The 72,089-nt window shown below is 42.9% G+C and overlaps 2 protein-coding genes across 5 annotated transcripts; one reads left to right on the forward strand and one right to left on the reverse strand.

The window, feature by feature from the left end:
* Positions 1-13,336: 13,336 nt before the first annotated feature.
* On the forward strand, positions 13,337-30,046 carry LOC133615216 (CD48 antigen-like). 3 transcript variants are annotated; one of them, XM_061973620.2, is made up of 7 exons: positions 13,337-14,074; positions 14,164-14,310; positions 18,132-18,422; positions 18,522-18,761; positions 24,206-24,310; positions 25,694-25,738; positions 28,755-30,045. In XM_061973620.2, exons 2-7 carry the CDS (start codon positions 14,262-14,264, stop codon positions 29,018-29,020), a joined length of 996 nt encoding a protein of 331 aa, XP_061829604.1. In that variant the 5' UTR covers positions 13,337-14,074; positions 14,164-14,261; the 3' UTR covers positions 29,021-30,045. The 3 variants fall into 3 exon arrangements, with proteins under 3 accessions (XP_061829604.1, XP_061829603.1, XP_061829605.1); XM_061973619.2 differs by having other exon boundaries at positions 13,337-14,310; XM_061973621.2 differs by lacking the exon at positions 24,206-24,310 and having other exon boundaries at positions 13,337-14,310; positions 28,755-30,046.
* A 4,582-nt stretch (positions 30,047-34,628) lies between these two features.
* gcdhb (glutaryl-CoA dehydrogenase b) lies at positions 34,629-57,936 on the reverse strand. 2 transcript variants are annotated; one of them, XM_061973618.1, is made up of 13 exons: positions 57,790-57,936; positions 55,390-55,502; positions 55,226-55,255; positions 52,595-52,735; positions 49,312-49,374; positions 49,010-49,180; positions 45,246-45,375; positions 42,667-42,883; positions 42,498-42,601; positions 42,296-42,421; positions 39,309-39,469; positions 35,133-35,253; positions 34,629-34,859 (listed from the first exon to the last, which is right to left on the reverse strand). In XM_061973618.1, the coding sequence occupies exons 2-12, from the start codon at positions 55,487-55,489 to the stop codon at positions 35,180-35,182; spliced, it is 1,317 nt and encodes a 438-aa protein (XP_061829602.1). In that variant the 5' UTR covers positions 55,490-55,502; positions 57,790-57,936; the 3' UTR covers positions 34,629-34,859; positions 35,133-35,179. The 2 variants fall into 2 exon arrangements, with proteins under 2 accessions (XP_061829602.1, XP_061829601.1); XM_061973617.1 differs by lacking the exon at positions 34,629-34,859 and having other exon boundaries at positions 34,879-35,253.
* Positions 57,937-72,089: the final 14,153 nt, after the last annotated feature.

Consider the following 72,089-nt stretch of genomic DNA (forward strand, 5'->3'; position numbering starts at 1 on the left):
ATCAATAAAATTATCCATCCATCCATCCATCCATCTTCTTCCGCTTATCCGAGGTCGGGTCGCGGGGGCAGCAGCCTAAGCAGGGAAGCCCAGACTTCCCTCTCCCCAGCCACTTCGTCCAGCTCTTCCTGTGGGACCCCGAGGCGTTCCCAGGCCAGCCGGGAGACATAGTCTTCCCAACGTGTCCTGGGTCTTCCCCGCGGCCTTCTACCGGTCGGACGTGCCCTAAACACTTCCCTAGGGAGGCGTTCGGGTGGCATCCTGACCAGATGCCCGAACCACCTCATCTGGCTCCTCTCGATGTGGAGGAGCAGCGGCTTTACTTTGAGCTCCTCCCGGATGGCAAAACTTCTCACCCTATCTCTAAGGGAGAGCCCCTCCACCCGGCGGAGGAAACTCATTTCGGCCGCTTGTACCCGTGATCTTGTCCTTTCGGTCATAACCCAAAGCTCATGACCATAGATTAGGATGGGAACGTAGATCGACCGGTAAATTGAGAGCTTTGCCTTCCGGCTCAGCTCCTTCTTCACCACAACGGATCGATACAGCGTCCGCATTACTGAAGACGCCGCACCGATCCGCCTGTCGATCTCACGATCCACTCTTCCCTCACTCGTGAACAAGACTCCGAGGTACTTGAAATCCTCCACTTGGGGCAAGATCTCCTCCCCAACCCGGAGATGGCACTCCACCCTTTTCCGGGCGAGAACCATGGACTCGGACTTGGAGGTGCTGATTCTCATCCCAGTCGCTTCACACTCAGCTGCGAACCGATCCAGTGAGAGCTGAAGATCCTGGCCAGATGAAGCCATCAGGACCACATCATCTGCAAAAAGCAGAGACCTAATCCTGCAGCCACCAAACCAGATCCCCTCAACGCCTTGACTGCGCCTAGAAATTCTGTCCATAAAAGTTATGAACAGAATTGGTGACAAAGGGCAGCCTTGGCGGAGTCCAACCCTCACTGGAAACGTGTCCGACTTACTACCGGCAATGCGGACCAAGCTCTGGCACTGATCATACAGGGAGCGGACTGCCACAATCAGACAGTCCGATACCCCATACTCTCTGAGCACTCCCCACAGGACTTCCCGAGGGACACGGTCGAATGCCTTCTCCAAGTCCACAAAACACATGTAGACTGGTTGGGCAAACTCCCATGCACCCTCAAGGACCCTGCCGAGAGTATAGAGCTGGTCCACAGTTCCACGACCAGGACGAAAACCACACTGTTCCTCCTGAATCCGAGGTTCGACTATCCGGCGTAGCCTCCTCTCCAGTACACCTGAATAGACCTTACCGGGAAGGCTGAGGAGTGTGATCCCACGATAGTTAGAACACACCCTCCGGTTCCCCTTCTTAAAGAGAGGAACCACCACCCCGGTCTGCCAATCCAGTGGTACCGCCCCCGATGTCCACGCGATGCTGCAGAGTCTTGTCAACCAAGACAGCCCCACAGCATCCAGAGCCTTAAGGAACTCCGGGCGGATCTCATCTACCCCCGGGGCCTTGCCACCGAGGAGCTTTTTAACTACCTCAGCAACCTCAGCCCCAGAAATAGGAGAGCCCACCACAGGTTCCCCAGGCACTGCTTCCTCATAGAAAGACGTGTTGGTGGGATTGAGGAGGTCTTCGAAGTATTCCCTCCACCGATCCACAACATCCGCAGTCGAGGTCAGCAGAACACCATCCTCGCCATACACGGTGTTGATAGTGCACTGCTTCCCCATCCTGAGGCGGCGGATGGTGGTCCAGAATTGCTTCGAAGCCGTCCGGAAGTCGTTTTCCATGGCCTCACCGAACTCCTCCCATGTCCGAGTTTTTACCACTGCGACCGCTGAAGCCGCACACCGCTTGGCCTGTCGGTACCTGTCCGCTGCCTCAGGAGTCCTATGAGCCAAAAGAACCCGATAGGACTCCTTCTTCAGCTTGACGGCATCCCTCACCGCCGGTGTCCACCAACGGGTTCTAGGATTACCGCCATGACAAGCACCAACTACTTTGCGGCCACAGCTCCAATCAGCCGCCTCGACAATAGAGGCGCGGAACATGGTCCATTCGGACTCAATGTCCAGCACCTCCCTCGTGACATGTTCAAAGTTCTTCCGGAGGTGGGAATTGAAACTCTCTCTGACAGGAGACTCTGCCAGACGTTCCCAGCAAACCCTCACAATGCGTTTGGGCCTGCCAGGTCTGTCTGGCATCCTCCCCCACCATCGCAGCCAACTCACTACCAGGTGGTGATCGGTAGAAAGCTCCGCCCCTCTCTTCACCCAAGTGTCCAAAACATGAGGCCGCAAATCCGATGACACAACTACAAAGTCGATCATGGAACTGCGGCCTAGAGTGTCCTGGTGCCAAGTGCACATATGGACACCCTTATGTTTGAACATGGTGTTCCTTATGGACAATCTGTGACGGGCACAAAAGTCCAATAACAAAACACCGCTCGGGTTCAGATCCGGGCAGCCATTCTTCCCAATCACGCCTCTCCAGGTTTCACTGTCGCTGCCAACATGAGCATTGAAGTCCCCCAGTAGAACGAGGGAATCACCCGGGGGAGCACTCAAGTACTCCCTCGAGTGAATCCAAAAAGGGTGGGTACTCTGAGCTGCAGTTTGGCGCGTAAGCGCAAACCACAGTCAGGACCCGTTCCCCCACCCGAAGGCGGAGGGAAGCTACCCTCTCGTCCACCGGGTTGAACTCCAACGTACAGGCTCTGAGCCGGGGGGAAACAAGAATTGCCACCCCAGCCCGTCGCCTCTCACTGCCGGCAATGCCAGAGTGGAAGAGAGTCCAGCCCCTCTCGAGAGAACTAGTAGAACGCCCCGAAGATGGCGCCAGTATGTGCTTTGGCCTGCCGTCTCTCGCTGTCAGCTCTGTTCGTTTTTGTGTTGTTTGCGTCTATTTTCGTCTCTGTCAGCTCACTGCTTGTGTATGACCGCCAAACACTGTTGGATCTTTGCCCCTCTCCCACTGATATGATCAACTTCGACGTTGGTCTTTCGACGTCCCAGTCAGCTTTTTCACCTGGCCAGATTCCTGCCTTCCTTTCCCTCCCCCTGGCTCCTCTCCCCCGGCGGAAGCGTCTCCGGCGCCGCGGTAAACGTTGCGGCCAGCTGGTGAAAGTTAGGGCACTCCTGGCACGGCTTCCCGTGGCTTCCCGAAGGAGGAATGGTGCGGTATCCGGTCTCCTCCTGCACCCACGCTCGCTCAATCCCATCGGCTCCTGGCTGGTTCCTATCGTTGGTTTGGAGGAAGAGGCTTGCCGCCGTCGCTCCTGCTGTCCCCGCCCCCGGAGGCGCGGGGTGGATTCCCGCCACCTGCGGGCTGTGTGTCGGGCCCCACCCGGATTAACTGCGGCCTTGGACGTGCTGGCCCCCGCCAGGTTCGGTCTTGTGAACGCAAGATATTTGACAAACAAAACGTTTATCCTGAAGGATTTCTTCACTTCCCGCGGACTGGACTTCCTCTGTGTGACGGAGACATGGCTGAGAGCCGGTGAGTCCGCCCCTCTTAATGATTTTCTGTCTCCGGAGTGTTCCTACTTTAATTCCCCACGGCCGTCCGGTCGAAAAGGAGGAGGATTAGCAGTCGTTTTTAAAAATGACTTTAAATGCCGTCAGACCCGCCTGCAATCCTCCATTTCAAGCTTCGAACTGTGCATGTTTGAACTGGGTCTTTCTGATGTCGTCCTGTGTGCCGTCATCTATCGACCACCCAAGTACCACAAAGACTTTATAACTGACTTTTCTGAATTTCTGGCTGAAATCCTGCCCAAATATGATCGTGTCCTTATTGTGGGTGATTTTAATATTCACACCTGCTGTCCAGACGAGCCGCTTTCCAGGAGCTTCCTGAATATAATCGACTCATTTAACTTTGTACAGTCTGTGTGTGGTTCTACACATGAACGCGGGCATACACTCGATTTAGTGCTCTCGTATGGTTTGTGGGTTTTTAATTTGGACATTTGCGACGCTGTGTTCTCTGATCACATGCCGATCCTGTTTGATATTGCCACGCAGTGTCCAGTTAAATTGTGCGCTCCGCCCCAACGCTCTCACATGTTTAATTCTTCGTCTCCTGCTCTGTTCTCCTCAATTTTTTCGACTCTTTGTGATGATAATTCTGCAGCATCTGTATGTCTGAATACTGAAGAGTTGGTTTCTGGGTTCAACTCTATTTGTTTACAAACACTGAACACGATCGCTCCTTTCAAATGCCGCCGCTCTAAAGTGACGCCTCAGCCCTGGTTGAATGACGTCACTCGGGCTGCCAGGCGCGTATGTAGAAGAGCAGAGAGAAAATGGAAAAAAGACAGGCTGCATGTGTCCTTTGCCATTTTTAAAGAAAGCCTGTTTTCCTTTCAGATGACTGTAAAAGCAGAAATGAATATATATCTATCTCAGATTATATCTTCTAACTGTAACAACCCCAGAGTTCTGTTTAAAACTATTAACACTGTCATTGATGCTCCCAAATCTGTTGGTTTTGATGCTTCTTTTGAATTCTGTGAAAATTGTCTAAATTTTTTCACTGACAAAATTGTGTCAACTAGAGCCAGTTTATCTCAGCCTTCATATGACCCTTCTGTTCCTCTGCATTTCTCTTCTGTTTTCCATCAGTTTGAGCCGGTGTCCTTTTCTTTTTTAAGTGACACAGTTAGTCATATGAAGCCCTCTGGTTCTCCTGCAGATGCCCTCCCACCTCGCCTGTTTAAGGAGGTACTTGCTACTATTGGATCAAGTGTCCTTAACATTATCAATAGCAGCCTCTCTTCTGGAATAGTTCCAGTAGAGTTTAAACATGCAGTGGTACGACCTCTACTTAAAAAACCAAGCCTCGACCCCTCTCTCCTCTCTAACCTCAGACCTATCTCTAATCTTCCATACATTTCCAAAATATTAGAGAAGGTTGTCTACAGTCAGTTGTTGCCCTTCTTAGAGGATAATGGTATCACTGAGCTGCTCCAGTCCGGTTTTAAAGCCCTCCACAGCACAGAGTCAGCGCTTCTAAAAGTTTTTAACGATATCCTCCTGTCAACTGATTCTGGTAAATATGTTGTCCTGGTGCTTTTAGATCTGTCTGCTGCGTTCGACACCGTCGACCACGCCACCTTAATCACTCGTCTTGAGAACTGTGTGGGCATTAAGGGCGCCGCCCTCAACTGGTTCCGGTCGTACCTAACCGACAGGAGTTTTTGTGTAAAAGTAGACAGTTTTATGTCTTCCACAGCTCTTTTACCACATGGAGTCCCCCAGGGCTCAATCCTTGCCCCAATTTTATTTGCGCTTTACCTTCTCCCCCTTGGTTCTATTTTTAGGAAGTACAGTATTGCATTTCATTTTTACGCCGATGATTGCCAGATTTATTTTCCCATGGCACAAAATAACACGGTTCAACGTCTTATTGACTGCCTGCATGACATCAAAGTCTGGCTTTCAGCTAACTTCCTGAGCCTAAATGAAGATAAAACAGAAGTTATGTTGTTCGGTCCAAGTTGCTCTCTCTCCCCCAACGTTGACCTCGGCACTCTGACCCCGTATCTCAGTGACTGTGTCACAAACCTGGGGGTAAAGTTCGACTCAGATTTTAAATTCAAAAAACAAATCAGCAGCGTTGTACAAAAAAGCTTTTATCAATTACGCCAAATAGCGAAAGTGAAACCGCTTCTATCAGGACATGATCTTGAGAAATTAATCCACGCCTTTATCTCGACTCGTCTTGACTACTGTAATGCCCTGTATGTTGGCATTAGCCAGGCCTCCCTCGCCCGCCTGCAGCTCGTGCAGAACTCTGCTGCTCGTCTGCTAACACAGACCCGCAGACGTGAGCACATCACCCCTATTTTAGCGTCCCTTCACTGGCTCCCTGTGCGTTATAGAATCAATTTTAAACTCCTTTTATTTGTTTTTAAATGTCTAAACAACCTCGCGCCAACCTATCTCTCCGACCTCCTTCAGCCTTACTGCCCCACCCGATCCTTAAGATCAGCCGATCAGCTGCTGTTGACGGTCCCTGACACAAGGCTGAAGCCTAGAGGTGACAGAGCTTTCGCCGTTGCTGCTCCCAAGCTCTGGAACGACCTACCTCTGAGTATTAGACAAGCCTCCTCTCTTCCTGTTTTTAAATCTCTCTTAAAAACATACTTTTATTCCATGGCTTTTAACACTGAGTGATATCCATCCTGCAATGGCGCCCCATAATACACCTGCTGTGAACCTGTTTTTATGTTTTTATTTTTTTTTATTTTTTGTTATCGTGTTCTGTTTGTGTTGTGTTGTGTTTGCTCGGTACTCGTTTTATCTTTTAACCTGTCCATTGTACAGCACTTTGGCTACCCCTGTGGTAAATTTTAAATGTGCTTTATAAATAAAGTTGATTTGATTTGATTAGTTCCAGAGCCCTTGCTGTGCGTCGAAGTGAGTCGACTATATCTAGCCGGAACTTCTCCACCTCGCGCACTAGCTCAGGCTCCTTCCCCCCCAGCGAGGTGACGTTCCACGTCCCAAGAGCTAGCTTCTGTAGCCGAGGATCGGACCGCCAAGTGCCCTGCCCTCGGCTTCCGCCCAGCTCACATCGCACCCGACCTCTATGACCCCTGCTATGGGTGGTGAGCCCATTGGAGGGGGGACCCACGTTGCCTCTTCGGGCTGTGCCCGGCCGGGCCCCATGGGGACAGGCCCGGCCACCAGGCGCTCGCCATCGTGCCCCACCTCCGAGCCTGGCTCCAGAGGGGGGCCCCGGTGACCCGCGTCCGGGCAAGGGAAATCTGGGTTCCTTGTTCGTTTTCTTCATAGAGGTCTTCGAGCTGCTCTTTGTCTGATCCCTCACCTAGGACCAGTTTGTCTTGGGAGACCCTACCAGGGGGCATAAAGCCCCCGGACAACAGCTCCTAGGATCATTGGGACACGCAAATTCCTCTACCACGTTAAGGTGGCAGTTCAGAGAGGAGCAATTAAAACTATTACTAATAAATAAATAGATGGTAGCTATTTTAAAAAAAATGACTCGAAAATAAATAAATGCAATTAATTTGAACAATTATTACATACTAAATTACATTCAAATGAATAATGTAATAGATACATGTAATTAATGAGAAATGATATTACATAAATTGCATAAAACAAGTGAATAATAGACTGATACAATAAATAAATCATAATTACCATTTTTAATTTAAGTAGGAAATACATAAACAGAAAATAAATTGCATTAGGATACATAAATGAGTACTAGATGAATACAAGTAATTAAAAAATAATAATTACCATGTTCTAAATGTGTAACCGTAGGTACAGTAGATTACTTAAGCAGTGACAAAAAAGGGGTAGTGTTTAAATAAATAGGTAAATATTTATAACAAATAATAGATGGAAACAATTGACAATAATTATCATCTAAATGAATAAATAAATAAATTGCATTTAAAATAAAAAAAAATGGATGAATGCAATAAATTATAAATAATAATTAATACATAAATAGAAAAAAAAAATTGTGTTAAAATAAATAAAACAATAGGTAATGCAATTAACAATGATAAATACCTACCGTATTTTTCGGACTATAAGTCGCAGTTTTTTTCATAGTTTGGCCGGGGGTGCGACTTATACTCAGGAGCGACTTATGTGTGAAATTATTAACACATTACCGTAAAATATCAAATAATATTATTTAGCTCATTCACTTAAGAGACTAGACTTATAAGATTTCATGGGATTTAGCAATTAGGAGTGACAGATTGTTTGGTAAACATATAGCATGTTCTATATGTTATAGTTATTTGAATGACTCTTACCATAATATGTTACGTTAACATACCAGGCACGTTCTCAGTTGGTTATTTATGCGTCGTATAACGTACACTTTTTCAGCCTGTTGTTCACTATTCTTTATTTTAAATTGCCTTTCAAATGTCTATTCTTGGTGCTGGGTTTTATCAAATAAATTTCCTCCAAAAAATGCGACTTATACTCCACTGCGACTATATGTTTTTTTCCTTCTTTATTATGCATTTTCGGCCGGAGCGACTTATACTCCGAAAAATACGGTACATAAAAAACAGAAAATTGCATGGCATAAATGAATACAGGAGTAAATAGATACAAAATAGCTATTACTTAAAATAAGGCCATAATTTAATACAATTGACAATAATAAATAACTACATAAATAATTATGGCAATAGTAGCTTAATACAATTAACAATATAAATAAATGAACAAATGGCATTCAGATAAATAAATACATATACAGTACATATGTTCTAACCGTTTTTCTTTTTGGTGGCTTAATTCACACGATGGTCAAGCAGCTTGAGCGTAGCATTAAAACATGTGAGAGTGAGTGTATTGCTATTCTGTTCTTGGGTGTCCCAGTCGTTCAAATAGAGAGATAGGAAATATCTTTCATAGAGTCCTGAAGGAAGTGGTTCATAAAGGTAATAAAGTCAGGGGAAAAACGAAAATGCGTCGAAGGAAATGGCTCTTAAAATATCACTTTCATCATCTTGTGTAATACAATCAGACCATGCTTGTGTCTGCAGAGATCACTTTGTAAAATGTTTGTTTGAACATGCAATCGAGTTTATTCTCTACTATATTAATAGGGTTTGAGAGCAGAACTAAATGTAAAGAATGGACAAGAGATGGCATTAGTTTGTTCTTTGTGGTTGCCTAAATATATCTAGAAGACCTGCTTGTGCAAATAAACTAACACCATGTTAAGTCCTAGTAATAAATATTGTGACTGTTGGTCCAATACACCTTATTTTTATTGTCCATTTTATTAACAGAAACTAAAAGCTTCTGTTAATAACTATGACACCTGTGAAGTGAAAAGCATTTCAGGTGACCACTTCTTGCAACTCATCGAGAGAATGCCAAGAGTGTGCAAAGCAGTAATCAGAGCAAAGGATGGCTATTTTGAAGGAACTAGAATACAAAACAAGTTTTCAGTTATTTCAGTTATACATAACTTCACATGTGTTCATTCATAGTTTTGATGCCTTCATTGACAATCTACTATGTAAATAGTCATGAAAATAAAGAAAACACATTGAATGAGAAGGTGTGTCCAAACTTTTGGCCTGTACTGTGTGTATGTATGTATATATATATATATATATATATATATATATATATATATATATATATATATATATGTATGTATACAGGTAAAAGCCAGTAAATTTGAATATTTTGAAAAACTTGATTTATTTCAGTAATTGCATTCAAAAGGTGTAACTTGTACATTATATTTATTCATTGCACACAGACTGATGCATTCAAATGTTTATTTCATTTAATTTTGATGATTTGAAGTGGCAACAAATGAAAATCCAAAATTCCGTGTGTCACAAAATTTGAATATTACTTAAGGCTAATACAAAAAAGGGATTTTTAGAAATGTTGGCCAACTGAAAAGTATGAAAATGAAAAATATGAGCATGTACAATACTCAATACTTGGTTGGAGCTCCTTTTGCCTCAATTACTGCGTTAATGCGGCGTGGCATGGAGTCGATGAGTTTCTGGCACTGCTCAGGTGTTATGAGAGCCCAGGTTGCTCTGATAGTGGCCTTCAACTCTTCTGCGTTTTTGGGTCTGGCATTCTGCATCTTCCTTTTCACAATACCCCACAGATTTTCTATGGGGCTAAGGTCAGGGGAGTTGGTGGGCCAATTTAGAACAGAAATACCATGGTCCGTAAACCAGGCACGGGTAGATTTTGCGCTGTGTGCAGGCGCCAAGTCCTGTTGGAACTTGAAATCTCCATCTCCATAGAGCAGGTCAGCAGCAGGAAGCATGAAGTGCTCTAAAACTTGCTGGTAGACGGCTGCGTTGACCCTGGATCTCAGGAAACAGAGTGGACCGACACCAGCAGATGACATGGCACCCCAAACCATCACTGATGGTGGAAACTTTACACTAGACTTCAGGCAACGTGGATCCTGTGCCTCTCCTGTCTTCTTCCAGACTCTGGGACCTCGATTTCCAAAGGAAATGCAAAATTTGCTTTCGTCAGAAAACATGACTTTGGACCACTCAGCAGCAGTCCAGCTCTTTTTTTCCTTAGCCCAGGTGAGACGCTTTGCGCGCTGTTTCTTGGTCAACAGTGGCTTGACACGAGGTATGCGGCAGTTGAAACCCATGTCTTTCAAGCGTCTCTTGGTGGTGGATCTTGAAGCACTGACTCCAGCAGCTGTCCACTCCTTCTGAATCTCCCCCACATTTTTGAATGGGTTTTTTTTCACAATCTTGACCAGGGCGCGGTGATCCCTATCGCTTGTACACTTTTTCTGACCACAGTTTTTCCTTCCCTTTGCCTCTCCATTAATGTGTTTGGACACAGAGCTCTGAGAACAGCGAGCCTCTTCAGCAATAACCTTTTGTGTCTTTCCCTCCTTGTGCAATGTGTCGATGGTTGCCTTTTGGACAGCTGTCAAATCTGAAGTCTTCCCCATGTTTGTGTAGGCTTCAGAACTGGACTGAGAGACCATTTAAAGCCCTTTGCAGGTGTTTTGAGTTAATCAGCTGATTAGTTTGTGGCACCAGGTGTCTTCAAAATTTAACCCTTACACAATATTCTAATTTTGTGACACACGGAATTTTGGATTTTCATTTGTTGCCACTTCAAATCATCAAAATTAAATGAAATAAACATTTGAATGCATCAGTCTGTGTGCAATGAATAAATATAATGTACAAGTTACACCTTTTGAATGCAATTACTGAAATAAATCAAGTTTTTCAAAATATTCTAATTTACTGGCTTTTACCTGTATGTATGTATGTATGTATATATATATATATATATATATATATATATATATATATACTAGAGATGCGCGGATAGGCAATTATTTCATCCGCAACCGCATCAGAAAGTCGTCAACCATCCGCAATCCACCCGATCTAACATTTGATCAGAACCGCACCCGCCCGTTGTTATATATCTAATATAGACGATGCAAGGCATTAGTGAGGTTATAAAGCTTTTGCCTGTTAAAGAAAGGAGACTGATCCAATGCAGCACAGACATTCGCGTGCCACGCTGTCACGACCCAGACGCACACCAGTGCGCAATCATATGGGAGCCGCGCTGAGCGCACCTCCAAGCGCGTCTCGCTGCCGGCGACGGCCGGGTATATGGGCCCGACGCTCCAGCGCCATCCATTTTCAGGGCTAGTTGATTCGGCAGGTGGGTTGTTACACACTCCTTAGCGGGTTCCAACTTCCATGGCCACCGTCCTAGCTGCTGTCTATATCAACCAGGGTGAGCCCCACCCCTTTCGTGAGCGCACTGCGCGCGGCGTGACCCCTGTTACGCGCCCCCGGCAACAGGTGTGACGGGCAGGTAAGCTGCGCGGGCGGAGCGCGCGGAGTGACCCCTGTTACGAGCCCCCGGCCACGGGGGTGGCGGGCAGGTATGGTGCTTACCTGCTGCGCGTGACGCTGGCCGCGGCGAAGGCGGACAAGGCGGGGTGTCGGTGCGGTGGGCGCGGTGGTGACCCTGGACGTGCGTCGGGCCCTTCTCGCGGATCGCCTGAGCTACGGCTCCCGGTGGGGCCCTCTCGGGGGAAGGGGCCTCGGTCCCGGACCCCGGCGAGGCGTCCCTTCTCCGCTCCGTAAAAGTGTCCATCTCTTTTTTTTTTTTTCTTCTGTTGTGGCATATGCAGCAGGTGCCTGCTCGTTTTTCGTATGTGGGTAACATCATTTAACTATGTATATATATTTCCGAATTGGTTTAACTGCCACCCGCCTGAATCTATTTAAAATCTAATTTTTTTTTATTTCAACCACCCGACCCGCGGATAAAATCTAATTTTTTTTAATTTCATCCGCCCGATCCGCGGATAATCCGCGGACTCCGCGGTTGTGCCCGCAAACCGCGCATCTCTAATACATACATACAATATAAACACACTCCCATCGCGTAATTTATTTGTCCTTTTTTTCCGTTCAAACGAGGCACTTAACTTAAATCTATATCTGCAGCCTAACGAAAATGATAATATCAGTATTGTGAATTGATGTAAATAAAGAAGTAAAATAAATCAAATCAATTTATTAGCCATTTAAAGGCCTACTGAAATGCGATTTTCTTATTTAAACGGGGATAGGAGGTCCATTCTATGTGTCATACTTGATCATTTCGCGATATTGCCATATTTTTGCTGAAAGGATTTAGTAGAAAACATCGACGATAAAGTTCGCAACTTTTGGTCGCTGATAAAAAAGCCTTGCCTGTACCGGAAGTAGCAGACGAGTAGACTGACGTCACAGGTTGTGGAGCTCCTCACATCTGCACATTGTTTACAATCAAAGCCACCAGCAGCGAGAGCGATTCAGACCGAGAAAGCGACGATTTCCCCATAAATTTGAGCGAGGATGAAAGATTCGTGGATGAGGAAAGTGAGAGTGAAGGACTAGAGGGCAGTGGGAGCGATTCAGATGGAGAAGATGCTGTGAGAGGCGGGTGGGACCTGATATTCAGCTGGGAATGACTAAAACAGTAAATAAACACTAGACATATATATACTCTATTCGCCACAACACAACCAGGCTTATATTTAATATGCCACAAATTAATCCCGCATAACAAACACCTCCCCCCTCCCGTCCATATAACCCGCCAATACAACTCAAACACCTGCACAACACACTCAAACCCACAGCCCAAAGTACCGTTCACCTCCCCAAAGTTCATACAGCACATATATTTCCCCAAAGTCCCCAGAGTTACGTACGTGAGTCTTTTTGAGACTTTTATTAGTAGGTTGCACAGTGAAGTACATATTCCGTACAATTGACCACTAAATGGTAACACCCGAATAAGTTTTTCAACTTGTTTAAGTCGGGGTCCACTTAAATTGATTCATGATACAGATATATACTATCATATATACTATCATCATAATACAGTCATCACACAAGATAATCATCAGGGTGTATACATTGAATTATTTACGTGACATGCACATAGCGGCGCGCACGTACAAGCAATCACATTTTTGGAAGCTTACTCACGGTACCGTGTCTGCGTATCCAACTCAAAGTCCTCCTGGTAAGAGTCTCTGTTGTCCTAGTTCTCCACAGGCCAATGGTAAAGATTGACTGTCATCTTTCGGGATGTAAACAATGAAACACCGGCCGTGTTTGTGTTGCTAAAGTCGGCCGCAATACACCGCTTCCCACCTACAGCTTTCTTCTTTGCGGTCTCCATTGTTCATTGAACAAATTGCAAAAGATTCACCAACACAGATGTCCAGAATACTGTGGAATTTTGCGATGAAACAGACGACTTAATAGCTGGCCACCATGCTGTCTCAAAATGTCCTCTACAATCCGTGACCTCACGCGCTGACGTCATCATACCGAGACGTTTTCAGCAGGATATGTCGCGCGAAATTTAAAGTTGCACTTTAGTAAACTAACCCGGCCGTATTGGCATGTGTTGCAATGTTAAGATTTCATTATTGATTTATAAACTATCAGAATGTGTGGTCGGTAGTAGTGGGTTTCAGTAGGCCTTTAAGGCTGCTGAACACATTGTTCAGGTTTCTGTACGGATCAATACGGTTTCAAAATGAATACTGTATTTTTAAATATTGTTTTGCATGACATTTTTATACAACATTGTTGTATAAAAAAGATTACAAAAAAGAAAACCATGGTGACTGTAAAGGCGGGCACAAACATTACTGCCGCCAGACAAGTTGACGATAGTGACGTAGGCCTAGCGCATGCGTGGACCAATCGGGTCTCGAACCGGTTGCATCGGTGTATCGCTGTTGAGCGTAGCAATCACTTATAAGACCGAATCCAAGCAACTTTTCCCGTTCGTTACGCAAACTGCAACCAAACACAGAAAGACAACACACATGGTCACACAGAACACAAGCTGCTAACTGAACCTTGTGGAGATAACAAATGTCCAAACACTGTACATAATTCAAAATGAAACCTATTTAAAGCCACTAGAAAGCATGGTGACGCATTTTAGATGCTTGGTATTTCTGATTCATTACAAACTTTAAGGAAGTCGTCACGGAAGTAAACAAGGTAGGAGTTGGGTTTCTTGCCAATACATCTTATAATGTCTAATCTGCTGGCAGTTAGGTAAAAATAACTTTGCTGTTCTTGTTTAACAGGTTTTGACTTTGGCGGATCACACCCAGTTACTTGCTCTTGTCTTCAATTGAACGCCATCAAGTGGAATGGTCAGATCGGTGAAACTGAATGGTCCGCAATGGCCTACCAACAAGTCCTGCTCTATGTCATCTGCACTTTGACAGCAGGTAAGTTCTGCTCTTGCTTTTTCTAGAGGTTTGTTTTTCAAAATGTAGACCTTAGGTAGAGAAATGCAGGTCTGCACCAGGGCTCGGCTTTAGGCACATTGGGAATGTTGTGCGGTTCGCAACCACACCTCGGCAGAAAGGTCGCCTAATTTATAAATGTTGAAAAGGGTACAATAAAGATGTTCCAGAAATGATCACTTTGTTATATTGAATAAAATAAATAGTATATTGTAAAATACAGTCTTTTCAAACGTGTCATGAGAATAAATATCAAGTAAATGTCGGGTCTTTTTTGTAGCGTGGAATGAATATACAACAGACTCTTTCAAGAACCATAATTAGGAGTAAAAACTTGAATTCCTTTTGAAATTTGTCTTTAAAAATGCACGTACGACCCCAGTTAAAGGAGAACTGCACTTTTTTCGTTCACAATCATTATGAAATGACGGATGGATTTTGAATATTGAATAAATGTAAATAAAAGACTGCTTACAGCGGAGCCTATGGAAGGTCCTCTATTCCGCCCATAAAATCTAATAAATAACTATCCAAAAAGCACCAAAAATACTCCATTTACATTTGGTGACTTGAATATTAACCAAGTATTGGTGATATTGTTATTATAAGTGCTAACGCAGACAAACTATTTATAGAGGCGCCGTGATCAATAGTTTATGCTGGTTTGTTTACATCGAGTGGTCTGCTGCTTCCCTGCTCCCTGTAAGTTTATTGTACATCATAAATCATGCCTCTCACATGGATAGTACAAACCCCGTTCCCATATGAGTTGGGAAATGGTGTTAGATGTAAATATAAACGAAATACAATGATTTGCAAATCCTTTTCAACCCATATTTGCAGATAATAATTAACTTTGAATTTCATGGCTGCAACACGTGCCAAATTAGTTGGGAAAGGGCATGTTCACCACTGTGTTACATGGCCTTTCCTTTTAACAACACTCAGTAAACATTTGGGAACTGAGGAGACACATTTTTTAAGCTTCTCAGGTGGAATTCTTTCCCATTCTTGCTTGATGTACAGCTTAAGTTGTTCAACAGTCCGGGGGTCTCCGTTGTGGTATTTTAGGCTTCCTAATGCGCCACACATTTTCAATGGGAGACAGGTCTGGACTACAGGCAGGCCAGTCTAGTACCTGCACTCTTTTACTATGAAGCCACGTTGATGTATGGCTTGGCATTGTCTTGCTGAAATAAGCAGGGGCGTCCATGATAACGTTGCTTGGATGGCAACATATGTTGCTCCAAAACCTTTATGTACGTTTCAGCATTAATGGCGCCTTCACAGCCGCCTCGTGTCGCCCTTGCTAGACTCCACCTTCTTGCAGAACCTGTCTACCTTGAGTCACAATGTGGCTTTAAGGCAGCAAGATCCACAGTGGACATGATTTTCACCCTTCGGCAGCTGCAGGAGAAGTGCCGGGAACAGAGGAGACCCTTGTATCTCACATTGTCGATCTCACTAAAGCATCCGACCTTGTCAGCAGAGATGGTCTCTTCAAGCTGCTTGCAAAGATCGGCTGCCCCCCAAAACTCCTCGCCGTCATAAGATCATTCCACGAAAACACACAGACACAGGGTTCCGTCTGTTGGGAAGGAGGAACATCAGAGGCCTTTCCAATTTCTTCTCCCTCATTCTGTCTACTGCTTTCGGCACAGGTTCTGAGGGTGTCTCCCTACACACAAGAGCTGATGGGAAACTTTTCAACCTTGCCCGTTTGCGCTCCAAGACCAAGGTGACCAGTGTCCTCCTGAGGGAAATGCTTTTTGCTGATGATGCAGCTCTAGCATCCCACACTGAGTCCGGGCTCCAGAGGCTGATGGACAGGCTTTCATCTGCCTGTAAAGAGTTTGTTCTCACCATCAGCCTAAAGAAGACCAATGTCATGGGCCAAGATGCTGAAACTCCACTCTCCATCTCCGTCGACAATCAGACTCTGAAATGTGTCAACACCTTTACATACCTTGGATCCGCAATCTCCAGCGACTTGTCACTCGACACAGAACGTTTCACCCGTCTTGCGAGAGCCGCCACAGTGATGGCCAGGCTGTCCAAGATTATGGGCGAACAACCAGCTATCCAAACGCACTAAACTCCAGGTCTACCATCCTGCGTCATTAGCACACTGATGTATGACAGCGAGGCCTGGACCACCTACACCAGACATGAGAAACAGCTAAACAGCTTCCACCTGCGCTGTCTTCGCCGCATCCTGGGAATCTCATGGCAGGACAAAGTTCTCAACATGGAAGTTCTGGATCATGCTCACTCCACCAGCCTGTTCACCATGCTCAGCCAACGCTTAACTACATTTCCCAGTAGCTTGGCAGTAGCTTTGCTACTTTTTAAACAATTAGCCATTTCCGTAGCTTAGCTATTTTTTAGACCCATGTAGCGGTTAGCTAAGCTACATGCTACAAAAGACGAGAAAGAGAGAAGTGGACTAGTGCAACTCCACGGTCAGGGGAGACAATATACGGGAAACATCAATGATGATTGGTTAGTTTAGGTATAAGAACATCCATGATTGGTTGGTTGGCACGGCCACTCTCTCAACTGCGCCACGCCGTCCCCATGATGTTTGCATTTGGAGCAGTTAGAAGTGGAGAGGGAGTCGAAGAGACAGAAATTGGCTATAAAATCCAAGGCAGAATCCACTAAAGCAGAAACAAAAGGAAAAATGCAAGCTTCTCAGAAATTTGCCAGGATATCAGAGCTATCAAAGCAAAAAGTAATGTGTGAATAAACCAAAGTATTGTGTAAATAATGTAAATAACGACTGTAGATGAACCATCTGTGGCTGTGAAGTGAACACTAGTAAGGTTGTAAATACCGTATAGAGTAGGCTAACCCATGTGGTTCCTGTGGATGTGAACACAAGTTGCAATTACTGTAGTGACTAAATAACAGTGTCTGAAACAGACAAAGTAATGTGTAAATAATGTAAATAGCTAGATGAACCATCTGTGGCTGTGAAGTGAACACTAGTAACGTTGCAAATACTGTGTAGAGTAGGCTAACCCATGTGGTTCCTGTGGATGTGAACACAAGTTGTAATTACTGTAGTGACTAAATAACAGTGACTGAAACAGACAAAGCAATCAGAATCAGAAATACTTTATTAATCCCTGAGGGGAAATAAAAAATTTCAACACAATCCCATTCAAGATCAGACAAACATTACAGGGAGACAGAACAGGATCGCTGACGGGTCTGCCAACTTCCGGCGCCCCTTACAAAAAAGGTGAGAAACAGGTAAACAATGGGGGGTGAGAAGAAAACTATTGGTCTAAGCCTGGGCCCCTGGAGAGGGGGTCCAGACTGAGGCCAAGGGAAAAAACAACTCATAGCCATAGCACACATCCCTCTTACATGTGTGTAATGTGTAAATAATGTCAATAACTAGATGAACCTTCTGTGGCTGTGAAGTGAACACTAGTAATATTGCAAATACAGTGTAGAGTAGGCTAACCATGTGGTTCCTGTGGATGTGAACACAAGTTGTAGTGACTGAAACGTACTTACATACAATTGTTAGAACTGATTAACCCAGAAGTGGTTTGAAAATGGCTCCAAAACAGTTTCCCAATGTGTCTTACATCTCTACTAAGTTCCTTGGACTTTATTCTAACTATTGGTCAATCCAATGATCGCCATCCAACAAACTATCAGCTGCAGGCAATCAGGTATCAAGAAGTGAACAAGGACTGCCTTCAGTAACATATTATAAGATGTAGGTTAATGTATTTATATATTTGAGCATGTTTGTATAATTCTGACCATGTCTGTCTATTTCCCAGTTTCTGCACAGGATGTGAAATATTTCCTGAAGGGGCAGGACATACACTTGGCGCCGTCCATCTCTCAACGACCCATTGGAATTCTCTGGCTACATAATAGAAATGATGTGGTATTGTTTATTCGCACGGAGGATGTTGTGTATCCTCCATACAAGAACAGAGTCGCTTTGGATTGGCTCTCTGCAGAACTCACCATCAAAAATGCCACCTATGAGGACAGTGGGGTCTATGACTTGGATGTTAACATAAACAATAAGCTGCATACTTTCCAGTATAGAATTGAGGTTATAGGTACGTTTCCATTTCCACTCCCAGATTTTTCAGCCTGAATTCTGCAAAAATGTGTAAATAAATCCTCTGACCTCATCCTTCTCCTGGGTTTTCTTACAGACCAAGTATCAAAACCCAACATATCCTGTGAGAGGAGCGACACACAGCAGGCGACGCTTGTGTGCTCAACAGAGTCCAAACAACCTCATTTATTGATGTTTAAGTGGTATTCACGTGGAAAAGAGTATACCGGACCAAATTTAACTGTCTGGAATGAAGATGATGGTCAAGTTTATCGTTGTGATGTCAGCAACCCTCTGACCAATGAAACGGCTTCATTCACTAACGATTGCTTCCTGGGTAATTATAATCAACATTGATGAAAGTGTTCCCGCTCGCCAACGAACCGTTGTCTGTTGCTTTAAAGTCGGTTGGAGGGTGGAACATAGTGTCTTCCTTCCTTCTTGTGTGTGTGTGAGACATACTTGCCAACCCTCCCGGATTTTCCGGGAGACTCCCGAAATTCAGCGCCTCTCCCGAAAACCTCCCGGGACTAGAGATGCGCGGATAGGCAATTTATTTCATCCGCAACCGCGGCAGAAAGTCGTCAACCATCCGCCATCCACCCGATGTAACGTTTGATCATAACTGCATCCGCCCGCCATCCGCCCGTTGTTATATATCTAATATTAATAAAAATAAAAAAAAAGGGTGAAAACTACGCGAATTGCACCTTGTGCAGACAAGATTTTTCGATCGGACACGGAGGAATTAGTGATGTAAAAGACCACGTTGGGACAAAAAAACACAAGTCTAATGCCGTTGCTAGCGATACAAGTGGAAAACTTTCAACGTTTTTCGTCGCCCAAACAGATTCTTTGGATGTGATAAATGCCGAAGTTTTATTTACGGAGGCAATAATTGAGCATGGACTTCCAATCGCACTGGCTGATCACATGGGACAGTTAATAATGTAATGCAACCTTTAAAAATCATTACGCGGTGATCGCGATCCCAAAAATAAACTTTTCTTGCATGATAATGTCCAGAAAAATTCGCTTTATATTACTATAGAGTCCTTTTAACGAATGAGTTTGATGGTTTATCACAAACCTTAAATGAAAGAAGTCCTTTGTTCTCCTGCAGCATGGCCTTGCTTTGTGTTTGGTGCGCCATCCTGTCGGCTGTATTTCACAGCACGACATACTGTTAAAAGTGTTTATACTATTTATACTTTCAATTAACAAATTGAAGTCTTGTGAAAGGTTGACAGGATAACTGGCATTAACTGTCAAAATAATTTCAAACTATTGAAGTTAGCTTACAGAATAAACATGTCAATCAACCCATATGATTTTTGCTGTAATATTTTTGTTTTGAAAAGTCACTGTGACTGATAGAAAAGTGATGGTTTTAGCAACATTTTAACCTGTCTGAATGCTAATAATCATTTTGCGAGCAAGCAGGTAAGCTGCGCGGGCGGAGCGCGCGGAGTGACCCATGTTATTAATAAAAATAAAAAAAAAGGGTGAAAACTACGCGAATTGCACCTTGTGCAGACAAGATTTTTCGATCGGACACGGAGGAATTAGTGATGTAAAAGACCACGTTGGGACAAAAAAACACAAGTCTAATGCCGTTGCTAGCGATACAAGTGGAAAACTTTCAACGTTTTTCGTCGCCCAAACAGATTCTTTGGATGTGATAAATGCCGAAGTTTTATTTACGGAGGCAATAATTGAGCATGGACTTCCAATCGCACTGGCTGATCACATGGGACAGTTAATAATGTAATGCAACCTTTAAAAATCATTACGCGGTGATCGCGATCCCAAAAATAAACTTTTCTTGCATGATAATGTCCAGAAAAATTCGCTTTATATTACTATAGAGTCCTTTTAACGAATGAGTTTGATGGTTTATCACAAACCTTAAATGAAAGAAGTCCTTTGTTCTCCTGCAGCATGGCCTTGCTTTGTGTTTGGTGCGCCATCCTGTCGGCTGTATTTCACAGCACGACATACTGTTAAAAGTGTTTATACTATTTATACTTTCAATTAACAAATTGAAGTCTTGTGAAAGGTTGACAGGATAACTGGCATTAACTGTCAAAATAATTTCAAACTATTGAAGTTAGCTTACAGAATAAACATGTCAATCAACCCATATGATTTTTGCTGTAATATTTTTGTTTTGAAAAGTCACTGTGACTGATAGAAAAGTGATGGTTTTAGCAACATTTTAACCTGTCTGAATGCTAATAATCATTTTGCGAGCAAGCAGGTAAGCTGCGCGGGCGGAGCGCGCGGAGTGACCCATGTTACGAGCCCCCGGCCACGGGGGTGGCGGGCAGGTAAGCTGCTTACCTGCTGCGCGTGACGCCGGCCGCGGCGAAAGCGGACGAGGCGGGGTGTCGGTGCGGTGGGCGCGGTAGTGACCCTGGACGTGCGTCGGGCCCTTCTCGCGGATCGCCTCAGCTACGGCTCCCGGTGGGGCCCTCTCGGGGGAAGGAGCCTCGATCGGTCCCGGACCCCGGCGAGGCGTCCCTCCGCTCCGTAAAAGTGTCCATCTCTTTTTTTTTTTTTCTTCTGTTGTGGCATATGCTGCAGGTGCCTGCTCGTTTTTCGTATGTGGGTAACAACATTTCACTATGTATATATATTTCCCAATTGGTTTAACTGCCACCCGCAAAAAAAAAAAAAAAATATCTAATTAATCCGCCCGACCCGACCCGCGAGCGGATAAAATCTTATTTTTTTAAATTTCATCCGCCCGATCCGCGGATAATCAGCGGACTCCGCGGTTGTGTCCGCAAACCGCGCATCTCTACCCGGGACACATTTTCTCCCGAAAATCTCCCGAAATTCAGGCAGACCTGGAGGCCACGCCCCCTCCAGCTCCATGCGGACCTGGAGGGTCTCTTTACTGTAGACTTCAGAACAGACTCACACACTTGACGTCAGGTGCGCAACACCACGTAAATCGTTGGCCAACCAAAAAGTAACCCCAGTACGCTATAGCCAACATTCATCAGGAGATGGCAACAGACAAACATAGATCACTCTATTAAATTCCTCCCCTTTTAGAATTGTAGAATTTACTCAAAAGAAATAAACAACCCAACCAAAAAAATGCAGCAGCTCAATTAAAAAACTGTACTTAAGCCACATTCTTTTTTTTTTTTAGTACTGAACTCTTAACCCTCATTTGTATACAATAACATGCTTATTATACAAACAGTATTTGTACATCTTTAACACAGATTTTTATACTGTCTTCAGAGATTCAGTTTTTTTGGTGGTACTCGAAACCTTTCTGGGTACCTGCGCAACACCACGTAAATCGTTGGCCAACCAAAAAGTAACCACAGTACGCTATAGCCAACATTCACCAGGAGATGGCAACAGACAAACATAGATCACTCTATTACATTCCAGTCTCTCCATGTTTTCTCGCCATGGTAACATGTGATCCACATGCACTGTGCGCTGTCTCTGTCCCTCATGATATATATATATATTTATATATATATATAAGAAAATACTTCACTTTCAGTGAATTCTAGCTATATATATGTATGTATATGTATGTATATATATATATATATGTTTATATATATATATATATATATATATATATATATATATATATATATATATATATGTATATATATATATGTATATATATGTTTATATATATATATATATATATATATATATACAGTATATATATATATATATATACACACACACATATATATATATATATATATATATATATATATATATATATATATACTGTATATATATATGAAATATTTGACTTGGTGAATTTTAGCTGTAAATATACTCCTCTCCTCTTAGCCACGCCCCCGCCCCACCCCGACCACACCCCCCCCCCACCTCCCGAAATCGGAGGTCTCAAGGTTGGCAAGTATGGTGTGTGACCTCCTGACAAGTATAACGCCTATCCTCTAGCTTCGAAACACTGTTGGAGTTATTTCTGGATAGAAATTAGATATTTCGAAAAGTGAATGTCTTCCGATTAATCAACTGGCTGCACCAGGATGCAGCTAAAATAGTACGTCTCCAGCGTTGTCTGTGGCTCAGTAAGGAGATCGCCTTAGGGTCCAAAAGGAGAATCTATCAGGCAATTGTTTCAAACTGTCCTCCTCAATGGCGGTGAAACGTGGCCTATGAGAGTAGTCCATCAACAAAGTCTATTCTACGGTTCCGACGCTTTGATCGCTACGGCGTTTTCCTTCTCTGCTGCTGCAAAGGTGATTAAAAGATGCTTTGGTCATGCGGCTCAGCGGCTGGAGGGTGAGCTGGTCCACCATGTCCTCACACCTCCACTGCTTCACTGGCGCAAGCGCTTGGGAAACTAGCGGATAAACGAAGGCTGGAGGTCTGCGACGACGACTGCCTCCGCCGCATTCTATGGTGCCGACGCATTGATTGTGTACCCATCGCCTGTCTCCGTCGACACCTGAATCTACGGCCTCTTCCTCCTCCCACCTTCATTGGCGCATGCGCCTTGGCGGACAGCTGAAGACCTCGACAATTACGATCAAGGCGGAACTCTCGGGTTCGCAGGTGGCTTGGCCTGCGTCAGTGGAACCGAGATTGGCCGGCTATCTCTCGCAACCTAGCACAGGACCATGGTGCGCGGGCCGCTATGGTTCGGGATGTCGCCAGGGCCAGAGAGGAATGTCACCTTCGTCCATCACATTTAAAATATCTAACACAGAAATAAATCGCGCAAACCATTCGCCGCAGTCAAATCAGATCTGCAGAGGTGGGTTTGTTTGCCCTGATCTCTAACGGGAAGGGTATGGTCTATAACAAGATATTTGTATTTATTTAAATGTCTCCCCATATTTCTTCCTAAGTCCTATTTTAAATCCATTACCGAATAACCTTTTCACAAGCCGTCATGCCCTGGCAGTCTGTTGGATTGACCTGAGGGATCAGAGAGTGTCAACATATCAATCCCCACATACGGCTATTTTCACTAGGTCTCCTGACGATGGTGCCACCTGGACCACTCAGGACAATGTCATCGCTTTTGCCCACAGGAAAATCCTTACTCTTACGGAAATCCTCACAACCTCTCTCCTTTAAAGCCGAGCTTGACAATATCTTATTTATACATATACAAATAAACACACATTTACATACGTTGCAGAAATTGGAATTCTCTCTTAGACGGTGCTCTGAGACTATATTGGTCTGGTCAATTTTCATTATTAGTTATGTATTTTTCGGACTATAAAGCGCACTTAAAACCCTTTCAAAGATGGACAGTGCGCCTTATAACCCGGTGCGCTTTATGTACGTATTAATTCTGGTTCTGCTTGCCGACCTCAAAGCAAATTTATTTAGTACATGGTGTAATTATAAGTTTGACCAGTAGATGACAGTCACACACAAAGACATACGTGTGGACTGCAGGTCAACACCTGTTCAATAAATGACGCCAGTAAGTACGTAAGCAAGCAACACCAAAACTTTGATGTTTCATGGAGAATATAGAACATTACACACCGCGCTCAAAAATCTGTCAAAATGTTTTAGTACGACTTTGGTAAGCTATGAAGCTGCACCGATGTAGGGATTGTCGGAGCAATACGGCTACCATAGTCAGACGTACTGTGCTTCAACATACAGATATTATTATGGTGTGTGTATGTAATGATGGAAGTGAAATAACGAAATGATGGCTGCACATTATTTAACATTTAATTTTCACATAATTGTACTTTGAAAAGTTACTTTGACCTTGACTTTTGTTTTTCTGCGCAGACAAAAGATCAAATTCTTCAGTGATAACTGCCATCCATACTACCCTCATTGTGGTCATCATTGTGTGTTGCTGTGTATTATATATAAAACGTCACCATTTAAAAGGTACTGAAACTGAACATGACACTGAAAACACAAAACATTTTTTAAATAGGAATGAAGATGTTTATGATATATTGATATCAAGTACAATAAGAGACAATGTAAAACTAAAACTAGAAACTGGACTTTATTTTTATTTTTTTAATGTTGCCTATGATTCACAATCATTATGTAAGACAAGAAAATTCTAGGTGGCTAGCAATCGTGCTAATGGGAGTCATCCATTTTGCCTTGAAATCACTCTAAAAATACTTCATTTACATCTCACGACCTGAATATTAACCAAGTATTAGCTATAGTAATATTGTAAAACTTACAAACGTTGTTTGTAGCGATGAATGAAGAATCCTTCTGAGCAGAAACTCTATGGACGGTTGTACTTCCGGTTCAAGGCGCGAAACAGGAATTACATTTTCAGCCCGCAGCACCTGCGCTGAGCGATCTTGTCCAAAAGATGGCGCCACAGCGTAAAACAACACACCTTTTCAGTGTCTCTGTCGGTGTTCTATGAAAACTAATTGTTGAACACAAAACATTATGGCCGTTAGCGAGGAAAAATCCACAAATTACCGGTAGCCGCAGGGTTCAAAGCCTTGGAAAAAAGTAGCGTCTTATAATACAGGACATAGTCATGCGCTGTCTACAATGATCAAAATACATAAATATTATGAATGTTACTACAGTACATATATACCGTATTTTTCGGACTATAAGTCGCAGTTTTTTTCATAGTTTGGCCGGGGGTGCGACTTATACTCAGGAGCGACTTATGTGTGAAATTAATAACACATTACCGTAAAATATCAAATAATATTATTTATCTCATTCACGTAAGAGATTAGACGTATAAGATTTCATGGGATTTAGCGATTAGGAGTGACAGATTGTTTGGTAAACGTATAGCATGTTCTATATGTTATAGTTATTTGAATGACTCTTACCATAATATGTTACGTTAACATACCAGGCACGTTCTCAGTTGGTTATTTCTGCCTCATATAACGTACACTTATTCAGCCTGTTGTTCACTATTCTTTATTTATTTTAAATTGCCTTTCAAATGTCTATTCTTGGTGTTGGGTTTTATCAAATAAATTTCCCCCAAAAATGCGACTTGTACTCCAGTGCGACTTATATATGTTTTTTTCCTTCTTTATTATGCATTTTCGGTCCGTGCGACTTGTACTCCGGAGCGACTTATACTCTGAAAAATACGGTACTTATGTATAAAAAAAAATTGTGTGCTCATCTGACATAAGGATTGTGAATGATAGGCAAAAAAAAAAAAAAAGTACAGTTCCCTTTTAAACCCCATCACGTTTTTTTCAGTCTTGTTTCACGTCATTCCATATGAATGAAGTTAACTTTCTCTCTTTGTTCCTACAGACCTGTTGAAAAATATCCAACACAGAAGACAAGGGGCAGTAAAAGGTATGATCCCTTACTTAATTACAATTGATTTCATTATCATATTAGGTTTTTTATTAATAGTATGTATATTTATTTATTTACAGACATCATTTTATATTGCATTGTTTCTTTTGTTAATATTAGAGTCCGTTCTTCAAAAAGAGAAACCCTAGAGGCGTACAGCTTATGTATAGGGAGGGACCCTCAGTTGAAACATACATCATCATCATAATACAGTGAACCCCAAACACCGGGCCAGGGACCAGATTTAAAATAATTTATAACAAACTTAACTAACTAACTACTTAACTTTGGCCAGTGCTACCAATAAGTTTGTTCATAGATGTATTATAAAACTCCTGATAGGAAGACGCAATATGAATAAACATATACAATGTAAAAGTGCAAAAGCTAGTTTCTATCTGCGGTCCGTGGCAGGTTGATGACCGAAGATCAGGAACAAAGTGACCATAGTAGTTCAAGTGAGACGTGCTAAATTGTTGCTTATAATTGTGCTGAAGGAAGAAAATACACGTCTCCTTTGGCCTCGTAGGTCAAAGTGCTGCTATTGTTACACAAGTAGTTAGCAATAACACACGCATGGAACGTTGCACCAAAAAAAGCTAACATTAGTGTATCTATGTACAAACGCCGTTTCCATATGAGTTGGGAAATTGTGTTAGATGTAAATATAAACGGAATACAATGATTTGCAAATCCTTTTCAACCCATATTCAATTGAATGCACTACAAAGACAAGATATTTGATGTTCAAACTCATAAACTTTATTTTATTTTTTTGCAAATACCGTATGTTTCGGACTATAAGTCGCAGTTCTTTTGATAGTTTGGCCGGGCTCCAGTGCGACTTATATATGTTTTCTTCCTTCTTTATTATGCATTTTCGACAGGTGCGACTTATACTCCGAAAAATACGGTAATAATTAACTTAGAATTTCATGGCTGCAACACGTGCCAAAGTAGTTGGGAAAGGGCATGTTCACCACTGTGTTACATGGCCTTTCCTTTTAACAACACTCAGTAAACGTTTGGGAACTGAGGGGACACATTTTTTAAGCTTCTCAGGTGGAATTCTTTCCCATTCTTGCTTGATGTACAGCTTAAGTTGTTCAACAGTCCGGGGGTCTCCGTTGTGGTATTTTAGGCTTCATAATGCGCCACACATTTTCAATGGGAGACAGGTCTGGACTACAGGCAGGCCAGTCTAGTACCCGCACTTTTTTACTATGAAGCCACGCTGTTGAAACACGTGGCTTGGCATTGTCAGGCTGAAATAAGCAGGGGCGTCCATGATAACGTTGCTTGGATGGCAACATATGTTGCTCCAAAACCTGTATGTACCTTTTAGCATTAATGGCGCCTTCACAGATGTGTAAGTTACCCATACTTTGGGCACTAATACACCCCCCATAACATCACAGATGCTGGCTTTTCAACTGAGGGTGCATGGGAGTTTGCCCAACCAGTCTACATGTGTTTTGTGGACTTGGAGAAGGCATTCGACCGTGTCCCTCGGGAAGTCCTGTGGGGAGTGCTCAGAGAAAATGGGGTAACGGACTGTCTGATTGTGGCAGTCCGCTCCCTGTATGATCAGTGTCAGAGCTTGGTTCGCATTGCCGGCAGTAAGTCGGACACGTTTCCAGTGAGGGTTGGACTCCGCCAAGGCTGCCCTTTGTCACCGATTCTGTTCATAACTTTTATGGACAGAATTTCTAGGCGTTGAGGGGATCTGGTTTGGTGGCTGCAGGATTAGGTCTCTGCTTTTTGCAGATGATGTGGTCCTGATGGCTTCATCTGGCCAGGATCTTCAGCTCTCACTGGATCGGTTCGCAGCTGAGTGTGAAGCGACTGGGATGAGAATCAGCACCTCCAAGTCCGAGTCCATGGTTCTCACCCGGAAAAGGGTGGAGTGCCATCTCCGGGTTGGGGAGGAGATCTTGCCCCAAGTGAAGGAGTCAAGTACCTCGGAGTCTTGTTCACGAGTGAGGGAAGAGTGGATCGTGAGATCGGCAGGCGGATCGGTGCGGCGTCTTCAGTAATGCGGACGCTGTATCGATCCGTTGTGGTGAAGAAGGAGCTGAGCCGGAAGGCAAAGCTCTCAATTTACGGGTCGATCTACGTTCCCATCCTCACCTATGGTCATGGCCGTTGGGTTATGACTGAAAGGACAAGATCACGGGTACAAGCGGCCGAAATGAGTTTCCTCCGCCGGGTGGCGGGGCTCTCCCTTAGAGATAGGGTGAGAAGCTCTGCCATCCGGGGGGAGCTCAAAGTAAAGGCGCTGCTCCTCCACATCGAGAGGAGCCAGAAGAGGTGGTCGGGCATCTGGTCAGGATGCCACCCGAACGCCTCCCTAGGGAGGTGTTTAGGGCACGTCCGACCGGTAGGAGGCCGCGGGGAAGACCCAGGACACGTTGGGAAGACTAAGTCTCCCGGCTGGCCTAGGAACGCCTCGGGGTCCCACAGGAAGAGCTGGACGAAGTGGCTGGGGAGAGGGAAGTCTGGGCTTCTCTGCTTAGGCTGCTGCCCCCGCGACCCGACCTCGGATAAGCGGAAGAAGATGGATGGATGGATGGACATTAAATATTTTGTCTTTGCAGTCTATTCAATTGAATATAAGTTGAAAAGGATTTGCAAATCATTGTATTCTGTTTTTATTTACCATTTACACAACGTGCCAACTTCACTGGTTTTGAATTTTGTACTAGCAAAAATTAGTAAAAAAAACAAAAGTCTACAGAGAGCTTTTTTGCAAAGGGAAAAAGACCAGGGGCTCGCACTAATTCAACGTTAGGGTGAGTTTTTTTTTCATGTATTCATTTTCCATGCACTTAATTGCCATATTCATCTGCCACACGCCGTGAAAATAATGCCTACATTAAATCCACAAAGGTTGGGGACCCCTGATATAATATACAGCACAGAGTACAATACAATTCATGTCCAACACCCATTTAGTTTCACACCAGGTTGAAATGTTCTTTGAAATGTCATTTTGACATTTTCTTTGTTTTAGAATGGAACAATGAGCTGGACTCGGAAGAGACCATGACTCGCCTCATGGCTTACCACCACCAAGACACCGTCCAACTTGAGGACATCAGCAATAATCAGCAGGTGTGTCCGGACGCTGCGGTGAAAGGAGACCCTATTGATACCAGCATCTCCTGCAGACTGCAAACCCACAGGAAATGTAGCAGCTGGGCAGGTACCACGACACCCTATTTCTGGGACACACCCAATCCTCCCACCGAAGGAACAATCGGTGTGAAACAGGAGTGAAGGAAGCCATCTGTTCAACTTAGAGACAAAATGGAGGTTAACATCAACTTCTTCTCAAATAGCATGCTTTATCAGCATCACGCTTCAAACCCTGCTGTCAAAAGCTCTGCACTACAAAACGTGCTCACAGTCACCATTAATCCTGACTTCATTTTGACTTGTGAAAAAACAACTAATCAGCCAAAAAATAAAGTTTAGTGTGAATAAGGACGAGCGTATTGTTCATAAGAGTTGCGTGTGGACTGCAGGCTGACGCCTGTTCAATAAATGACGCGAGCAAGGACCCGTAAGCAAGCAACACCAAAACTTTGATGTTTCATTGAGAAGACAGAACATTACACGCGGCGCTCGGAAATGTGTCAAAATGTTTTAGTACGACTTTGGTAAGCTACGAAGCCGCACCGCTTGATGGATTGTTGACGTACCGTGCTTCAACATACGAGTATTATTATGGTGTGTACAAAGACCCCAAAATGGCACCTATTTGGAGACATATCATCTGGCGTTTTGTTTTGCAAACATATTGCATATTAGAATAGAAATTGAAAGAGTAAATGAAACCAAATTTCTAGGTATAATGTTTGATGATAAATTGAACTGGAAATCTCATGTAAAAAAAATATACAACATAAGGTGGCAATCAATCAATCAATCTTTATTTATATAGCCCTAAATCACAAGTGTCTCAAAGGGCTGCACAAGCCACAACGACATCCTCGGTACAAAGCCCACATACGGGCAAGGAAAAACTCACCCCAGTGGGACGTCGATGTGAATGACTATGAGAAACCTTGGAGAGGACCGCATATGTGGGTAACCCCCCCCCCCCTCTAGGGGAGACCGAAAGCAATGGATGTCGAGTGGGTCTGACATAATATTGTGAGAGTCCAGTCCATAGTGGATCCAACATAATAGTAAGAGTCCAGTCCATAGTGGGGCCAGCAGGACACCATCCCGAGCGGAGACGGGTCAGCAGCGCAGAGATGTTCCCAGCCGATGCACAGGCGAGCGGTCCACCCCGGGTCCCGACTCTGGACAGCCAGCACTTCATCCATGGCCACCGGACCTGTGCCCCCCCCCCCCTCAAGGAAAAGGGGAGCAGAGGAGAAAAGAAAAGAAACGGCAGATCAACTGGTCTAACAGGGGGGCTATTTAAAGGCTAGAGTATACAAATGAGTTTTAAGATGGGACTTAAATGCTTCTACTGAGGTAGCATCTCTAATTGTTACCGGGAGGGCATTCCATAGTACTGGAGCCCGAATAGAAAACGCTCTATAGCCCGCAGACTTTTTTTGGGCTCTGGGAATCACTAATAAGCCGGAGTTCTTTGAACGCAGATTTCTTGCCGGGACATATGGTACAATGCAATCGACAAGATAGGACGGAGCTAGACCGTGTAGTATTTTATACGTAAGTAGTAAAACCTTAAAGTCACATCTTAAGTGCACAGGAAGCCAGTGCAGGTGAGCCAAGAAACACGACAATAATGAATAAAGCAAAAAATGTTTTAGACCAAAAATCAGTCCATATTATCTACTGCTTGCTAGTGTTACATATCTGAGTCATCCATTCATTTTCTAGATAATCGTACTCATCTCACCATATGAAATATAACTTACTTCACCAATTATTTATTTATGTTTAATGTTATTACTTGTGGAGTATATTGTGAATAAATTGAGAACAGGAAGTGAACAAAAGTTTTAGCAACTGCTATGTACAAGAAAAGCTCTGCTTCTTCCTATTCCTATCCTTCTTCTATTTCTGGGGCTGAGGTTGCTGAGGTAGTTAAAAAGCTCCTCGGTGGCAAGGCCCCGGGGGTGGATGAGATCCGCCCGGAGTTCCTTAAGGCTCTGGATGCTGTGGGGCTGTCTTGGTTGACAAGACTCTGCAGCATCGCGTGGACATCGGGGGCGGTACCTCTGGATTGGCAGACCGGTGTGGTGGTTCCTCTCTTTAAGAAGGGGAACCGGAGGGTGTGTTCTAACTATCGTGGGACCACACTCCTCAGCCTTCCCGGTAAGGTCTATTCAGGTGTACTGGAGAGGAGGCTACGCCGGATAGTCGAACCTCGGATTCAGGAGGAACAGTGTGGTTTTCGTCCTGGTCGTGGAACTGTGGACCAGCTCTATACTCTCGGCAGGGTCCTTGAGGGTTTGCCCAACCAGTCTACATGTGCTTTGTGGACTTGGAGAAGGCATTCGACCGTGTCCCTCGGGAAGTCTTGTGGGGAGTGCTCAGAGAGTATGGGGTATCGGACTGTCTGATTTTGGCGGTCCGCTCCCTGTACGATCAGTGTCAGAGCTTGGTCCGCATTGCCGGCAGTAAGTCGGACACGTTTCCAGTGAGGGTTGGACTCCGCCAAGGCTGCCCTTTGTCACCGATTCTGTTCATAACTTTTATGGACAGAATTTCTAGGCACAGTCAAGGCGTTGAGGGGATCCGGTTTGGTGGCTGCAGGATTAGGTCTCTGCTTTTTGCAGATTATGTGGTCCTGATGGCTTCATCTGGCCAGGATCTTCAGCTCTCGCTGGATCGGTTCGCAGCCGAGTGTGAAGCGACTGGGATGAGAATCAGCACCTCCAAGTCCGAGTCCATGGTTCTCGCCCGGAAAAGGGTGGAATGCCATCTTCGGGTTGGGGAGGAGACCCTGCCCCAAGTGGAGGAGTTCAAGTACCTCGGAGTCTTGTTCACGAGTGAGGGAAGAGTGGATCGTGAGATCGACAGGCGGATCGGTGCGGCATCTTCAGTAATGCGGACGCTGTATCGATCCGTTGTGGTGAAGAAGGAGCTGAGCCGGAAGGCAAAGCTCTCAATTTACCGGTCGATCTACGTTCCCATCCTCACCTATGGTCATGAGCTTTGGGTTATGACCGAAAGGACAAGATCACGGGTACAAGTGGCCGAAATGAGTTTCCTCCGCCGGGTGGCAGGGCTCTCCCTTAGAGATAGGGTGAGAAGCTCTGTCATCCGGGAGAAGCTCAAAGTAAAGCCGCTGCTCCTCCACATCGAGAGGAGCCAGATGAGGTGGTTCGGGCATCTGGTCAGGATGCCACCCGATCGCCTCCCTCGGGAGGTGTTTAGGGCACGTCCAACCGGTAGGAGGCCACGGGGAAGACCCAGGACACGTTGGGAAGACTGTCTCCCGGCTGGCCTGGGGAGGAGCTGGACGAAGTGGCTGGGAAGAGGGAAGTCTGGGCTTCCCTGCTTAGGCTGCTGCCCCCGCAACCCGACCTCGGATAAGCGGAAGAAGATGGATGGATGGATGGATGGATGGATGCTTCTTCCTACTCCTTTTCGAACATGTTGAATAGAGAAACTGGAAATTGTGATGTATCATGTTGTATGCATGTGTGATGTGTCATGTTGTATGCATGCATGTGTGATGTGTCATGTTGTATGCATGCATGTGTGATGTGTCATGTTGTATGCATGCATGTGTGATGTGTCATGTTGTATGCATGCATGTGTTATGCGTGCATGTGTGATGTATCATGTTGTATGCATGCATGTTGGAAATAAACTCAACTTAACATTTTGTTCCACTTTATTAAGCTTTTTCTTACATATGATTTATTTTTGCACCTTAATTTGAAGAGATCATTGGTTAGTGGTCAATGTGATTTTAGAATTGTGTTTACATTATTTGAGTGCTTGTTTTGACGTTTCCTTTCCTTTCTGCCTGGATAGCTTATAATCAGAGGAAAGTTACATTTGAAATAAAAAAATTGACATTTAATACTTTTTTCCCTGGTTCCTCTTTTTCAATAGGTCATAAAAAAATCAATAGTTATTGATAAATACTGTACATACATACATATATATATATATATATATATATATATATATATATATATATATATATATATATATATGTGTGTGTGTGTGTGTGTGTGTGTGTGTGTGTGTGTGTGTGTGTGTGTGTGTGTATACATATGTGTATATATATACATACTTGTATATACAGGTAAAAGCCAGTAAATTAGAATATTTTGAAAAACTTGATTTATTTCAGTAATTGCATTCAAAAGGTGTAACTTGTACATTATATTTATTCATTGCACACAGACTGATGCATTCAAATGTTTATTTCATTTAATTTTGATGATTTGAAGTGGCAACAAATGAAAATCCAAAATTCCGTGTGTCACAAAATTAGAATATTACTTAAGGCTAATACAAAAAAGGGATTTTTAGAAATGTTGGCCAACTGAAAAGTATGAAAATGAAAAATATGAGCATGTACAATACTCAATACTTGGTTGGAGCTCCTTTTGCCTCAATTACTGCGTTAATGCGGCGTGGCATGGAGTCGATGAGTTTCTGGCACTGCTCAGGTGTTATGAGAGCCCAGGTTGCTCTGATAGTGGCCTTCAACTCTTCTGCGTTTTTGGGTCTGGCATTCTGCATCTTCCTTTTCACAATACCCCACAGATTTTCTATGGGGCTAAGGTCAGGGGAGTTGGCGGGCCAATTTAGAACAGAAATGCCATGGTCCGTAAACCAGGCACGGGTAGATTTTGCGCTGTGTGCAGGCGCCAAGTCCTGTTGGAACTTGAAATCTCCATCTCCATAGAGCAGGTCAGCAGCAGGAAGCGCTCTAAAACTTGCTGGTAGACGGCTGCGTTGACCCTGGATCTCAGGAAACAGAGTGGACCGACACCAGCTGGACTGCTGCTGAGTGGTCCAAAGTCATGTTTTCTGACGAAAGCAAATTTTGCATTTCCTTTGGAAATCGAGGTCCCAGAGTCTGGAGGAAGACAGGAGAGGCACAGGATCCACGTTGCCTGAAGTGTAGTGTAAAGTTTCCACCATCAGTGATGGCTTGGGGTGCCATGTCATCTGCTGGTGTCGGTCCACTCTGTTTCCTGAGATCCAGGGTCAACGCAGCCGTCTACCAGCAAGTTTTAGAGCACTTCATGCTTCCTGCTGCTGACCTGCTCTATGGAGATGGAGATTTCAAGTTCCAACAGGACTTGGCGCCTGCACACAGCGCAAAATCTACCCGTGCCTGGTTTACGGACCATGGTATTTCTGTTCTAAATTGGCCCGCCAACTCCCCTGACCTTAGCCCCATAGAAAATCTGTGGGGTATTGTGAAAAGGAAGATGCAGAATGCCAGACCCAAAAACGCAGAAGAGTTGAAGGCCACTATCAGAGCAACCTGGGCTCTCATAACACCTGAGCAGTGCCAGAAACTCATCGACTCCATGCCACGCCGCATTAACGCAGTAATTGAGGCAAAAGGAGCTCCAACCAAGTATTGAGTATTGTACATGCTCATATTTTTCATTTTCATACTTTTCAGTTGGCCAACATTTCTAAAAATCCCTTTTTTGTATTAGCCTTAAGTAATATTCTAATTTTGTGACACACGGAATTTTGGATTTTCATTTGTTGCCACTTCAAATCATCAAAATTAAATGAAATAAACATTTGAATGCATCAGTCTGTGTGCAATGAATAAATATAATGTACAAGTTACACCTTTTGAATGCAATTACTGAAATAAATCAAGTTTTTCAAAATATTCTTATTTACTGGCTTTTACTTGTATGTATGTATGTGTATATCTATATACGTATATATGTGTGTATAAACATATGTATATATACACACGTGTATATGTATATATACGTATATGTATATATTTACATACAAATACATACATACTTAATAATTAAAGAAAAAAAAACATATGCCAATGTTTGCATTCTTCTCTAGCTGATTGATGAAATTGGTTAGATGGCAATCAATGCAAGTCAGCTGGGATAGGCTCCAGCTCCTTCGTGACACTGTACTGTAATATGTATAAAAAAATGGATGGATGTAACATCACCTAAAAAGAAGAATATATGACCTGTTAAAATAGTTTTTATTTCAAAGCAAAAATGATGACCTGTGGCAAGTCATGCAAAGTCATAATCGTCTTGGACAAAAACCAATAAAGTGCTTGTAGCATCATCTGCCCATCAACAGTTGAGATGTTTTGATCTTATCTTGGCAGACATCAGTAACCAAATTACTTGACAAAAATCACTGCATTTATGTGAAATTACAAAAATATTCCTCTGCAAATATTAAATAGGCGTTATGGTCTACTCACACATACATGAGAGCTGGCAGCAGCTGTTGGAAAGCAGCAGAGAGAATTTGGGTCTAATTGTCCACAGTGAAGGACTGCAGTCCAGTGATGGCTTTGCCCAGGATCAAGGCGTGGATATCATGGGTACCTGAGGGAGCACATATGTTTCATTCCACATATTATTGGCGCCGATATTTGCCATTTTGACGTGTATTGGTATAGGCCTTTTTTTATTTAATTCTTTTTAAATCGGTATCGGCCTCTTTTTTTCCTACAACATATTGACATCAGCAGATTACAATATACACACATATGATACCAGTATTACCTACTCAGAAAATACATTAGTGAAGTTGATAGTAATAAGCACCAGCATGTTTGCCCTACATGAGAAACCTTCCCTTTTTGCTTAAACGCAATAAAAATGTTTTTATTAATTTGACTATAAAATATTACTCATTGTCAATACCGTAAACTCCGGACTATAAGTTGCTACTCTTTTCCTACGCTTTGAACCGTGCGGCTTATAAAACGGTGCAGCTAATGTATGGATTTTTCTTCGCTGACGGCCGTATTGCAAATAGTTAAAAAAACAACAAATAAAACAAGCGAAGACACTGAGCCGGTGTGTTATTGTTTGTGCTATGGCGCTATTTTTTTTAGCGTTTCTACTCGAATGTATTCTTCATTCATCACTCCAAGCAATGTTTGTAAGTTTTTACAATATAACTAAAGGTATTCATACTTACTAAACCGTCTCATGTGTGATGTCCGTAGGAGTATTTTAATGCATATTTGTAATGTAATCAAGCTAGCGTCATTAGCATTAGCCAATATACTAACGACTATATTAGTGTCTGTGTTAATATTATTAACTTACAATGGCTTTCTTTTTGTATCGTTTCAGTTTTGTTAATTCAACGAAACATTACGGTGGATTTTTTTAGTCTGTTTAGCTGATTGGAGAGCTAGCATACGCAGCAAGTGGGTCCATGACGATGACTTCTGTTTTGTTTGAACATCCGTTTTACTGCCGTGTTACAGACACCGTTTGCAAACAATTAAGGTATGTAAATAAACATTTACGCAATAATTCTGTGTAAATAACTCATTTCACAACGTTTATATCTGCGGCTTATAGTCTGGTGTGGTTAATATATGGAAAAATATTTGTTCTTCTTGTTCGTGGGTGTGGCTTATATGCCGGTGCACTCTATAGTCTGGAAAATACAGTAATTCTCCCGAAATATGTTTTGATATCTGACAGAATTCTTGTGAGAATTCTTCTTCGGTCTGCTCTACTGCAGCACTCGCGTGGCAACACCCCCACATTTCTCTCCGTTCGGCAGTGCTGTTTGCCTACAGTATGTAAAAAAAAATTCAATATTTTTGCCAAGAACTGCAGTTTTTGTCCTTATTTTTCCTGGGATCTTCCATGGCCTGTTTTGTTTGTTGTCACTGGTGTAGAGATCAAGTCGCTCGACGAGCCTCCGTCCGCAGCACTCAGCGCGTGGACTCATTAAAAGACTTTCATATTCCGTGATTCAATCAAATAACGCGACAGAGACGGATGGACTAGGGCGACAGAAAATATATCTTTGCCAAAAATCCAAACTTTGTGTAAATATCTTGACAAATGGGAGACTTAGTATATAAGTAAAGAAGAAGAAGAGCCGGCAGCAGCTCAAACATTCTCATACTTTGTTACATCCAGGAAGAAGTGATGTCATCCAGCTTGAAAAATGTCTCAACTATAATGTACATAAAAGGAGCCCAGAAATGGTTTTATTCAAATGTTTGCACTATTTCAGGGTTCCTCATGTGGAAACCTTACAGCAGGGGTGCCCACACTTTTTCTGCAGTCGAGCTACTTTTCAATTGACCAAGTGGAGGGGATCTACTTCATTCATATACCGTATATTTCGGACTATAAGTCGCAGTTTTTTTCATAGTTTGGCCAGGGGTGCGACTTATACTCAGGAGCGACTTATGTGTGAAATTATTAACACATTAGCGTAAAATATCAAATAATATTATTTAGCTCATTCACGTAAGAGACTAGACGTATAAGATTTCATGGGATTTAGCGATTAGGAGTGACAGATTGTTTGGTAAACGTATAGCATGTTCTATATGTTATAGTTATTTGAATGACTCTTACCATAATATGTTACGTTAACATACCAGGCACGTTCTCAGTTGGTTATTTATGCCTCATATATATATATTAATGCTATTCTTTATTTTAAATTGCTTTTCATTTGCATTGAAAGGCAATTAATTCTTGGTGTTGGATTTTATCAAATAAATGTCCCCCAAAAGTGCGACTTATACATGTTTTTTTCCTTCTTTATTGTGCATTTTCAGCCGGTGCGACTTATACTCCGAAAAATACGGTATATACTTTATATTTGTTTATTTATGAAAGTTTTGTTAACAAGTTAAATGTGTTTAATGATAATACAAGTATGTTTAACACATATAGATTCCTTTCTTTCATGAAGACAAGAATATAAGTTGGTGTATTACCTGATTCTGATGACTTGCATTGATTGGAATCAGACAGTAGTGATGATAACGTCCACATTTTGAAATGGAGGAGAAAAAAAAGTACTCCTTTCTGTCCAATACCACATGAAAGTGGTTGCTTTTTGCCATCTTATTTGTCCAGCCTCCATACTCCTTTGTATACACTTTACAAGAAATACATTGGCGGCAAATTCCGTAGCTTGCGTGCGCTAGCTTTCTGACACTCTTATTTTGTTAGCGTAGGCAGGATGAAGCAGCGATTTTATTGTGAAGACAGGAACTGTGCAGTCGGTCTTTAGGCTTTTGACGGCAGGTACGGCGCGAGTCTGTTGAAATAAAAAATGTTTCTCGCCTTCCTGTCGGTCATTTTTTCTTAATAATTATCTAGCAGCAGCCAGTGTCATCTCACAAGACCCTCGGGTGCCATGAATGTCAATCAACTGACGAAAGTGACAGCAATAGATGATATCTGTCTATTACTTGACACCTTCTATGTTAGCTATTTCTCTTTGTTTTTAATGTCTATTTTCTGCTGGATTTACTCTCTATTTTATGCTGCAGCTGTCACATATACTGTAATATTGTCGTCATGTGCGTGCATGGTAATTGTTATATTTTGTATATATCATATAGACATAATATAATATAATACATCAGTATATATAATATACTGTACATATATTATGTAAATATTACGTATATATGTTATATTTTATATCGCTATATTTAGTCTATTTATACCTGCATTGTCCTTTCCATCCTTACACTTTTCCATCCTTTGTAACTGAGCTACTGTGTGGAACAATTTCCCTTGTGGATCATTAAAGTTTGTCTAAGTCTAATGTAAAGAAATCCCATGTTTTGAAATGTTGATCCTCCTCTTAGACACAGTTAGTGAAGGTGTTTGTAAAATCTCCTGATGTTTTTTGCTGCTCAATTAACCGCAACATTATGTCGCTACGAGTCCGACGTTTTCGAAAAAATAATGTTAAAAAACAACTTACCGTATTTTTCAGACTAAAAGTCGCTCCGGAGTATAAGTCGCACCGGCCGAAAATGCATAATAAAGAAGGAAAAAAACATATATAAGTCGCACTGGAGTATAAGTCGCATTTTTTGGGGAAATGTATTTGATAAAAGCCAACACCAAGAATAGACATTTGAAAGGCAATTTAAAATAAATAAAGAATAGTGAACAACAGGCTGAATAAGTGTACGTTATATGAGGCATAAATAACCAACTGAGAACGTGCCTGGTATGTTAACATAACATATTATGGTAAGAGTCATTCAAATAACTATAACATATAGAACATGCTATACGTTTACCAAACAATCTGTCACTCCTAATCACTAAATCCCATGAAATCTTATACGTCTAGTCTCTTACGTGAATGAGATAAATAATATTATTTGAAATTTTACCGTAATGTGTTAATAATTTCACACTTACACTCACCCCCGGCCAAACTATGAAAAAAAACCTGCGACTTATAGTCCGAAAAATACGGTAAAGCTTTGTCCAGCTGTTTACTGACGTATGCTATACATGTTTAAACAACTTTTACTCCAAATATCGGCTAACGGCCGCCTTGACTACTAATAATCGGTATCGGCCCTGAAAAAAACAACATGGGTGGACCTCTAATATAAACATGAAGCAACACTCCTCACCTTCGTACGTGTTGACGGCCTCCAGGTTCATGACGTGGCGAATGACGTGATATTCATCGGCGATGCCGTTTCCTCCCAGCATGTCTCGGGCCTGCCTGGCTATGTCCAAAGCTTTACCGCAGCTGTTCCTCTTCAGCATGGAGATCATTTCTGGGGCCGCCCTGCTCACAAAAAAACACAAATACCATTGATTTGATTGACTGAACTTGATAAACAGTTTTTATGAGTGTGTCGCGTTGCACATCACTCTAAGTGCACCTGCATCTAATGAGAGCCGATACAGGAGCTGATTAGGTAATAAACATAATCAGTTTACAGAAGTTAGTTTTTCTTTTTAAAAAGTGTGGTACATGTCAAGAGTGTGCTGTTTTGAGGGCCCAAACACCAACTGAATTGATTTCAATTCATTTCAATGGAAGACAATATGACATACAAGTGTTTTGAGTCCAATTAAGCTCTTAAATTTAAGTTCTACTCTACATGTACTTTACTACTTAGGCCCCGTTTACACGAAGCCGGCTAACGTTATCCAGGGTAAATCCCACCTAACCTTATCCAAGTCCACACACACACAATGGTCGTTTAAGACCCCTTCCCCCCCTCAGTCAGCCGGCGCAACACGACCTAATACGCATGCGCGGAAAATGCGCACATCATAGTCACCTCCAGTGTTGCTTTGTGTGCAAGTTTTTAAATGTAACTTATCTGAACAATATCCAGTGTTGTGGTATTTCAATGAACTGGAATCCAGTGTGCTGTGGGGCCCTATTGTAGTGACTCACACCTGAGTCATCGGAAATTAATCAAATCTTTAATGGACAAGTGAAAATAAACAATGTGACAAAGAACATTTGTCAACAATCAATCTCAGGATCTAGATATCTGGTCAGGACACTCCTCACTCTTTTGCCTTCACCTTCATTGTCCATTTGTTTTTGGTGACTTTATATACTCTGGACCGAGACGTTGAGTCCGCGACATACATGGCGGACATGAACTGATACAGTCTGCTTTGCCAGTCCAAAACCATTCGCCGTTTTCCGTAGTTAGTCTTCCCTCGACAGCCAGGTAATACAAAGCACACGCTATCTTTTTGTTATCACATCCACGGGAGCCCGCATTCTCGTTGTCTCTCCTTCGACAAATGGACGTAGTTTTTCGGTAAGTAGACTCACAGCTGACCTGGACATTGGAAAGTTCTCTTGCCGTCTGAGAAGTGTTGTATCCCAAATAGCTGCAATCAATGTTCCCTCTAAGGTGCACGCCTTTGCAATTGCGCACTGCTCAAGCGTACTCTGCGCACGGCAAATCTATGCCACGCACAAAATCAAATAAAAAAATAAGCGCATAACAATTTTCGACACGACAGAGAAAACAGTTTTCGTCATCATTGTTCAAATATTGTAACGTCTGTCGAGACGCTTTGAGGACATAAATTCCATCCATCACTTTACTGAGCAAAACTCTTTATTGTCGGCCATAAACACATCACCAAAACATTAGTAAAAAAAATTATATGTAGCAAAACTGGTCATTTTCTGCAGTACAAACCAGACCAAAAGCAACTTTGTTATATCAACAGCAGACGCTCGCTCTTTCTCACTTGCACCAACACATGCACATATGGCACTTAGCCAGTGATGCGTTTACAGCCACACAAAAAGTCGGACAACTCCAACACCACACATAAAGTGTAATTCCAGGTCGTTACACTATGATTTACCAATCAAACGTGTGCTTATTCTAGTGTCATTTATTTGGAATCTTAATTTATAAATATTAATCATGAAATGCTGTTAGTATATTAAATAAATACTCATATAAATATATATTTTTTACAAACAGGAAGTTGCAGGAATGTACACATGATCCCCTGCTTACATCTCATTGTGCAACATGTGAATGTTTTAATGGGAACTAAATGCAATGTCTGAAAGGGGTACAAATTATTTCCAAAGCAGGACCTCCACCCAGACAAACAAAACAAGTACACAGTTCATGAAAAACAATATTTTTTGTTATTGTCATTGTAAGTGGGCCTAAACACTTATATTAGAAAATAACCTCATGGAAATGACTGCTGTCATTTGATTATAATAATAAGAGAATGTTGTCTGTCTATCTGTGTTGGCCCTGCGATGAGGTGGGGACTTGTCCAGGGTGTACCCCGCCTTCCGCCCGAATGCAGCTGAGATAGGCTCCAGCACCCCCCGCGACCCCGAAAGGGACAAGCGGTAGAAAATGAATGGATGGATGGAGATTGAACTTGTTATTTAGTCAGGTTTGGGACAGGTGTGCTGCTGGTGTAGCCACAGTGTGCACGTCTGATGTTGCTCACATGGGCTTCACTGAATGCTCAGGGAGTTTTTGTGTTTGCTCACACACATGAAAAATTAGAGGGAACATTGGCTGCAATCGCTTTCTCTTAATGTATTCATGTGTGATTTCCACAAGCGTCTGTACATGTAGAAGAATGAGAAACACGGGCATGTCTGGATGACTCGCCTTCATATTTCCAGTGGTTATGTCCGAGTTAAGAAACCGCTTTATTATGAAGCTGGCTGTGGCGCGTTCTTTCTGACGTCACTTCCTGTGTGGGGCGCGGTCTTTCTGGCGTCACTTCCTCTCTGAACTCACTTTGTAAACGATCAATGAGTCCATACAAAGCTAAGAGCCGGAGATTCAAAAAATACATGGCGCGCTTACCCGTGTAAAAAATTGTCCGAGGAGGGGAACCTTAAACGCTGGTTTAGTGTGGCTGAAACGGGGCTTAGGCTAAATAATTATTCGTTTAAGGGGTTATCCAGCTTAGTGTAGACATAGCCTTAGAGGAATAGAGTCGTTATGTATGTGATGTGCTGTGTTTGTATCATTGTAGTACATCACACATACAAAGATCAAAACTGTTCAATGCAGGATTTTTGTATCTTCAAGTGTGGTCTGTAACATATAAAACATCTCTACAGACTTAGAACATCTTAACTGACTTTTTGTCCTCGATGAGTCTCCCCAGCTGCAGACATGACTGCAAGCCGATGGTGATCTCTGTCAACATGTCGGCCATCTTCTTCTGTATCAGCTGGTTCCTGGCGAGCGGCACGCCGAACTGGATCCTGGTGTACAGGAGGAGAAGCCGGTTCAAAGTTGAGTGAGTTCAGCGGGTGCTCAAAATGTACACGCAAAGAGGACCTGTCGAGTGTGTACTGGCGAGCCGCGTGGAAGCAGAACTCCGCAGCCCCGAGAGCTCCCCACGCGATGCCATAACGAGCGTTGTTCAAGCAGCCAAACGGGCCCTGGCAGTGACCACAGGAAGGTGAGGATCTTTGCACAAGAAGGATGCTCCATTTCCTCCACTCACCCTCAGGCCGGACACATGAGGAAGCAGGTTCTCCTCTGGAACCTCCACCTCGTCCATGAGGATCATGCCGGTGGCAGATGCTCTCAGGGAGAACTTTCCCTCGATCTTTGGAGTGGACAGGCCTTTCATGCCACGCTCTAGGATGAAGCCGCGGACTCTGCCGTCGTCACACTTGGCCCAAACCACCGCAACGTCTGCCACCGGGGAGTTGGTGATCCTGCAGGTGGGAACAGCTTGAAACTATTATCATTAATTCAAGCTACAGCTTCAGTAAATAATACAATTCTTGATTTGTATTTTTTTCCATTATTTTTAGAGACGTCCGATAATATCGGCCTGCCGATATTATCGGTCGATAAATGCTTTATAATGTAATATTGGAAATTATCGGTATCGGTTTCAACCTCCCGATTTTCCCGGGAGACTCACGAATTTCATTGCCCCTCCCGAAAATTTCCCGGGCTAACCATTCTCCCGATTTCCACCAGGACAACATTATTGGGGGCATGCCTTAAAGGCACTGCCTTTAGCGTCCTCTACAACCTGTCGTCACGTCCGCTTTTCCTCCATACAAACAGCGTGCCGGCCCAGTCACATAATATATGCGGCTTTTACACACACACACACACACACACAAGTGAACGCAAGGCATACTTGATCAACAGCCATATCGGTCACACTGAGGGTGGCCGTATAAACAACTTTAACACTGTTACATATATGCGCCACACTGTGAACCCACACCAAACAGGAATGAAAAACACATTTCGGGAGAACAACCGCACCGTAACACAATATAAACACAACAGAACAAATACCCAGAATCCCTAGCAGCACTAACTCTTCCGGGACGCTACAATACACAGCCCCCGCTACCACTAAACCCCGCCCCCCCCCCTCGGAATCGGTAATTAAGAGTTGGACAATATCGGATATCGGCAAAAAAGCCATTATCGGACATCTCTAATTATTTTATTTCAGTAGGTATAAATAGTTTACCGTCAAATAATACTCATCAGTCAACTAAATATACTCTTTTTGGTAGTCTTATTAGTACATTTTTATTCAGTTTGTAATTCATTATTTGTATTTTTTTCCATTATTTTATTTCAGTAGGTATGAATAGTTTACCGTCATATAACACTCATCATTCAACTAAATATACTCTTTTAGGTAGTCTTATTAATACATTTTTATTCAGTTTGAGTAATTTTTTTCATTATATATAACTTTTTTATTAGATCATTTGCATGACGATACATCACATAATCATATCAGACAACTGAAGATACTGAAGTGATTTTTTTTTTTGTATGTATTTCATTTGTTCGAGTATTGGTGCTATTTTATTTTGTTTAAACACAGATACAAATGAAGATGTCAGCATCACAATCGTCTTAACTAAAGATAATCTGTTTTTTTTAGATACAATTAATGGATAATACATTAATAAATAAATGTATGTACTGTGTATACATATATATGAATGTTTTGTTTTTCAGTAGGTAATATGTATGAACACGTTATTGGCATCACACAAAATCATGAGACAAATGACGATACTCCCTTTTTTTTTTGTAATAGTATTGATTTTAATTCAATATCAAATGTTTTCATCATTTGGTTTTATTGATGTTTGTATTTATTTTAGTGTCACTAAATGCTCTGACAACTCAAAATCCTTATTTGAAGTGTAAAGAGCTTCACTGTGTGGATGTTTGGTAACATAACACTTCTCTGCAATTAAAATGATCTTGAAAAATATATTATTTTTTAAACTTTTTTCCTAAAAAAAATGTTCCAATGATGTTATAATATGTGATTTGCATCACATAATAATCACAACTCCTTTAGAATTGAAAGAGCACCCCCGTGTGGATGTTAAATGACATTATACTACCACGCAATAAAAACTTTAAAATTCCAAAGAAAAAATAGAGAAGTCAGACAATATAATACCAGCGGGTCCTCCTCTAAAACCTGAAAAACCGATTTTCTGGAGCAGTATAGTTTGTTCACTCACTGGAGGAACTAAAAGTCTATTAATTTTGCCTTTGACAAAACTAAAATAAATTCAACAGGTATGAAAAATGGTGTTTCTTCTCCATCTGCTGTGTCTTCCGGCCCGTGTCACACTTAAAAACTCTGACTCAATAGGTTTAAAGTATTTAGTCTTTACAAAATAATAATAATGCCTGACAGAAATGTATTAATTTAACAACACCATTACTAGAGGGGTTGTAGTTTTTGGATCCATCGTAGAGACAGGTATTTCTATAAATTAGATTAAATTAATTTTTAAAAAGGTACTTAAAGTGATCATCCAAATTTTAAGATCTCATTCAAACATTATCTAATGTTTGTACAGCACAGGAAAAAGAAAAAAACATTGTGTCATGTTTCTCTTCTCCATTTTTCACACAGGTTAAGTTTTGAAGTACATTCATACAAGGGCTTCTCGATTATGGCCAAATGAATGATCACGATTATTTTGATCAATATTGACATGATCATGAATCACCATTATTCTTTATGTTAGGTAAAACAACTTGCTTGATGTATTTGGAGGGAGCACTCACCAGGTTTTGGAGCCTGTGAGGGAGTAGGTACGACTGGACGGGTTGTATTTGGCTCGGGTCTCCATGCTGCTTGGGTCGCTGCCGTGATTTGGCTCAGTCAGCCCGAAGCAACCCAGAATCTCTCCCCGTGCTAAGATCACAGGAAGAAACAGTCTGAGTCACGAGAGGAGTTAAGTACAGCAAGGTTCTGTTCGTACCTGAGTGGTAAGGTCACGGTCAGATTCATTTTCGGTACAGTAACCACAAAACTACTTAAAATAAAATGTTTGAAGAAAAACTAGATGCGATAGTGTATCAATTTAAAAGGTTTCTTTTTCTGAAAAAATGCAGGTTGATTAGCACTGTGCTACAGAGTGTGTTTTCTATGAAATGGTTGCATAGTTCAATGATCAGTCCAAATGAAATAGTTGACTGCAATGAGCTCCCGTTAGCCCTAGGATGTTTCTCTTCCACTCAAGCAGAGCCACAGCCAGGTAAATGATGGGCATTTTGGTTTTTGATTTGTTAATTCAGAGTGGCAGTATGGTCATTTTATCCTTATCTCAATGGATGTTTCCATGTGCCTCAAGTTTAAGAGATCAGAATAGATATGATAGCTTTCTGGAAGTTATATTATTATGTGTGGTGTACACTGCATCGAAAGGTCAAGCACAATATGTTTCACCTTCCTGGGCTGCAGGCCTTATTGCAGCCTCAGAAGCACATAGGGGAAAAAGTACTTTACTTGAGAGAATACACACAAAGCCAGATCTGCCAGGGAATGCCTGCATCAATCAATCAAAGTTGACTTAAATAGCTCTTAATCACAGATGTCTCTAAGGGCAATCATCATGACAGACTTTTCCATAAGGCCCTTAGTCCGTACCGTGCGTGTGTTCAAGGCCTACTGAAACCCACTACTACCGACCACGCAGTCTGATAGTTTATATATCAATGATGAAATCTTAACATTGCAACACATGCCAATACGGCCGGGTTAGCTTACTAAAGTGCAATTTTAAATTTCGCGCGAAATATCCTGCTGAAAACGTCTCGGTAAGATGACGTCAGCGCGTGACGTCACGGATTGTGGAGGACATTTTTGGACAGCTTGGTGGCCATCTATTAAGTCGTCTGTTTTCATCGCAAAATTCCACAGTATTCTGGACATCTGTGTTGGTGAATCTTTTGCAATTTGTTCAATGAACAATGGAGACAGCAAAGAAGAAAGCTGTAGGTGGGAAGCGGTGTTTCGCGGTCGACTGCAGCAACAACACAAACACAGCCGGTGTTTCATTGTTTACATTCCCGGAAGATGACAGTCAAGCTTTACCACTGGCCTGTGGAGTTCTGGGACAACAGAGACTCTTACCAGGAGGACTTTGAGTTGGATAGCAGACACGGTACCGTGAGTACGCATGCAGCTGTGGCTTCCAAACATTTGATCGCTTGCCCGTACGTGCGTGCCGCTATGTGCATGTCACGTACGTAACTTTGGGTACTTTGGGGAAATATATGTGCTGTATGAACTTTGGGGAGGTGAACAGTACTTTGGGCTGTGGGATTGAGTGTGTTGTGCAGGTGTTTGAGTTGTATTAGCGGGTTATATGGACGGGAGGGGGGAGGTGTTTGTTATGCGGTATTCATTTGTGGCATATTAAATATAAGCCTGGTTGTGTTGTGGCTAGGGCTGCAGCTAACGATTATTTTTCTATCGATTAATCTATAGATTATTTTTTTCGATTAATCAGTTAATCTATAGATTATTTTTTTCGATTAATCTATAGATTATTTTCCCTTTTACCGATTATTTTTTTTATTTAAAATGAAGAGGAAAAAATAAATGTAGGCCAGTTTTTTCAAAAGGCATGGCTTTTATTTACAAAAAAAAGTATGGCCACTCAGTCAACATTGACAACAACATGACAAAATATTCTGTAACAATGTAAACATTTAAAACTTTTAACATTTAACAGAATTAAAAGTAGCTTATTTGCTTTTTCATGTGCAAATATAAAAGTAAACATCCAGTGCAAATCTTAATATTCTGCAATAGTATAAGCATTTCAAAAGTAAAAGTATTGCTTATTTTGCTTTAAAATGTGCAAAAATAAAGATAAACATCCAATACAAAAAAGTGCAAAACGGAAATATTCTGTAACAGTGTAAACATTTCAACAAAAGTAAAAGTATTGCTTATTTGATAAAATGTGCAAAAATAAAGATAAACATCCAATACAAAAAAGTGTACAGTGTAAACATTTCAACAAAAGTAAAAGTATTGCTTATTTTGCTTAATAACACAACAATGATAGTATGATTAAAGTGAAAGTTTATTGTTCGTTTGTACATAGTATATGTAACTGTTAATGTTGTAAAAGGTATTTGCACAACTAATTAACGTTAGCGTTTGTGCCGTGGGGTTCTTTCAGGACCGACAGACTGAACGCCAGACGGCTTTGCCAGGTTTAGAATCTTTTAATTTTACACAAAGTCTTTTCTCTTCCAACTCTTTTCTCTTTCTTTCCTCGCTTTTCAGCTCCTCTTCCTCGCCCGCTCGTCGTCCTTTGTCTCTGGCTCTCCTCCTCTCTCGCTCCACGTCAGCTTCACTTTGGCTCCTTCCAGTCTCTCTTCCCTCTCTCTCTGCTGCTCCCCTTTTCTTCAGCGAGAGGAGATTGGATGATCGCGCACCTGGGCACGATTGCAGCGTCGCTCCCGGCGCGCCCCGCCTCGCCGCTCGCTCGCCGGCCCCGCCTCTCCACAGCGTTAAAGAGGAGCGCCCGTCTTTGTAAACACTGAACAGGCACGCCAAACGCGCCTCTCAGAGCGAAACGGTGCTTTAGTTTATGAATTTACAACGCAGATACAAATGACACATTCATGTTTTTGTGTAATGATGACGACGTATACTCACGCGGACGATTGACTCGTTGATGGTGATGGCAAGAACGCTGTCGGGTGTTTTCTTTTCAAATGTTCGTTCATAGCCGTTATGCTGCTATGATAGGCCATTTCCGCTCGACACAGTGTGCATACTACAACATTATTAGGCCGTTTATTGAAATACTCCCACACTTTTGACGACTTTTGGCGTGCTTTTTTTCTCCTCGCTCGCATCGTCTGCTTTGCGCTCCGCCATGATAGTAGTGTGACGTAAATATGCGACGCACAAAAACGGCGTCGACGTATTTACGTAACCGATGACGTCGACTACGTTGACGCGTCGTTTCAGCCTTAGTTGTGGCTAATAGAGTATATATATGTCTTGTGTTTATTTACTGTTTTAGTCATTCCCAGCTGAATATCAGGTCCCACCCGCCTCTCACAGCATCTTCCCTATCTGAATCGCTCCCACTGCCCTCTACTCCTTCACTCTCACTTTTCTCATCCACGAATCTTTCATCCTCGCTCAAATTAATGGGGAAATCGTCGCTTTCTCGGTCCGAATCGCTCTCGCTGCTGGTGGCCATGATTGTAAACAATGTGCAGATGTGAGGAGCTCCACAACCTGTGACGTCACGCTACTCGTCTGCTACTTCCGATACAGGCAAGGCTTTTTTATCAGCGACCAAAAGTTGCGAACTTTATCGTCGATGTTCTCTACTAAATCCTTTCAGCAAAAATATGGCAACATCGCGAAATGATCAAGTATGACACATAGAATGGACCTGCTATCCCCGTTTAAATAAGAAAATCACATTTCAGTAGGCCTTTCAGTCTGTACTGAAAAGCCAGAACAAAATTCCTGTGACCTTTTATCAAAGAAATGGGCTGTCGCTACCTACCCAGCTTAGGCAGGTACTTCTGTTTCTGCTCCTCAGTACCGTAGGCATTGATGGGGTACATGACGAGTGACGACTGCACACTCATGACAGAGCGATAGCCGCTGTCCACTCTTTCTACTTCCCTGGCGATCAAACCGTAGGCCACGTAGCTTGTTCCGGCACAGCCGTACCCTTTACGTCAAACACAGGATACATGGAATCAAAAACGGATAAAATGTTTAGTTGAGCAACAATTTGTGGGATTTTAATGTTCAGATCCAGTGGTCTCTGTTCTGCATCACATGAAACATGTTCACACTTACCTTTAATGGTTGGACCCAGGACCCCCATCTCCCCCATTTCTGACACAATTTCTCTGTGGAAAACTGGAAGAAAACAACACAAGTTTGGTTGAGTTTGACAGCAGGAGATTGCTGGTGGTCGACATTCAATATCTTGTCTTTTAACATTACATCTGTTTTATAAAGTAATTAACAATAATTATAGTGACTGTCATATATTAAAAAAATAAGAAAAGACAAGTTGAATAACAAAGAGAAGTACTGTATTTTTCGGACTATAAGTCGCAGTTTTTTTCATAGTTTGGCCGGGGGTGCGACTTATACTCAGGAGCGACTTATGTGTGAAATTATTAACACATTACCGTAAAATATCAAATAATATTATTTAGCTCATTCACGTTATAGACTAGACGTATAAGATTTCATGGGATTTAGCGATTAGGAGTGACAGATTGTTTGGTAAACGTATAGCATGTTCTTTATGTTATAGTTATTTGTATGACTCTTACCATAATATGTTACGTTAACATACCAGGCACGTTCTCAGTTGGTTATTTATGCCTCATATAACGTACACTTATTAAAGTTAAAGTTAAAGAACCAGTGATTGTCACACACACACTAGGTGTGGTGAAATGTGTCCTCTGCATTTGACCCATCCCCTCACCTCACCCCCTGGGAGGTGAGGTGAGGGGAGCAGCGGTGCCGCGCCCGGGAATCATTTTTTGGTGATTTAACCCCCAATTCCAACCCTTGATGCTGAGTGCCAAGCAGGGAGGTAATGGGTCCCATTTTTATTCAGCCTGTTGTTCACTATTCTTTAATTATTTTAAATTGCCTTTCAAATGTCTATTCTTGGTGTTGGGTTTTATCAAATAAATTTCCCCCAAAAATGCGACTTGTACTTCAGTGCGACTTATATATGTTTTTTTCTTCTTTATTATGCATTTTCGGCCAGTGCGACTTATACTCCAAAAAATACGGTACAAAAAAATTATAATGTGTAAAAACACACTCCTATGTCTCCATACTCTTATGCATACATATATAATTTACAAACATATATACAGTACATTCATTAGAGGTGGGGGAAATAATCGATTTTTAGATGCATCGCAATTCGGACATGGACAATTATAAAATCGATTAGTAAACGTCAGTAATCGATTTATTTAGTGTAAGTAAAGTAATGTAGACGGTTGTAAAATTTGGCTGACTGCAGCGAGCCACCTCACAGAGAGATCCGACCAGCTCCTTTATCATAGGGCTCTATTGTTCTAGTTTTGCGCACATTTCCATTAATTCAATAAATGTGGGAATTAATTTTATTTAATTTCTTACTACAAATGCACTGTTTTTTTAAGTTTAGTGAAACAAAAATAAATTCCAAACTGCACCAATATACATAAATCAAAGATGCATCAATAATCAATTTTTAATCGGAAAGTAGCTCCTGAATCGTAATCGAATCGAATCGTGAGGTGCCCAAAGATTCCCACCTCTAACATACATACTATAACATACATATGCTGTCGAACAGCCATGTCAAACTCATTTTCATTAAGGGCCACATCACAGTTATGGCTCCTGTCAGACGGCTGCTTGTAACAGTAAATTAATACGTATAAGGAATCCCCTCATGATATTGTTACACAACTGCCTATGCAATTACATCATTACATTTGTTTTTTACCTACACTAAAAAAAAAGTGTTTTGGGGTAAAAAACTGGCAGTTCAGTCACTGGAAATTTACAGTACAATGTACAGTGGTTTTAACAGCATTTTATATAGTAAACTGAAAACTGGTACCACTGTTTTTTTCCCACTGTAAAATTCTTCTGTCTCAACTGTCAGTTTTTTTATATGGTAAAATTTAAAATGGGACCCATTACCTCCCTGCTTGGCACTCAGCATCAAGGGTTGGGATTGGGAGTTAAATCACCAAAAATGATTCCCGGGCGCGGCCACCGCTGCTGCTCACTGCTCTCCTCACCTCCCAGGGGGTGAACAAGGGTGATGGGTCAAATGCAGAGAATAATTTTGCCACACCTAGTGTGTGTGTGACAATCATTGGTACTTTAACTTTTAACTTTAAGGTTGTTGTTTTTACTGTGTCTTACTGTAAATGGAAAAATAGTACCACAGGTTTTTTACTGTACAATTCTGGTGACTGAGCTGCCAGTTTTTTTACCTCAAAACTCCCGTTTTGTTTTTTTACAGTGTACCTAAAAAATATATAATAATTATTAACATACATTTTTTTTGGAATGTATAATATAATATTTGTCGCACTGTTACATAATGTTACATAAGCTTACATAATCCAAGTTAAGCAACCGCATGCAGTACATGTGGTTTTATCTGTCAAAATGGAAAGAACACATATTTACTATGAAAAGATCAAATACTTTATTGACACATACAGTACTTTCCCAAGCTTTCGCGGGCCATATTTGGCCCCCCGGCCTTGAGTTTGAGACCTATGCTGTAGAATAACGGACTTAAACATCTACATACATTTGCATCAACTCACTACACAATTGTGACGATGTTAGACTACAGTCACAGCTTGCTGTTTATTAGTTTCTCCTACATGCAAGGGTGGTGCATTTACTGAGCAAACTAAAGCTACTTACTAAGATGTGATTTGCAAAATGTCACTTTGAGCATGCCCTTAAAAATGACATGCACATTTGTCATGGGCAATTATGTAAATTAGACCAGTGGTCCCACTTCAGAAAACACTGGGCTCTCCAAGTACCACCATAATGACCATACAGTAGCATAGTAGGCCCAGGTATTCATAAAAACAAGGCAGATATTTTCCATCCATCCATCCATTTTCTACCGCTTATTCCCTTTGGGGTCGCGGGGGGCGTTATCAAACTATATTTAATAGTTTTGGCCACTGTAACATTACACGCAGTTTGAACAGTAACACTATGTTTTTTTTGTATTGTTTTTTTGGTGTATCACTAAATGGAACTCATGCACCACAATTTGAGAATCACTAGCTGAGATAGGCTCCAGCGCCTCCCGCGACCCCAAAAGGGAACAAGCGGTAGAAAATGGGTGGATGGATGAATCAAACGATAGCGCCATCCAACATAACTATAGTTCATTGTTGCCTTACTTCAGTGCCATTAAACTAATACATTTAGCACCGAAATAAGTCACCAATATTTACTTCGTTTTTCGACCTGGTTACTACCATTAATGTAATTTATGGCCTGTTTTCAAGGTACAGAATATTGACAACAAACCCGACTTTAAGGAAATACAAACCATCTAAGGATTATTTACCTTCATTTCTGTTTGCTAAAACGATGCGAGGCATCAGTTTGTCTTGGCAGTAGGTTCTGAAGGAGTCCCTGATCATGACCTCCTCCTCTGTCAGTAAGCCCTCCAGGTCCAGAGCGTCACGCCAGTCGAAGTTGACCTTCGCTGTTTGAGCCACACAACAGATTGATCAATCTTGAATTGTAGGGAATACTTTTTCAATCTCAAAAAACAGGGCTGCCAAGTTTTAGAAAATGACATGAGTGAGACTTTAGAGCAGTGGTTCTTAACCTGGGTTCGATCGAACGCTAGCGGTTCGGTAAGTCGGGCTCAGGGGTTCGGCGGAGGTCAAGACACACCCGACTCATCGTGTAAATAAAAACTTTTCCCTATCGGCGTATTACGGATACGGCAACAGCAGAAGTCACACTGATTTGCAGGTGTGTAATTTGTTGTGAGTTTATGCACTGTGTTGGTTTTGTTCTTTGAACAAGGTGATGTTCATACACGGTTCATTTTGTGCACTAGTAAAAAAACATGGTAACACTTTAGTATGGGGAACATATTCACCATTAATTAGTTACTTATTAACATGCAAATTAGTAACATATTGGCTCTTAACTAGTCATTATTAAGTACTTATTAATGCCTTATTCTGCAAGGCCTTATTACAACCCTAACCCTCTAACCCTGGTCCTAACCCTCTAACACTAACCCTAACCAAATATCTCTAAATTAAGTCTTTGTTACTTAGAATATGTTCCCCTAGTGTCCAAAAAACTCTAAATTAAGTCTTTGTTACTTAGGATGTGTTCCACATACTAAAGTGTTACCAAAAACATATAACTTTGTCTTGAATTTGAAAAAAACAAACATTTTATTTTTCACTAAAGAAGTGTTCGGTGAATGCGCATATGAAACTGGTGGGGTTCGGTACCTCCAACAAGGTTAAGAACCACTGCTTAAGAGTCATGATGCGTTCAAAAAAAAATTGCTTTTTTTAACACCGATTTATACCGTAAGACGGATGTCCTCCTGCACTATGGCCTCCTAATGCTAGTCTACATAACAAATGAGTTTAAAAAATGCAATTTATGATTAAAATTGTATATGAATTTTCTTCTGTTGATTTCTTAGTTTAGTTGTATTTTTCTTTGTTGTACATCGTTACATGTAAGTATGAAATTTGATCAGAAGACTGATATTCACGAACAAACCAAATCTCTTGACTGGCTCATTAACATGAACGATACGTTTGTTTTTATTTGAAGCGTGACAGTGATGAAACCGTTACACTTCACTCTGTAAACCAAGGCAGAAAAAGTGGGTGCGGGTCTCCTTTCCACGCTGACTGAAATGGAACTTCATTGTCATTGCGCTTAAAAGTATCACAAAATGTGTTTCCAGTACAAGCTGTCTAAGAGCAGACATTCAGTTGACAGGGGACCAACCACCTGTGAGGAAAGGCTCACAGCAGCACCGCTTGTACTTTAAGGACATTAGAGTGATGTGCGCTTTCATGTCTCCAAAATATCCAAAAAGGTTGCTAGGTTTGTCGCTTTTGAGAAAGAAAGTCACTAAAGAGTTGGTAAGATTTGGCGAGAAAGTCGCCAAGTTGACAACACTGCGCTGACGTCTGTGTGAAAGCTAGAGGCGCCAAGACCCGTCTTACGTTACTTCTGATTGGTTCACATTGTGTGTTGCCTTCCATGGTTGGCTAGATTTAGGCACAATAAGTCATGGACTGTTCTGGGATTGGTTCTTTCAGTCAATCAAACATCCATCCATCTTCAACCGCTTATCCGGAATCAGGTCGCGGGGACAACAGCTCCAGCAGAGACCCCCAGACTTCCCTCTCCAGAGCAACATTAGCAACTTCCTCCTGGGGAATCCCGAAGCGTTCCCAGGCCAGAGAGGAGATGTAATCCCCCCATCTGGTCCTTGGCCTGCAGCGAGATCTCCTCCCAGTGGGACGTGCAACGAGGACCTCCCTAGGGAGATGCTCGTGAGGCATCCGCACGAGATGCCCGAACCACCTAAGCTGGTTCCTTTCCAAGCGAAGGAGCAGCGGCTCTACTCCGAGTCTCTCTCGGGTGACTGAACTTCTCACCCTATCTCTAAGGGAGATGCCATCCACCCTTCTGAGGAAACTCATTTTGGCCGCTTGTATCTGCGATCTTATTCTTTCGGTCATGATCCACACTTCATGACCATAGTTGAGAGTAGAAATGTAGATAGCTCGGTAGACCGAGAGCTTTGCCTTCTGGCTCAGCTCTCGTTTCGTCACAACAGTGCGGCAGAGAGACTGCAATACTGCCCCAGCTGCTCCGATTCTCCGGCTGATTTCCTTCTCCATCTTTCCCTCACTCGTGAACAAGACCCCGAGATACTTAAACTCCTCCATCTGGGACAGAATCTCGTTCTCTACCTGGACTGTACAAACCATCGGTTTCTTGTCAATCAATCAGAGTTACTCAAACTTCGGCAAGCAACAAGAAAAAACGTTCATTTATGAAAAAAATATAGAGTATCAAATGGGGGAATATAAGCGTGAGAAATGTCAAGTGTGGCATAATAATGGGTTCATTTGTGTGACTAGCGCTCTAAGCGTGAGGCTTGGCAGGGCTGCAAAAGAAAACATTTTGTCAAACATACGTGCTTTTGATTTCTCGGTCTTCTCTGCATCTGAAAAAATACAAAAATGAGAAAGTTCAGTTAAAAAAAGAAACGTTACATAATAAATTTCCACTGTTTAAATAAATGGACAGATCATATATTTGCAGCTTCTCTGCTATTTATTCGTACAATTATTGACTTACCCTGCCTGGCAGGTGCTGCAGTGCCCTGAGCTCTAGCTATTGAAAGGATGGTACATCTCTGTGATGGAGCCAAGAGGCGACACACGTTCCTCAGAGCCATAATGGAGATTCGTCTAGAAAGTCAACGCAAAAAGACTCTAACTTTACAAATGTCATTTATATCGAGATTGAACAATTTTGGTCAGAGTACTGATCCCTGAGTTACGCCACAAGATATTGTAAGCTCTGTAGAAGCCTATCTTCACGCATTGCTTCCTGTTGGTTAAGTATCTTCTTACCCAGTTCAAGACCAACCCTCCGATGCGATGTCGTTCTAATTTGTTTACTAAGATGCTATGATTAATTGTGTCAAATGCTTTTGTTAAATCCATAAAGACTGCAGCAGCACATTGTTCACTATCTATTGCATGGGTGTCAAATTATGGCCCGCGGGCCACATTTGGCCCACCGTGTAATTTCACTTGGCCCTTGAGGGCCGATTATATATTGCAGCGGTGCCGCGGTAACACCGCATTCACCGCTAATTCTAATACTTGCCAACCCTCCCGGGAGTCTTCCAAACTTCAGCGCCCCTCCCGAAAATCGTCACATCTGCTTTTCAGCCAGTCCAACTAGTGCTGGCCCAGTCTCAAAACATGTGCGGCTTCTGCACGCACACACAATTGAATGAAACGCATACTTCATTCATCAACAGCGATACAGGTCACACTGAGGGTAGCCGAATAAAAAAACTTTAACACTGTTACAAATATGTGCCACACTGTGAATCCACACCAAACAAGAATGACAAACACATTTCAGGAGAACATCCGCACCGTAACACAACATAAACACAACAACAATTACCCAGAACCCTTTGCAGCACTAACTCTTCCAGGACGCTACAAGGTGTGTGCGTGTGGGGGGGTTGGTGGTAGCGGGGGTGTATTTTGTAGCGTCCCGGAAGAGTTAGTGCTGCAAAGGATTCTGGGTATTTGTTCTGTTGTGTTTATGTTGTGTTACGGTGCGAATGTTCTCCCGAAATGTGTTTGTCATTCTGGTTTGGTGTGGATTCACAGTGTGGCATATATTTCTAACAGTGTTAAAGTTTTTTATACTGGCACTCTCAGTGTAACCTGTATCGCTGTTGACGAAGTATGCGTTGCATTCACTCGTGTGTGCGTACAGAGGCCGCACATATCTTGTGACTGGGTCTGAACTATGTTAGAATGGATGAAAAGCGGACGTGAAGTGAAGTGAATTATATTCATATAGCGCTTTTCTCTAGTGACTCAAAGCGCTTTACATAGTGAAACCCAATATCTAAGTTACATTTAAACCAGTGTGGGTGGCACTGGGAGCAGGTGGGTAAAGTGTCTTGCCCAAGGACACAACGGCAGTAACTAAGATGGCGGATGCGGGGATCGAACCTGCAACCCTCAAGTTGCTGGCACGGCCACTCTACCAACCGAGCTATACCGCCCCACATTGTGACGATAGCTCGTAGACTACGTTAAAGGCAGTGCATTTAAGGCACGCCCCCAAGACTGACTAGATATAATGACTGATGAACACCTTCGTTCGATAATGAAGGTTGCCTCAGCCCCGACATTAAAAAACTAGCATCCAAGAAAAGATGACAGTTATCTGGCTTGGGCACATCAGATTCGATCAGTGTGTTGCAAACTGAGCAGTTTAAAGTCCTGAATGGTTGTTTTATTCATTGTTATTTTCTTTTCAAATGTATTAGCCTGTGGAAAAAGTTAATGTTGATATTTACCTCAGAAGGCTGCAAATAGAAAAGAGGCATTCAATTTTTATTTAAATTGTATTTAAAATGCCATTGATATTTTTTAATTATTATTATTTGAAACTCGATTTTGCATGTCACTATAAAGTTATATAAGCCTTGCTTGTTCAATATTCAATGCAAAACTTGTTTGGGTCCCTATTAAAAGGTTAATTTGTTCAACCTTGGCCCGCGGCTTTGTTCAGTTTTAAATTTTGGCCCACTCTGTATTTGAGTTTGACACCCCTGATCTATTGCATTTGTGTCGAAATGAACGCTGCAGACAGCATCAAGTAAGGTACCATAACCTTCAGTGTTTGTTTACACCTGTTAACTATATGTGGGTGCGGTGTTAGTACAAACTACAGTTGCGACAGCGACTTTTATAGAAGATAAACATCGTACATTTATACATTCTAGACAGTACACTGAAATTCTGCATTTGGAAACGATGATAAACAAACAAGCTAGGCTAACAGTGCTAGCATGTCTTATTTAACGTTAGCTACAGGCTAACAACGTCTGGGTGTCAACTAGAAAGACAGAGCGCTTCTTGACACCGTTGTACTATATTCGCCTGTCTTTGTTTGTTCGATTGAATACAAATTGACATTTGGTTTGGGTGTAATTACCTGTCTTCGGGGAATGAAATGCGTGGATCCTACTTCTTCGCTGCGGTGGTTTGACAACGTTGCCGGTGATGTCATCACGCACGTGACGTCACAACGTGTTGCCGTTGGATTTAGGTAAATTAAACAAGTTTAGATCATTGATTTTTTTTTTTTGCCATTTACTTGGAACATAATAAATAGAGATGTATATTTATGTTGAATACCTTAATCGGTAAAAAAAAAATGTAATTTGAGGAACACTTTTGTGACGGCAGCTGATACCAATTGGCTCAAAAGAGGGGCGTTAAACTCAAGGGGGAGGGCCATTTTTTAGAAAAAAAAGTTTAATAATTTTATTTCTATTAAACTTGACAAAAAAAAGTATTTAAATTATCCACCCACAATACTATTGTAAAATGAATAGATACCGAATATATAATTGATCAAATTTACACAAGCATTGCAAGTGAGTAGGGAATTTATTACAAATACAGGACATGTGATGGATAGGACATGAATAAACAATAATAAATACATTAATATTGTTTAAATTATACTAAGCTCTATGCTATACATTTACATTATAACAGTGGTTCTTAACCTTGTTGGAGGTACCGAACCCCACCAGTTTCATATGCGCATTCACCGAACCCTCCTTTTTTTTTTTCAAATTCAAGACAAAGTTACTATATGTTTTTGGTAACACTTTAGTATGGGGAACATATTCTAAGTAACTAAAGATTTAATTTAGAGTTTTTTGGACACTTGGGGAACATATTCTAAGTAACAAAGACTTAATTTAGAGTTATTTGGTTAGGGTTAGGGTTAGAGGGTTAGGGTTAGGGGTTAGGGTTAGGGTTCCAATAAGGCCATGCCGAATAAGGCAGTAATAAGTACTTAATAATGACTAGTTAAGAGCCAATATGTTACTAATTTGCATGTTAAAAAGCAACTAATTAATGGTGAATATGTTCCCCATACTAAAGTGTTACCATGTTTTTTTTTACTGGTGCACAAAACGAACCGTGCATGAACATCACCTTGTTCAAAGAACAAAACCAACACAGTGCATAAACTCACAACAAATTACACACCTGCAAATCAGTCTGACTTCTGCTGTTGCCGTATCCATAATACGCCGATAGGGAGAAGTTTTTATTTACATGATGAGTCGGGTGTGTTTTGACCTCCGCCGAACCCCTGAGACAGACTCACCGAACCCCTAGGGTTCGATCGAACCCAGGTTAACCACTGCATTATAATAATACATAAATAATGTGGAATTATTATTATTATCGGCGGTCACTCGAACGAGTATGACGATCCTCCTGGTAGGGGTGTATCCGTTTATGGAGGATGCCTGTGCGTGACTTTGTTTTACGTGGGGAGACTGGTGCACAGACAGTCACCACACGATCCTTGACAGAATCGGGTCAGGGTCCAGTGGCATGCAGTCCAAGACGACTGGGGACCCTTTTCTGCTGCAGCCTTCTTCCGCCATCGCAGCCGTTGTGGTAGTTCTTAAATCTACCGTCTTCCGCCTGCTCCGCCGTTGAGGTCTTCACCGTATCCCTGGCTAGGGGGCTGTCAGGTACTAGGCCTTTGCCAGGGGCCACCTGGGGTAACAGTAGTAAAGGGGTTAACCTCCTAGTGCCCCAAGACCCCATAGAGGAGCCTCCTCGTCATGCCCAGGACACTCAGGGCAATGTGGAATATATAATAGCAGACACTGCATCAAATAATAATAAATACAGTATAGGAAGTAGTGTCAAAGCGCTTTGAGTACCTTGAAGGTAGAAAAGCGCTATACAAGTACAACCCATTTATCATTTATCATATTAACTAGGGTGGTATTATATCAGACTCTGTGGTATGATGTATATAAAACAATAATGGATGGATTTAGGATAAATAATGTCAGATATTATATGCATTATAGTCATAAAAATAAACAAATTCAAGATACATTATATTACAATGAATAAATTCAGGATACATTTTATCAGACACTGTGGTGCCCATGCATGAAACAATAATAAATAAATGAATGCAGGGGGAAATTGTATCAAACTTTGTGGTATGCAATATACAAACCCTGTATCCATATGAAATGGGAAATTGTGTTAGATGTAAATATAAACGGAATACAATGATTTGCAAATCCTTTTCAACCCATATTCAATTAAATGCACTACAAAGACAAGATATTTGATGTTCAAACTCAAACTTTATTTTTTTTTTTGCAAAAAATAATTAACTTAGAATTTCATGGCTGCAACACGTGCCAAAGTAGTTGGGAAAGGGCATGGTCACCAGTGTGTTACATGGCCTTTCCTTTTAACAACACTCAGTAAACGTTTGGGAACTGAGGAGACACATTTTTTAAGCTTCTCAGGTGAAATTCTTTCCCATTCTTGCTTGATGTACAGCTTAAGTTGTTCAACAGTCCGGGGGTCTCCATTGTGGTATTTTAGGCTTCATAATGCGCCACACATTTTCAATGGGAGACAGGTCTGGACTACAGGCAGGCCAGTCTAGTACCCGCACTCTTTTACTATGAAGCCACGTTGATGTAACACGTGGCTTGGCATTGTCTTGCTGAAATAAGCAGGGGCGTCCATGGTAACGTTGCTTGGATGGCAACATATGTTGCTCCAAAAGCATTTATGGCGCCTTCACAGATGTGTAAGTTACCAATGTCTTGGACAATAATACACCCCCATACCATCACAGATGCTGGTTTTTCAACTTTGCACCTATAACAATCTGGATGGTTCTTTTCCTCTTTGGTCCGGAGGACACGACGCCCACAGTTTCCAAAAACAATTTGAAATGTGGACTCGTCAGACCACAGAACACTTTTCCACTTTGTATCAGTCCATCTTAGATGAGCTCAGGCCCAGCGAAGTTGACGGCGTTTCTGGGTGTTGTTGATAAACGGTTTTCGCCTTGCATAGGACAGTTTTAACTTGCACTTACAGATGTAGCGACCAACTGTAGTTTCTGCCAGTGGGTTTCTGAAGTGTTCCTGAGCCCATGTGGTGATGTCCTTTACACACTGATGTCGCTTGTTGATGCAGTACATCCTGAGGGATCGAAGGTCACGGGCTTAGCTGCTTACGTGCAGTGATTTCTCCAGATTCTCTGAACCATTTGATGATATTACGGACCGTAGATGGTGAAATCCCTAAATTCCTTGCAATAGCTGGTTGAGAAAGGTTTTTCTTAAACTGTTCAACAATTTGCTCACGCATTTGTTGACAAAGTGGTGACCCTCGCCCCATCCTTGTTTGTGAATGACTGAGCATTTCATAGAATCTACTTTTATACCCAATCATGGCACCCACTTGTTCCCAATTTGCCTGTTCACCGTGGGATGTTCCAAATAAGTGTTTGATGAGCATTCCTCAACCTCATCAGTATTTATTGCCACCTTTCCCAACTTCTTTGTCACGTGTTGCTGACATCAAATTCTAAAGTTAATGATTATTCGAAGACCTCCATGACGAATACAAATAAAGGACCCAGATTTCCCTCGCCCGGACGCGGGTCACCGGGGCCCCCCTCTGGAGCTAGGCCCGGAGGCGGGGCACGATGGCGAGCGCCTGGTGGCCGGGCCTGTCCCCATGGGGCCCGGCCGGGCACAGCCCGAAGAGGCAACGTGGGTCCCCCCCTCCAAAGGGCTCACTACCCATAGCAGGGGCCATAGCAGGTGCAGTGTGAGCTGGGCGGAAGCCGAGGGCAGGGCACTTGGCGGTCCGATCCTCGGCTACAGAAGCTAGCTCTTGGGACGTGGAACGTCACCTCGCTGGGGGGAAAGGAGCCTGAGCTAGTGCGCGAGGTCGAGAAGTTACGGCTAGATATAGTCGGACTCACTTCGACGCACAGCAAGGGCTCTGGAACCTGTTCTCTCGAGAGGGGCTGGACTCTCTTCCACTCTGGCGTTGCCGGCAATGAGAGGCGACGGGCTGGGGTGGCAATTCTTGTTGCCCCCCGGCTCAGAGCCTGCACGTTGGAGTTCAACCCGGTGGACGAGAGGGTAGCTTCCCTCCGCCTTCGAGTGGGGGGACGGGTCCTGACTGTGGTTTGCGCTTACGCGCCAAACGGCAGCTCAGAGTACCCACCCTTTTTGGATTCGCTCGAGGGAGTACTTGAGAGTGCTCCCCCGGGTGATTCCCTCGTTCTACTGGGGGACTTCAATGCTCATGTTGGCAGCGACAGTGAAACCTGGAGAGGCGTGATTGGGAAAAATGGCCGCCCGGATCTGAACCCGAGTGGTGTTTTGTTATTGGACTTTTGTGCCCGTCACAGATTGTCCATAATGAACACCATGTTCAAACATAAGGGTGTCCATATGTGCACTTGGCACCAGGACACCCTAAGCCGCAGTTCCATGATCGACTTTGTAGTTGTGTCATCTGTTTTGCGGCCTCATGTTTTGGACACTCGGATGAAGAGAGGGACGGAGCTTTCAACCGATCACCACCTGGTGGTGAGTTGGCTGCGATGGTGGGGGAGGATGCCGGACAGACCTGGCAGACCCAAACGCATTGTGAGGGTTTGCTGGGAACGTCTGGCAGAGTCTCCTGTCAGAGAGAGTTTCAATTCCCACCTCCGGAAGAACTTTGAACATGTCACGAGGGAGGTGCTGGACATTGAGTCCAAGTGGACCATGTTCCGCGCCTCTATTGTCGAGGCAGCTGATTGGAGCTGTGGCCCCAAGGTAGTTGGTGCCTGTCGTGGCGGTAATCCTAGAAACCGTTGGTGGACACCGGCGGTGAGGGATGCCGTCAAGCTGAAGAAGGAGTCCTATCGGGTTCCTTTGTCTCATAGGACTCCTGAGGCAGCGGACAGGTACCGACAGGCCAAGCGGTGTGCGGCTTCAGCGGTTGCGGAGGCAAAAACTCGGACATGGGAGGAGTTCGGGGAAGCCATGGAAAACGACTTCCGGACGGCTTCGAAGCGATTCTGGACCACCAACCGCCGCCTCAGGAAGGGGAAGCAGTGCACTATCAACACCGTGTATGGTGAGGATGGTGTTCTGCTGATCTCGACTGCGGATGTTGTGGATCGGTGGAGAGAATACTTCGAAGACCTCCTCAATCCCACCAACACGTGTTCCTATGAGGAAGCAGTGCCTGGGGAATCTGTGGTGGACTCTTCTATTTCTGGGGCTGAGGTTGCTGAGGTAGTTAAAAAGCTCCTCGGAGGCAGGACCCCGGGGGTGGATGAGATCCACCCGGAGTTCCTTAAGGCTCTGGATGCTGTGGGGCTGTCTTGGTTGACAAGACTCTGCAGCATCGCGTGGACATCGGGGGCGGTACCTCTGGATTGGCAGACCGGGGTGGTGGTTCCTCTCTTTAAGAAGGGGAACCGGAGGGTGTGTTCTAACTATTGTGGGATCACACTCCTCAGCCTTCCCGGTAAGGTCTATTCAGGTGTACTGGAGAGGAGGTTACGCCGGATAGTCGAACCTCGGATTCAGGAGGAACAGTGTGGTTTTCGTCCTGGTCGTGGAACTGTGGACCAGCTCTATACTCTCGGCAGGGTCCTTGAGGGCACATGGGAGTTTGCCCAACCAGTCTACATGTGCTTTGTGGACTTGGAGAAGGCATTCGACCGTGTCTCTCGGGAAGTCCTGTGGGGAGTGCTCAGAGAGTATGGGGTATCGGACTGTCTGATTTTGGCAGTCCGCTCCCTGTATGATCAGTGTCAGAGCTTGGTCCGCATTGCCGGCAGTAAGTCGGACACATTTCCAGTGAGGGTTGGACTCCGCCAAGGCTGCCCTTTGTCACCGATTCTGTTCATATCTTTTATGGACAGAATTTATAGGCGCAGTCAAGGCGTTGAGGGGATCCGGTTTGGTGGCTGCAGGATTAGGTCTCTGCTTTTTGCAGATGATGTGGTCCTGATGGCTTTATCTGGCCAGGATCTTCAGCTCTCACTGGATCGGTTTGCAGCCGAGTGTGAAGCGACTGGGATGAGTATCAGCACCTCCAAGTCCGAGTCCATGGTTCTCGCCCGGAAAAGGGTGGAGTGCCATCTCCGGGTTGGGGAGGAGACCCTGCCCCAAGTGGAGGAGTTCAAGTACCTCGGAGTCTTGTTCACGAGTGAGGGAAGAGTGGATCGTGAGATCGACAGGCGGATCGGTGCGGCATCTTCAGTAATGCGGACGCTGTATCGATCCGTTGTGGTGAAGAAGGAGCTGAGCCGGATGGCAAAGCTCTCAATTTACCGGTCGATCCACGTTCCCATCCTCACCTATGGTCATGAGCTTTGGGTTATGACCGAAAGGACAAGATCACGGGTACAAGCGGCCAAAATGAGTTTCCTCCGCCGGGTGGCGAGGCTCTCCCTTAGAGATAGGGTGAGAAGCTCTGTCATCCGGGGGGAGCTCAAAGTAAAGCCGCTGCTCCTCCACATCGAGAGGAGCCAGATGAGGTGGTTCGGGCATCTGGTCAGGATGCCACCCGATCGCCTCCCTCGGGAGGTGTTTAGGGCACGTCCGACCGGTAGGAGGCCACGGGGAAGACCCAGGACACGTTGGGAAGACTATGTCTCCCGGCTGGCTTGGGAACGCCTCGGGATCCCCGGGAGGAGCTGGACGAAGTGGCTGGGGAGAGGGAAGTCTGGGCTTCCCTGCTTAGGCTGCTTCCCCCGCGACCCGACCTCGATAAGCGGAAGAGGATGGATGGATGGATGGATGGATGGATGGATGGATGGATGGATGGATGGATGGATGGATGGATGGATGGATGGATGATTATTTGCACAAAAAAAAAAAAGTTTATCAGTTTGAACATCAAATATGTTGTCTTTGTAGCATATTCAACTGAATATGGGTTGAAAATGATTTGCAAATCATTGTATTCCGTTTATATTTACATTTAACACAATTTCCCAACTCATATGAAAACGGGGTTTGTATAGTCAGAATACATAAATGGATTAAGGCTAGGTTAGAGTGTCCGCCCTGAGGTCGGTTGGTTGTGAGTTGAAACCCCGGCCGAGTCATACCAAAGACTATAAAAATGGGACACACTACCTCCCTGCATCAAGGGTTGGAGTTGGGGGTTAAATCACCAAAAATGATTCCCGGGCGCGGCCACCGCTGCTGCTCACTGCTCCCCTCACCTCCCAGGTGGTGATCAAGGGTGATGGGTCAAATGCAGACAATAATTTCGCCATACCTAGTGTGTGTGTGACAATCATTGGTACTTTAACTTTATATGATACCAGAAATGAAATAAATAATAATAAATCCATTAATGAATTTGGGATTATATGCTACATTATTAGATCATTAATCATGATACATGTTCAAAGTAATTCTGGATAAATGTTTTAGGCACTGGTATGCATTGAATAATAAGGAACAAATAATTCAGGGGAAATGATGTCAGACCGCATTAAATAATAATACATGGATTTATAATAATAGTTTTGAAATGATACTGCCACATTGACATAATGCAAATCCATGGACACCAAAAATATAACCAATAGTAAGTGACTACGTTAGCGCAATAATATTATGATACATCACACCTACAATTCTTCACTTGTACCCAAATCGCGACAAAGTGCTTTTCTATATTTTGCCTAAGTAGGACAACTATAAATTTCTTCTGTCGCTGTTGGCTGTTGTGAGTCAGACTACAGAAAAAAAGAAATGTAGTATTTGTACTTTATTTATAATTAATGCTGTTTGGGATCTCATCTGGGGCCCAAAACATGTATGCCATATAATTTATTACTCAGTGAAGGAAGCGCATTTTCGAGGTGGATTATTTGTTGATTAAAAAGAAAGGATACATTGTTTGATTATGTCTTTAATAAAGTGTGTGTATTTTTGCAGCACAATAGTTGTTAGACCATGCAATTCAAATATGGCTTCACTTGTGTGATTAGTGATTAGCAAGGGTAGTATCAGTATCAGATCGAAACTAGCGTAAGTAGACCAACATTTGTAATGCTTTTCTATGTTTATTTTCACAAAGATCTGTGTTTTTGTTGTTACGTTGTTCATATTATTTCATAATGGCCGAGAAAGGTCATGACAAATGCAAACGACTAAGTTGCAACACATCAGGTTTGTTTTTTTGTTTTGGTTTTTTATTTGTCCAGTCCAGCTACTCAGGCAAATCATATTGTTGATGTAAATGCTCATACGTGCTGTACATATTTACTTTAGAAAAGAGTAGTGTGGGATGCTTATTTTGTATTTAACTTTATAAATTGATTTATTTCATATTTGTCGCAGCCGGACCGGACAACATCAGCAAATAGGATATGTACAAATATGATATGAAAAAGTGACAGCGAAGAAGCAGTTAGTGAAGTAAACATTAATAACACATAAATGACAATTATTGCATTACAAATGAAGCAATACAAATACCAATAGAAATAACACTAGTACCGTATTTTTCGGAGTATAAGTCGCACCGGAATATAAGTCGCACCTGCCGGAAATGCATAATAAAGAAAGAAAAAAACATATATAAATCGCACTGGAGCTCGGCCAAACTATCAAAAAAAACTGCGACTTATAGTCCGAAAAATACGGTAATAGTGAATAATAATAATTATCTCTATTATCAACAATACAATTGTTTCAAATGCAACAATACATACAGGTAATGATAGCTTGAATTACAAAAGAAAGCAGATAAATGGAGGGGGAAGAAAGAGAAGCAACCTATATTAACCTTGTAGATTGTTATAGTAAACAAATATGTTACGTTTTTTTCAGTGTGCCGTGTTTTACCCAGTTTCCCCTGGGGTGAACAACGTTAATATATGTTTGATGAAACGTGATTATATGCATGAGTGTATGTATGTATATGTACAGTATGTGTATATGTATGTTTGTACAGTGAATGTATATGTACAGTATGTGTATATGTATGTTTGTACAGTGAATGTATATGTACAGTATGTGTATATGTATGTTTGTACAGTGAATGCATATGTACAGTACATTTATGTGTATATTTATGTTTGTACAGTGAATGCATATGTACATTTATGTGTATATGTATGTTTGTACAGTGAATGTATATGTACAGTATGTGTATATGCATGTTTGTACAGTGAATGTATATTTACATTTATGTGTATATGTATGTTTGTACAGTGAATGTATATGTACAGTATGTGTATATGTATGTTTGTACAGTGAATGTGCGTGTGTATGTACCATGTGTGTGTATGTATGTACTGTATTTGTGTATACATGTGCAAGCGTAGGTACCTATGTATGTGCGTAAGTACCAATGTGTGCGCGTATGTATGTATGAATGGATGTACGTACAATATCTATATATATATGTATCAATAATTGTGTGTATTTGCGTATGTATTGCATCAGGTTTTAGACCCAACACAATTGCAAAAGCCACAAGAAATACAATATTGTCGAAATTGTTATATCTATTTATTTTATGATGTTGTTTATAAACTCAGGGGATATGTTCTTGGACTTTGTGCTCAAGGATTATAATGAGAAACAATTAGAGATGTCAGATAATGGCTTTTTTACCGATATCCGATATTGTCCAACTCTTAATTACCGATACCGATATCAACCGATACCGATATATACAGTCGTGGAATTAACACATTATTATGCCTAGTTTTGTTGTGATGCCCCGCTGGATGCATTAAACAATGTAACAAGGTTTTCCCAAATAAATCAACTCAAGTTATGGAAAAAAATGCCAACATGGCACTGCCATATTTATTATTGAAGTCACAAAGTGCATTCTTTTTTTTTAACATGCCTCAAAACAATAACAGTGCAATACTTTTTCATAACATGGTCACTACTGCCTAGTTTCTCTTGTTATATTGTTATTTTACTGTTATATTTTTATTCTCATTGTTGGTTTTTATTTTTATTCTTATTGTAATATTTTTCTATTCTGTTTCCATTTATACCCCCATTATTTACTTTTTACTTTTTAAATTCTATCTCAATTCTGTACACTGCTGCTGGAATTTTAATTTTCCTGAGGGAACTCTCCTGAAGGAATCAATAAAGTACTATCTATCCATCTATCTATCCAAACAGCAGCTTGGAATTTGGGACATGATCTACTATGAGAGGTTGAGGTGGGCGGGGTTGACTACTACAAGGGATTCTGGGTATTTGTTCTGTTGTGTTTATGTTGTGTTACGGTGCGGATGTTCTCCCTAAATGTGTTTGTCATTCTTGTTTGGTGCGGGTTCACAGTGTGGCGCATATTTGTAACAATGTTAAAGTTGTTTATACGGCCACCCTCAGTGTGACCTGTATGGCTGTTGAACAAGTATGTCTTGCATCAATTCTTAATGAGTAAAGCCGGTAGATATTATGTGACTGGGATGGCATGCACGTAAAGGAAGTGTCACCGCCTGCTGCCATCTTGTGGTTTGTGTTCAGTTTGCCTTTGTTGGTGCAGCAGACCTGGTTCTTATTGTTTGTCTTCTTCCCAGAGTTCCTGTCTTTTCCTGTGGGCGGAGTTGTGAGACGTGCACAGCTGTGTCCAATCAGCCTCACACTATTTAAGCAGCACCTCTTCAGCTGGATGGCACTCGGCAATTCCACTCCTAGACTCCTGTTGTATGAAGATTCCTATGCTCCTTGTATTTATGCTTCTTACCTTCTTGGCTATTTCCAGTGTCATCCAGCTTGGTATGTACTTTGTTAGTTTGCACGTCTTGCAACTCCGACCCAAGTTTAGTTAGCTTTGTATATTAGCTTTTGTTCTTTTTGTCACGGTGCTCTTTTTCGCACCGTCGCTTTTTGTTACATTCTATTTGGATTATTGTTGTGAGTGCTTTTTGGTTTAGTAAAGAACTATTTACTCACATTCCATCTGCATCCTTGGGTTCCTCTGTTCTACTTGTAATTGAATTGTGACAGAATTGCCGAGTCATATTATGGAACCCGCAGATGAGAATCAGATCCAGCGGGCCCTCATGGCCCATGGTCAACGAATAAGTGATCATGAACAGACTTTGTTGAACCTGACAACGTTTGTGCAGGAGATGCATACACGCTTGTTGGTCCCTCCCCCGCTCCCAGGCTCAGAGGCTACTCAACCCGCAGCTGGAATCTCTTCTTACTCGTTCCCCTCGACATCGGGTTTTCCTACCAGGGAGCCCAGCATACCACATCCGCCCAGGTATGAGGGGGACTTTGGACAATGCAGACTTTTTTTTATATCAATGCTCTTTAGTTTTTGCACAGCAGCCTCACACATATACGACAGACTCCGCCCGTGTGGCATATGTACTCAGTTTACTGGCTGGAAGAGCAGCACGCTGGGCTATGGAGGTGTGTGAGAGCAAACCCGAACTTCGTTCCAGCCTACCCCTGTTTTCTGCTGAGCTGCGCAGCGTCTTCGATCACCCAGTGAGGGAACGAGAGGCAGGAGGCCGCCTCCTCGCTACATGCCAGGGGTCCTCCTCTGTGGCAGACTATTCAGTCTCCTTCCGGATCCTGGCAGCGGAGAGTGGCTGGGGGGAGAGAGCATTACGGGGAATATTTTTGGCTAGTCTTAGCCCCCGTATCGAAGACGAGCTGGCTGTCCAAGATGAGACCCAGACCCTCGAGGAGCTCATCTCGCTCTCGATCCGATTGGACAACCGCCTACGAGAGCGACATGCCCAGAAGGGGAGGGGTCCTCCATCCACCAGAGGGCAGTCACCTACCAGCTTCACACAATCTACGTCCAAGCCTCAGGTGTGGTCGCTTCCGCTTTCTGACTGCAGTGCCCCGGAGGAGGGGCCAGAGGGGGCCATACCTATGCAGCTGGGTGGCAGCCGCCTGTCATCAGCAGAGAGGAGTCGTCGGCTGAGGTTGCAGCTATGTCTGTACTGCGGAGCTGCAGACCACGTCGTTGTTCGCTGTCCTGCGCGCCCCAAGGGGGGCCGTTCCACTTCCACCGGAGATCTTCCACGGGGGAGTTTGCCACCTTCGCCGCATGCTCCTGTGGCAACGTCTGCATCTTCTACGGTGGGAAGACTTCAAGTGGAAGGTACTCTGTCATGGGTGGGGGGTTCTTGCCCTATTAAAGCACTAATTGACTCAGGGGCTGATGAGAACATTATTGACAGTGGGCTTGTGGAGTCTTTAAATATTCCTTCTGTGTGTATTGAACGTATTAAGAAAGTTAGCTCACTTGACGGGCGCCACCTGGCTAATATTACTCATCAGACACATGCCACATCCCTCCTTACTTCTGGTAATCACCGTGAGGAGATTAATTTTCTGATAATGCCTTCTCGTTCAGCACCCGTAGTTCTTGGACTTCCATGGTTGCGACGTCACAGTCCCAGTATAGACTGGACCACACCTAAGATTACTAATTGGAGTATTTTCTGTCATAGTCACTGTTTGCGTTCCGCTTCGTCTCCTACTAAACCTGTCATTCTTCCCAGTCTTCAGCCCCCTGATCTTTCACTGATTCCTGACGAATATCACTCCCTTAGTGATGTTTTTTGTAAAGACCAGGCTACGTCGCTACCCCCCCACCGCCCGTATGACTGTGCCATTGACCTCCTTCCAGGGTCTCCACTACCTTCTTCGCGGCTGTATAATATTTCGCGCCCCGAACAGCAGGCAATGGAGGAATACATCTCCTCATCTCTCACCGCCGGACACATTCGTCCCTCTTCCGCTCCGGTGGCGGCAGGGTTTTTCTTTGTTAAGAAGAAGGATGGTGGGTTGCGACCGTGTATAGACTACCGAGCCCTTAACAAGATTACTATTAAGAATAAATACCCTCTTCCACTGCTAGAATCTTCATTTGCTCCCCTGCATGGGGCGGTAGTATTTACGAAATTGGACCTACGTAATGCGTATCACCTCGTGCGCATTCGTGAAGGTGATGAATGGAAGACTGCTTTTAACACACCGCTTGGCCACATCGAATATTGCGTCATGCCATTTGGCCTAACAAATGCTCCTGGTGTTTTTCAATGTTTAATTAATGATGTACTCCGTGACATGATAGGCCGTTTTGTGGTAGTCTACTTGGATGACATACTTATTTTTTCACGCTCCATTGAATTACACCATCAGCATGTCCGTTTGGTCTTACAGAGACTTTTGGAGAACCGTTTATTTGTCAAGCCCCAAAAGTGCACTTTTCATTCGCCCACAGTGTCGTTTTTGGGATTGATTGTTGAGAGGGGGCAGGTTAAGCCAGACCCGGCTAAGGTCCAAGCGGTTGCAGACTGGCCAACACCGTCCTCCAGGAAGCTGCTGCAGAGGTTTTTGGGGTTTGCTAATTTTTACCGGCGTTTTATTAGGGACTTCAGTAAAGTAGCTCAACCGTTAAATAAATTAACGTCCGCTAAGGTTCCTTTTGTGTGGTCTTCGGAGGCTGACCACGCTTTTCGACGCCTTAAATGCCTTTTTACCTCCGCTCCTGTGTTAGTCCACGCTAATCCTGATCTCCCCTTTTTTGTCGAGGTGGACGCATCGGACACCAGGGTAGGGGCTGTTTTGTCCCAGCATTCCAGTTCCGATCAGAAATTGCACCCCTGCGCCTTCTTCTCCAAACGCCTTTCCCCTGCGGAGAGGAACTATGATATCGGGAACCGAGAGCTTCTGGCAGTGATCCTCGCCCTTCAAGAATGGAGGCACTGGCTGGAGGGTGCCAAACACCCTTTCATCATTTACACGGATCATCGGAACCTAGCCTACCTCCGCTCTGCCCAGCGTCTCAATCCCCGCCAGGCCCGGTGGTCCCTCTTCCTCACAAGGTTCGACTTCTGTATCACTTTTCGCCCTGGCTCACTCAATGGAAGGCCTGATTCCTTGTCTAGGATGTTCTCTCCTCCGACAGAAGACACTCCCCCAGAGACTATCCTTCCTCAGTCCCGGATCCTTGGCGCAGTACAGTGGGAGGTAGAGAGACGTGTGTCAGAGGCTATCAAGGACTCCCCATCACCTGCTGGATGTCCTCCTGGCCGCCTTTTTGTGCCAAGAACTCTACGTGCAGAGGTCTTGTCGTGGGCTCACACCTCCAAGATTGCCTGCCATTCAGGTGCCAGACGCACGGAGTTCCTGCTCACACAGCGGTTCTGGTGGCCTACCATTCACACCGACACTAAGAAGTTTGTGGCTGCATGTTCTGTTTGTGCCAGGAGCAAGGCTTCTCATCAAGCTCCTGCAGGGTTGCTGCAGCCCCTTCCCATCCCCTCCCGTCCATGGTCGCACATCGCTCTGGACTTTGTCACAGGTCTACCCATCTCCAGGGGCTTTTCTGTCATCCTCACTATAGTAGACAGATTCTCTAAATTCACACACTTTGTCCCCCTTCGCA

The sequence above is a fragment of the Nerophis lumbriciformis genome, linkage group LG22, assembly GCF_033978685.3.
Source record: "Nerophis lumbriciformis linkage group LG22, RoL_Nlum_v2.1, whole genome shotgun sequence".
Lineage (NCBI taxonomy): Eukaryota > Metazoa > Chordata > Actinopteri > Syngnathiformes > Syngnathidae > Nerophis > Nerophis lumbriciformis.

Excerpts from the sequence above, each read along its gene's own strand:
- LOC133615216 (XM_061973619.2), top strand. The coding sequence starts at position 14,262 with ATGGCCTACCAACAAGTCCTGCTCTATGTCATCTGCACTTTGACAGCA. Across the intron at positions 18,423-18,521 it reads GTATAGAATTGAGGTTATAG|ACCAAGTATCAAAACCCAAC; the intron begins GTACGTTTCCAT and ends GTTTTCTTACAG. Across the intron at positions 18,762-24,205 it reads CACTAACGATTGCTTCCTGG|ACAAAAGATCAAATTCTTCA; the intron begins GTAATTATAATC and ends TTTTCTGCGCAG.
- gcdhb (XM_061973618.1), bottom strand. The coding sequence starts at position 55,489 with ATGGCTCTGAGGAACGTGTGTCGCCTCTTGGCTCCATCACAGAGATGT. Across the intron at positions 55,256-55,389 it reads TGCAGCACCTGCCAGGCAGG|ATGCAGAGAAGACCGAGAAA; the intron begins GTAAGTCAATAA and ends GTATTTTTTCAG. Across the intron at positions 42,602-42,666 it reads CTCATGTGTCCGGCCTGAGG|GGCCCGTTTGGCTGCTTGAA; the intron begins GTGAGTGGAGGA and ends GGTCACTGCCAG.